This window comes from Adiantum capillus-veneris, chromosome 16, assembly GCF_014529385.1.
Source record: "Adiantum capillus-veneris isolate H3 chromosome 16, ASM1452938v2, whole genome shotgun sequence".
Taxonomy (NCBI): Eukaryota; Viridiplantae; Streptophyta; class Polypodiopsida; order Polypodiales; family Pteridaceae; genus Adiantum; species Adiantum capillus-veneris.
Genome location: NC_140946.1, coordinates 113,818,563 through 113,890,651, shown reverse-complemented (window position 1 = coordinate 113,890,651; position 72,089 = coordinate 113,818,563). Strand labels below are relative to the sequence as shown.

The window sequence follows — 72,089 nt, the reverse complement described above, 5'->3', positions numbered from 1 at the left end:
TCCTTACCATACCAACAGTTAATCATGACACATTAAACTGCAAATTGTGCGCTTGGTCACCATGGGAGGAGGATGTCTTGTATTTTCAGAGTAAAACTGCACCCTTCCATTGGAAAAACACAAGACAAGCATGTAAACCAGCTCAAAAACTTCGAGAACACCATGGATGCTCGGATAAAGAGAGCTATTCTAAACGGACAACTCAAGTAGAAACCTAACTCATGGTAGCTTCTTCAAGAATTTCCAAATTTGATCAGACCCAAAGATAAAATATTGCAAGGAATAACAATACCCTGTGCTCACCTTCCATTATCTACATTCCATACAACAGCTGGTAGCATACTCAACTCAAACTTATAGAAAATAACCTGCGGCCTCAGTAGTAATCTTAATTCACTTAACAGAAAAATAATCCAAAGACTAAAGCAGAATACGTACATATTAGTTTGTGGCAGCAGTGATGATGATTCTGAACAAAAACCCTCAGGGGCAAGTTAAGAAACTCCACTGAGCAAAGAGACCTGCATTTGATTGCACCATTCATTGGTTGTACCATGCATGCTCGTGTGGGAACCCACATTTTGGGTCTGTGCAACGAGATGAGAGCTCACTCTAACAAGAAGGTTTTCTTCGGGCAGAAAATCTGCTGTTCTGGGTCATTCTGCTCTGTCAGAATCCCAAACATTGTCCTAATCTATCACCTTGAGAGCATCAAACAACTCACCTGCCAATGCTTTGGCCATGACCTCCTTTGGGTCGATTTTTGGCTTCTCCTTCTTCCCCTCCTTAGATTCCTCCCCCTCTTCTTCTTCGTCCTCTGGCTCCGTATTTTCATCCAAAAAAATCTTCAGTAAATTCTTTGAAAAGCCAGAAACAAGCGCAACACCCTTCTGGTTCGATAAGGCTGGAGTGCTGATGCTGTCCCTCAAGTTCCAAAACACAATTTCAGGAGGCTCGCCATAGCCGGCCTCTTCATACATCTTTGCAATCATCTTGTAGTCAGTTTCCCAAGGGTTGGCTGATGCTTGATCAAACTCCATATCACTGAACACAAAGAGCCTTTTCACCATCTTATCCTTTGGGAGGTCGGATGCCTGCGCCAAATCTAACAAACGGCGAAAAACCTTCTGGAAATCTGTGTTCATATCCCAATTCATCCTCTCTGTAAACTTGTAGCGATCTGCAAGCGTCTCTCCTTGAACCAGATGGATTTCAGGCATGGCACTAAAGGTGCAGAGATGGTTTTTGAAAGGCTCCTCACTTAGCTCTGCCACTAGCAACCCAAGGGCAATGCAAACTTCCATCGGTGTGCCTGACATGCTGCCCGAAACATCACAAACAGCCATGCTACTGTTCAATTTAGACCCACTCTCCTTCAGATCACTAACCATGCGCTTCCATTGTGCTTCCGCAAGAATACCCTGTGGTTTTCCCCTTCCTTGCACAGCCTCCTTAGCAACCTTGTGAGGAAGCAATGCACCTGCAGCAACCTTCTTCTTCCCAGAAGCAACATTTTCAAGAAATTTTACATACCGTTCACTGTCATGCTTGACAAAGTGACCAACATAATTGGTCATTGCGACAGAAGGGACACGCTCATAGGGCAGCTCACTCCACCTATTAGCACTCATGTAGATTTCTGGCATCTCTAGAGCCTTCCGAATGGGTACAAGAAACTCTTTCCTCATCTTGCTTACCAAAGCCAAGGCTCGCTTCTCCGCATCTAGATCCAAGAACTCCTTGACAAGGAGATGCTCAGCAATTGCATGGTAAAGACCAGTTCTTAGGTCATAGCTTTTGTTTAACGATGGGCACCACTTTGCAGCAAAGCTTATCTCAAAAAACTTGCTCGCATCAAGGGCACTCTTGTCAGCAAGTAGTTGCTTGGCAAAGATGGCTGCAACCACATCATGCAAAGTTGCAAAGTCAGAGTTGTCCTTCAGGCTGGTATGAAGTCTCGAGGCCATATCCTCGCGCTTCTGCTTTCGGAGCTGTGAAGCCATCTGCGCCTTTTCCTTGTCCTGCTTTAAGGCAGCGGCAATCCGCACCTCCCTATCCTGAAGAACTCCCTCTGCCATAGCTTTCCTTGCAGCTTCGCCCTTGCGAGCATGGTATCCTCTCTCTCCTGTTCTTGCATACTTCCGCACATGGGAGAAAATCCCGTGCGTTTCTTTTGATTTATGTTTGGCCTTTGCGGCAAGGACCTTTGCATCACGGCTCTCTTTCTCTTTCAACTTCTTCTCCGTTTCTTCAGGGCCTTCGAGCTCCCGAAGGACAATCTCCAGCAGATCTTTGTAATAGCCAAACTTGGGTACGAGGTCCAGATTTCCATGGAGGGTTTTAGGATGGTGCTGATGAAGCCAAGATGTGCATGTGTAGAAGGCCAGCTTGTTCGATTTACCTGTGCCACGGATACCGCGAAGATGGAAGACAAGCTTGAGAGCAGCAAGGGCATCCTGCTTCCAAGCGAGCTCAAGGAGGGAGACGACTCTGGAGGAGGGGGTATCAGGAACGATTTGAAAGAAGAAATCAACACAGGCATCGCCTGATGAGGAGAACGTAGCAGAACAGTTCTCTGTCAAGGTGAGCAAGGAGGCCTCCGCAGGGGACCACCCCATCTCAGTAGAGAAGTCGTCTTCATCATCCGATGAAGATGAGTAGTCGAAACTAGCGTAAGCCATGGCGAGACGATGGAGAGCAGAATGTCAAAGGCTTCAAAGTAGTAATTTATGCAGATTGCCGTCGTGGTGCTCACGCCACATGGCCTTGGTCACCACGTCTGGCAACTACCCCTCATCACATGCTTTTATTTCAATTATACACGGGGGGGAAAATAACTACAAGTCTACAAGAATTGTTAAAAATCACTTAGATGCCTGCTTTTTAGGGGTGCCTGTAGCAATTTTGGGTTTGGGTCTCATTAAACATTTGTCGAACGGGCGGGGCCCAATATCCCCATCACTAGTAGAAGCCTCTTGAGGTGCCACCATGGCAATGCCGCCGCCATAAGCAAGTCGCATGCCCAGAGAGAGAGCCTCCACATAAAGCCAAAATAGGATCTTGGAAGACGGTAGTAATATCCGCAAAGCCAAATAGAAGCCGATCTCTACTGCCAAAAAAATCAGTCAGCATACTAGGACCAAGGATCAAAGACATAAGGCAATAATCATGCCATGACCACCAAAAAGTACGCATACTGAGAATCTGATAGGGTAGTAGGCTAACCAAGGGGAGCCAAGTCCTAGTTGTGGTCACCCTCGCTTCCACAAGGACCTCCACCGCCTGTCATGCAAGTGAAGGGCCCGCAAGGACGGGAAGCACAAGGTCTTGTTGTCAATTGTCAACTCAAGCGAAAGTCAAAAAAGCAACCTCTCCCAAGGTCCAAAAATCGGGGCCAGCAAGGGTAGGACATAGAAGGAGAAGACAAAGCTGCCCTACCATTCACCCCAGAGACGATAGTTCAACCTACTTGTACACTGTGTCCTATCGCAGTGTCACTCTGAGTCTCCAAACTCCTGCGCTGCAACCTTGCAGGTTGTAGGGTGCAAGAGCAAGGTGCTCCATGAATGGTCGCTTTACAAGAGCTTGTATGACACATTTGACAAATGTTTAAGGACTTACCGCTTCTTCTTTTTGGGATCAAGAATTCCAAGAAAATGAAAAAAAAATTAATTACCTTCTACAAACGGTGGAAGGAGAGGTTAATTTTAGGGGATGTTGCAGACGGTGTCAGGCGACTATCTTAGGGCTTGCAGAGGTGGCAAGAAAGCTTGTGAAGTACCCTAGCTTTGCCAATAAGCCCTTCTACAAATGAGTCAAGCCACAATAACACCAAGCTTGATGTTTGCAGGTGTAGTATATATTAATCGCTTTTTTTCCTGGTGTTCTGATCTTGCAAATAACTAGCGCATCTGTTGTTAAATGGTATTCTCACACCCCTTGTGGTGAGTATAAGTCATTGTTAGTGCTTCAAAAATTTCTAGGAATGTAGGCAATGCTCAGCCAATTAGATATCTTACAACAAGATCATTTAGTTACATCTGCAACTTTGCAATGGCATACATAAAAGCGCAATATTAGAGAAAAACAATGTTGCATTTGAGAGCAAGGAGTCTTTGGAGGCTGCTCAAGATCAACTTGGGAGAAGTAGGGCTGTACATTCTGATCCGTAGGCTCTAAAATGACAAGCTTTGAACACCCCAAGCTAGTGAATATTGACTGCAAGACACTGTTTCATTGTCTTCACACCACTCCATGTTAAGATCTGGAGTGAATTTTTCCATTTGCAAGCGTGACTTGTAAACATTACAAGCAGGGCTAAAAGTCAAATTTTCAAAGTCATATTATATTACAAATCTCTGCAGATTCATGAAAACAGAACAAGCTGAAGAGAATGAAATATTTCACAAGAATAGAGAAACAAGTGTGTGTGTGTGTGTGTGTGTGTGTGTGTGTGTTTTTAAGAATGATTATTCAACAATAGTTTGATTTCACAAACTATTGAACCACACAATGGGACTAGAAACCAGACAAAGTGTATATAATAGCCAAGAACTATGTTTACATTAGATCAAAAGTATTCTTTAAAATTGACAGAGATAAGACTACAATTGACACATAGATTAGACATTGACATATACAATGTTATTTGTCACTACATGAAATTATAAAAGAAGTATATACAAGGGATATCAATCCATTATACAACTAACTGGACAATGGGTCATCATCTGTTATTGTTGCAATTGTTGCCGTAATCCCAGGGAGGAAACATCTCACCTGTCACCATCCAAGAAACACAACCCCGTCATAACTAGCATTACTTGGGAAGACATGTGTCAACGACTCCCTCCCCTTGTTATTGGTGTCCAAAATTACAACAAAAACTAACACCATAACATAGATCAAATATTAAGTTTAGAGAATGAGCCATTTATTTACGATAATGTTTACATCATTTAATTCCAGAAAAAAATCGGACCGCATCTCCATTGTAAATTGGATCAATTCTCAAAAGTCCATCCGAGACCCCCACTTGAGGATTAAGGCTCTTTTAACAATCATTGAACTAATTACAAAGTAAACATTTGATTCAAAAATTATGTATTTATCCACCAAGAAGGGATATCATTAAAAAGCACTTTACAATTGTGAATTCACCACTATATACTTACCTTCATCAAAAGTGAGTTCCAACATATAAAGATACAAGTACAATTTAAGAGAGTTGGTTTTTACTAGTATCGGCAGTAAGTCATATTTTATCCTTCTTCCTATGTTACGGCTATGCATACGGTCCTGGTAGCCTTGAACACAACATAAATTAGTGTCAAGCTAATAAAGTTGGGTATGGTAGCCCTGAAACGAAGCTACAATACCCTTACATGCAGCCTGATCTACGTACCTCGCAGAAACTTTGCATGTGTATTGCAAGCCATTCTGAAGGGCGGGAAACACCAGGGTGTATAGGCAAGCGTTGTCGTGCCGCTCCGCTTCCACGATGGAAAAAAGAGTAAAGAGAAGCAGAAAAAGTCTATTTGAAGCTCACACATTTATTGAGCAGTGACCAGGGCTCGAAAACAAGCAAGGAGATCCAGAAAGTGTATGCTTTATGTGGTTATGAAGGCCTAAGCGTAGAGATTTTATGCTTGAAGAAAAGGTTTTACATGTGAAAGGGCTCTTAGGACATATAAGGCAACTTGGGTAGAGGAAGACATGTGGTCAGTGGTAGAAAGGAAAGTGTGTGAGAGACTTCACATCTCTGCATGAGGGAGGCCGAAAAAGTCCTATTCTGGAATTTTTTTGCAAAACAGGTTTCTAGACAAAACAGGCCACGTAGAAAAAAAGGAAAAGGGCATTTTGAGCATTTTTGTGTCTCACGCACAGAGGCTAATTCTGCACCGATTAGGAGATATTCAAGTTTTTGTGCTCTGTTGTATAAGCGGGGAGGAAGCCATAAGCTTTGAGCACTCTAATCATAAGCCAAGCTTCCATAGCCCACTCTCATCCAATCTTCCATAGCCAATCTAATCAAAGCCACCATAGCCCACTCTAATCCTACCATCTCTCTCTCTCTCTCTTGAAACAGCACGAGAAGAACGAAGGAGAGGAATATTATCAAGGCAATCTTAGCAGGCCAATTAAGGTAAAGGGGAAAGCATAACAACATCATCATCATTGATCTCAACACTATCATCATCGAGATAGTTGAAGTGTTATTTTCTCTATTATAATCTGAATTAAGGCAGGTTAAACAGATGTATGGAGCTTAAACTCCTCAATTAACATTTAATTAAAGCAGCGGTACTGTTAATGATAATCAAGCTTCAGGATCTTGTTCAAGCTGTTAATTTCAAGCTTTGTCTACATTCATTGTGTCTGCTGCAACTGTCTTCCACACACCTCTCACAACCAGAGGCCCCGCGCCTTCCCGGCTCACCTTTCGAACACAAATCCCTCGACATTCTTGGTGAACCCGACGCGAAACTAGCCGGGGTGGGAGGACAAGATGGAGATTCCAGCAGAGTTGAAGCAGTTTATTGAAGATTACAACCTTAATAGATTTGATAGAAATCTAGCAGCAGTAGATCTGCGGAAAATGTTGGGCTTAGTTCAGAGATGTTTGCAAGAAGTAAAATCTATGAAGATGAAAGAGCAGATTGATGATGCAGTGGAGATGGCGCTTGATTCCGTACATGAACATTATGGAATTTTTCAAGGACATGATCCAGATGGACTCCTTGCATGCTATAAAGCGGAGATGAAGAGCCGAGGAATTTCAGAAGATCGGATGATTTCGAGTTTTGAAGAAGTGGTAACCTCTGAATTCAAAGGTAAGGTTCGAGAACTTGCAGAAACATATCCCACACAGTGGGACTATTTTGCAGATGGGTTTGTTCATGAAAGCTCAAGGATTATTGAGTTGGAAAGAAGGAGACTACCAAACGAAGCCAGATTGTTCTCTAAAGGGATCAAATGCAATTTCTCAACTATGATGAATTCTGGGAGCATATTTCTGCAAGAAGCAAAGCAATGCTGAGCTTGAAGTAGTAGATTCAGTTTCAGAGGAACTTATTTTGAGCAACGAAGAAAAGGTAAACGATGAATTTAATGTTGAAACAAAATTATATGAATTTTTTTCAAAGATTGCTCGCATGATGCTACCTCCAATAATGGTTTGGGTGAAGACATAGACTGTACAGCAAGTGGTTTACAACCTGACCTTGATATGGGTTATTCTGAAGGAGTTTGTCAAGCAGATGAGCTTCTACAGGATATTACTGAAACTATTTGCACTATAGCCGAGCAGGACAACATGTTTGTTGCACATGAATGCATAAACAAAGCTATTATATACACAGTAGCTGATGAAGTGACCAAGATTATGGACCCAGCACAGGATGAGCCTAAGGATGTCAATGAACCTATGATTGCTACTAACCATATGTTTGCAGATGCTATTATCATGGAAGAAGATGCCATAATCAATCATTTCTTGTCTAGATCTGAAGGAGATGGTTATGACAGTATAGAAGAGCTTTCTGATGTGTGTACCTCTTCAGAGGGGGTGCCAGATGAGCCTTTGCAATGCTATGATGTATTGCTAAGTAGCATGGATGCAGATGAGGAAGCAGAGAATTATATGGATGAGTATGAAGATTGCTTAGATTATGTTGATTATGAACAGGATATCGACGTGGATTTTACATCTATGCTTATATACGGGCTCAAGAGGAGGCAACTCCTAAAGCTTTGTTGAATGTTGAGACTTCCAAGGGTGATTTCTCCAAGGATGCTATGGATGAAGATTTTCAAGATAAAGCTATTATTCATTATCAACCTCAAAAACCAGGTAAAAATCTCTCTGATGATACAAGTCCAGGAAGTCCTAAGGGTTTTCGTGATGGCTATGAAGCTAGAGGGGGTGACGCTGCTAAATCATCCCTAATACAGCATAAAGTGCACATGATTTTTCATTTTCTTGGGCAATGTGCCAAATGTGGCTGGATTTGGATACTATTCCTAGTAATTCTTATGTCAATGATGTCCTGGCTACCAGTAAAAGGGAGACTGAATTCTTTAATTCTTGCTGGTAACGACCTTAAGTTATCAAAAGTTTGTGAGATGTGGCTGTTGCACTATGCTTCAGGAGAAGCTCTAGTATATTGTGGAGGCTATCAATGCTATGTGATTTTAATGGTATTTGATCCAGGTGATTCGAATTATCTTCAAAAGCAGGTACACTATGGATGGGTATTTTTGGGTCTACATGGTGGTTTCTTTCTGCTAGATCATGGCATAGCATATTTGGAGCAAAAAATCTTGCAGTTGATTGATACAGGATGTGTGTGCTTATGTGGATATTATGTTGCTCCGTTATTGGGGCAATTTCTTATTATCCCATTTGATCCTCGGAGCTATTGAAGAGTAACTTGCAGATTCAGAGATATCGTTTATTTTCATGATAGCAGGTTACCAAGCACTAGGTTTTGTTTTTGGATTTATGGTATCAACAAAAGAGTATTGGATTCTGTGGTCAGTAATCTTATATGGCTAGCTTCTAGTTGACATCTTTGGACAATTGATAAAGTATCTTCACATCTTTTGAGTTGGTTCTGCTACCAGAACTTGAAGTAATGGACTTGACGGCTATTCCGTGTGCAAACAGAGTAAGGCATACTTGAGCTTGACAAGGTTCCCTAAAGTGAGCTTGATGGTCAAGTCGTGTGCATCATTAACTGGAGCACTTGAGTCTGGCGGGGTTCACTAAACAAGTTTTTCATAATTGAGAATGCTTTGGAGACACGACATACATGGTTCAAAGATTTGCGATGGATAGCTACCAAATAATTGAGCTAGACCATTGATGATATGGTTTAAGCCTTATTTTGTTTTACATATACCTACCAGTTATGTGATCTTGATGGCACGCCGCTTAAGGTGATTATAGCAGATATAGATTGAAGACCGGTTGGCACAGACCGGAGGCTGTGCAGGTTCAGAGGGGTGGATGTCGTGCCGCTCCGCTTCCATGATGGAAAAAAGAGTAAAGAGAAGCAGAAAAAGTCTATTTGAAGCTCATTGAGCAGTGACCAAGGCTCGAAAACAAGCAAGGAGATTCAGAAAGTGTATGCTTTATGTAGTTATGAAGGCCTAAGCGTAGAGATTTTATGCTTGAAGAAAAGGTTTTACATGTGAAAGGGCTCTTAGGACATATAAGGCAACTTGGGTAGAGGAAGACACGTGGTCAGTGGTAGAAAGGAAAGTGTGTGAAGACTTCACATCTCTGCATGAGGGAGGCCGAAAAAATCCTATTCTGGAAATTTTTTGCAAAACAGGTTTCTGGACAAAACGGCCCCCGCTGAAAAAAAGGAAGAGGGCGTTTTGAGCATTTTTGTGTCTCATGCACAGAGGCTAATTCTGCACCGATTAGGAGATATTCAAGTTTTTGTGCTCTGTTGTATAAGCGGGGAGGAAGCCATAAGCTTTGAGCACTCTAATCATAAGCCAAGCTTCCATAGCCCACTCTCATCCAATCTTCCATAGCCAATCTAATCAAAGCCACCATAGCCCACTCTAATCCTACCATCTCTCTCTCTCTCTTGAAAGAGCACGAGAAGAACGAAGGAGGGGAATATTATCAAGGCAAGCTTGGCAGGCCAATTAAGGTAAAGGGAAAAGCATAACAACATCATCATCATCGATCTCAACACTATCATCATCGAGATAGTTGAAGTGTTATTTTCTCTATTATAATCTGAATTAAGGCAGGTTAAACAGATGTATGGAGCTTAAACTCCTCAATTAACATTTAATTAAAGCAGCGGTACTGTTAATAATAATCAAACTTCAGGATCTTGTTCAAGCTGTTAATTTCAAGCTTTGTCTACATTTATTGTGTCTGATGCAACAGTCTTCCACACACCTCTCACAGCCAGAGGCCCCGCGCCTTCCCGGCTCACCTTTCAAACACGAATCCCCCTACAACGCAGGGCTCCCAGAAGGACTTCTGATATGCAACCATAGCATAGATATAGACAGCGATCACACTGTCATCTCGCAGAGTGAGAAAAAGGTTGTGACTTGAGAAGGGCCGAAAGGGAGAAATAACATCTATATTAAATAAGCAAGTGTGTGTGTGTGTGTGTGTGTGGGTGTGGTATATATCTAGTAGAGAGTTGATACGACCAACGATTACAAGTGGTCATCATTAACAGAGAGTAGGCTAGCAACCTACCAAAAAAAAAAAAAGTGGTCATTTATTGAGAGTGGGCGATGTCACATATGATGTGCAAAGATAGTTGTAAATAGCAAAGATGGTCGCAAGCAGAGCCAAGGTTATAGAACATTTTAGATAGAGCGAGAGAATGAAACAGACTGTCATGTTTAAATGTGTGTGTGTGTGTGTGTGTGTGTGTGTGTGTGTGTGTGTGTGTGTGTGTGTGTGATAGAGAGAGAGAGAGAGGATGAGCTTCTAATCACCTTGAGCTTGCAGGGAGTCTGATGCTCACAGAGAAATCACCAAAAATTGTTACACGCTATGTGGAGTGGACTGGACTAGGCAAAAAGTGGCCTTCATATATTATTTTAATGAAGGAGAGGGACTCCTGTCTCTTATGAATAGGCGTGAAAATCTCACTATTGAAAAATTTGGATACTACCTAAACATCAAGATGGTGGTGAATCACAATCATGCATGTGATCTCCTTCGAGCCAGCCTTGTAATGTGTTAGCCATGCTGTGTTGTCGGGGGCTATGTGTTCGAAACGTGAGCCGCGGGCAGGCACCGGGCCTCTGGCTGTGGGAGGTGTGAGAGAGAACAAGAAAACAAATGCTCTGGCTTTGGCAATCACCGTAGTCTTCAATTAATCAGTTCAAACTCTGAGTACAATGTAATCGGTAGCCAAGGCGGACTGTTAGCAGCACCAACACTTGGACGAACTGATAAATAGAAATTTAAGCTCCCTAACAATTTAACCGAGTCGTTAACGACACCGGGGCTTAATAAGACTATTAATTAATCTTTAGACCGATGACCATGAAGGAAAAATTTTCATGTCGTTTAATCTACTTCAACTGCCCTTGGATTCCGCAAGCTTTAATTCTACTCTTCAATTGTTGTCCGAAGCTTTGACCTTGCTTGGCCACTACACTTGCCTGACCTGCCTTGTTTTTCCCTCTTCCCAGCTCATGCCACCTTCATGCAACAAGTCCGAGATCCTCTCCTCAAGCACGAGAGAGAGAAACCTTGCCTTGTTTAACTTGTCGAGCATGAGAGCGAGAGAGAGAGAGAGAGAACAAGCTTTGCTTGCTCCGAGGATAAGAGCGAGAGAGAGGGAGCTCTTTCCTCTTTTGTTGCAAACCCTCCTCGCCTTTGTTTTCTTCTTCTTGCCCTCATTCCCTCTTTCAACTCTTGCTTTGCCCATCTCCACTTAGCTAGCTTCGAGGATGAGAGCGAGCAAGCGAGAGCCTCTGAGCTTTCCTCCTTCGAACCCTCCTTGCCTTTTTTCCTCCCTTCGTTATGCTTCTCCTCGTTATCTCTTCAACAACCCCTCCTCTTGTTCTAGGTTGCATCGCCAAAAAACATTTCCTACCATCCCATTAGCGGTATCGCTAATGGGAACGGCTTTTTGATGACGTGGCAGCCGCGGGTCGAGCCGCACCAAATCCGTTGGGATCTGGACCAAAACCCTGCGCAATTACGAGCTAATGCAGTTTCGCTTCTTGGTCGGCGGTGTCTGAGCCTTAGTGCATTGCTAAGTTTCCCAATGGCGGCATCCAGGCACACTTTACCGGCCATGCAATGGGTTAGCCCACATTAAGCATACATACCGGCAAGGCATTGGCAGCATTCAGCACACTTTCCGGCCATGCAGTGTCGGCTAAGGCATTGTCAAGCACAGCATTTCGCATACATTCCGGCCTCAAGCCTTATTATTTGATCAAGCAGAAATCTGCCTGACGAGCTGTAAATCCCTGTAGACCTCTCAAGCTGCATAAAATGCATACAAACCCTGATGAGGCTACAAAATTCCAGATGGCACTCTGATCGAGCAGATCGAACTGGTACGGAGCCGGCCCTCGGTGAATCTTTAACGGCTAATATCTTGGCAGCCGGGACTCCGATCACTGATCTGAAAAGACCGCCGCGCTCCACAAAGTGAGCACTTCAGTCCGATGCATTCATTTCATTTTTATCCCCTCAGCTGCTGCTGTTGCCCAATCTGGCACGGATCTGCAATCGGCTTGAACTTTAAACTGCCATAACTTCTTCATCGTAGCTCCAATTGACGAGTCATAAAGACAGGCCATTAGAGCACTTTAAGCACTACAGTTTTAGCTCATAATCTCTCATTTGTGATCATTGCAAGCACATTTTTGGCATCATTGAGGCATCTGTTGGCCCTTTTAAGCCGCATCTGGCATACATTAATCATTAAGCTTGGCCTATTATCAAGCCCTGATCACTGCTCACTAAATGTGTAGGCTTCAAAGAAGCTTATATTACATTTCTTTGCTCTTTTCTCTTCATGGCAGTAGAGGTGCACGACACTGTAAAGGCTGGATATTTACTTCATACGACCAGGATCTTAAATACCTTCCTCTCCCTAGGTTTGCATCTTCTGTGTTCCTTGGTTCACATCTTTTGGTGGGTGACTCTGTTATTAGCTAGTGTAATGTTTTGATGGTTGGCTCTGAGTAGTGTGATTTGCGTTGGGGTGACAGCTCATGTCGAGTCAGTGGGATAGTGCTCTTACACTTTATCCTAGTGTTTTAGTCTGCTAAACTAGTGTATATAGCTGGTGGGTATCTGTGCCTTGTGAGATACCCCATAATCAAGCACCTTAAAATTATTGTAACCCGCCTATGCGAGTGTAATGTTTTGATAGTTGGCTTTGAGTAGGGTGATTTGTTTGTGTTTGGAATGGCAAATCATGTCACTAGGATATTACTAGTCTTATGCTCTATCATACTATTTGGGTCTACTTGTCTGATGTTTATGGTTGGTAGGTATATGTGGCTTGTGAGATACCCCATAATCAAGCTAAAAATGATTGTAATCTACCTACTCAATTTCTTATTCTTCATATTCATACTGGCACACAAATAAAGAAATTCAATTTTCTTACTAGATGTCGCCCTTATATCCCCTCCCCCCCCCCCCCCCCCCCCCCCCCCCCCACCCAAAAAAAAAATAAAATCCCACATCAATCCGCGAGACAGACCTCGAGTTTTCTACCTCCTCTACATGATATAGAATCTATAAGGGGTATGAGCCTCCCGAGAACGGCCACGGGAGGGGACCCCCCACCTAGACACGCTAGCCTCACTCCACGCACTCGTGCACTGTGGGGACTCCACGCAAGGTTCCCCAGGGCACGCTATGACTCTCCGTGAGTGCGGCGGAGCCTGAGGCTACGTGGGGCTAGGGACCCGGAACGCAAGACCCGCGAAACGCAACACGGCCGTCGACCCATGGAACGCAACCACGCCCGAGCCGGTCCCATCCGAGCCGGGCCCTCCTGAGCCGGTGCCGTCCGCGCCAGGACCCCTTCAAGAAACACCTCGACCCGAGCCGGTACGGTCCGAGCCGGGCCCACCTGAGCCGGTCCCGTCCGAGCCAAGCCCCTGAAGACAAAACACCCCTCTGCCCGAGCCGGTCCCGTCCGAGCCGGGCCCTTTGGAAAGCGAACGTGCCCACCACGCACCTCAACCTGACGCGCCCAGATTCTGGGGCGTCACACTTGGTATCGCGCCCCGGCCACTTTTGTGGCCCATGCTGAGCTGAAGACCCATTCAAGTCTACAAAGAGACCACAGGGCCCCGAGCTTGCCCTCCAAATGACGTCCAAACAGGGACCAACTTCGCAAGTGCTGCATTGCGACGGACCTTCTCTCACATTCGGCTTTCAAGAAGCCTCCGTGCGGGCCAACGCAGCAGGTGGCTCCGCGCACATCGGGTTACCTATTCGGGGAATGTGCAAGTATGGGGAATTCTACTTGGGTGTTCAAAGCATACTTTTTCAGCCTTCTGCCAAAATCCCAAAAATACACACAATTTCATTCTCAAAAGTCCAAAAAAACAAAGCATGCTACATACTTGCATTTGGGAACAGGTTTTGCTCACTTGCACTTATATGTACCCCTTAGTCCTTTGGCCTCATGCATAGCCAAGCACTCTTTTCCCTCCGTTCGACGAGGTCGTCGAACTCTCTTCAACCGGGGGTGTATATAAGGGGTATGAGCCTCCCGAGAACGGCCACGGGAGGGGACCCCCCACCTAGACACGCTAGCCTCACTCCACGCACTCGTGCACCGTGGGGACTCAACGCAAGGTTTCCCAGGGCACGCTATGACCCTCCGTGAGTGCGGCGGAGCCTGAGGCTATGTGGGGCTAGGGACCCGGAACGCAAGACCCGCGAAACGCAACACGGCCGTCGACCCATGGAACGCAACCACGCCCGAGCCGGTCTCGTCCGAGCCGGGCCCTTTGGAAAGCGAACGCGCCCACCACGCACCTCAACCTGACGCGCCCAGATTCTGGGGCGTCACAGAATCGGTGGGTCTCTTAACACCCCAAAGATCCAAGGGAGACTTGCGAGCCCGCATCCCCCCTCACCTTTGTCGCCTCTCCCACGTCCGCGTGCCCCCCACCTGCTCAGCTCGGGAGCACCTAAGCTCCCTTTGCCTAGCCTAGAGAGAGAGAGAGAGAGAGAGAGAGAGAGAGAGAGAGAGAGAGAGAGAGAGAGAGAGAGAGTCCCCCTCAACACCCTTCCATGAATTCTTTGTCTGTTGCACTCAACGTCAACTCCACTGTTGTCGCCTTCTGAACTTCGTTGAGACAGACTTAGAGACACAGAGAGAGAATTAGTCGGCCGCCGCACTGCCTTCTGCTTTCAAGAGAAAGTCTTCCTTGCTTCGCTTTTTGCCACCTAGAGGCTAGAAGGCATTATCTTCAAATTGACTAGACATGCTATAGGTTTTGCAAAAACAAAAAAAAGCGACTGTTCTAATGGTTTTATGCCACTAAACTAGTCTTGCTTGGTGAGCCTTGCTATATAACATCTATAAAATATAACAAGACATATGTAAATTGACGTTTAGCATCTAGAACAAAAGATGTGAAAAATGCTATAATGTTTATGGGAGGAGACAAAGTTAAGTGCATCAATTATTAGAGATTATAGGGATGGTTACAATTGAGATTATATCCAAGCGAGGTTGTACTACTATGTCCACTGATGAATGTTTTTTCTAGTATACGTGCTACATGTAAATTCTTGCAAACCAAAGTATTTCAAAAAGAAAATTTTCAATGAATGGTTGGTAGCGCAAAATGTCAGCTCACAAAGGTGGATGTCAAGTGTGTTTTGTCTTTCTTCTTTTGTAGTTATTTATGTTTTACCTTTCTTCTTTTGTGTTATTCTTGGTACAATGAATGAGAACAGTGATACATGTAACTTCACCTTCCGTGTTCTGTGTTATGGCATCGACAATGCATGTTGAACCGTTTGCTGCACTGAATGTTCGATGTTTTCAGTGATCATGCAGTGCATGCCAATTGGGATCAAATCCAGCTCATTGAACTTAGGCTCTAGGAGTCACTAATGAAGGACATTTATGTTACCCACGTTCGTCTTCATTTCAACTTTTGTAATGTCAGTTTGATTGTACAACTTGTTCAAGGCAAGAGCTAAAGTAAAGATGCACAAGATGAATTCATTATCGTGATACAACACATGCATTCACTACTTGTGTATTCACTATTGTAATACATCACATACATTGGCTAGCAACCATATGCAAAGAGTTGCGTGTGTAACTAACATGTGTAGATGCTGATCGACATCGAGTGTATAGTTCTGCAAACGAGATCCAAATAAACCGAAGCAAAGGAAGTAATGCAAAAAATTCAAAACAAGCAAATAGATAAAGCATGAATAAAATGCAACAATAAATGAGGTGCTTTACTGACCTGCAATGTTGTAATGATGCTTTTTGATTGTCCACTCAACATGATGATATTTGAGTCAAGCTACAAAAGAGCAATGTTAATGGTTAAACATATCATCGCGCAATGAAACCTCACATACTGAAAATGCAAAGTATACAGTGCACGTCATACAGAGGTGCCATACAAAAGTATGGTGGAGAGCTGGCACTGTGATCTCTCCATAAAAGTATAAGAAATGGAATCCGTGCCTTGACCCGTAGCGTTTAGGTGTTGCGCCAAGCAAACTCATGCGCATGGAAAATTGGATGCAAATAAAGAACCTTGGAGTGTTGTCGAGTTTGAGTTGCGCTTGTGTAATTGAAACATTCAATGTTGTGAATATATGTCCTCCCTGCCATACACAAAACACGCAAATGTAACTTTATGTCCTATGTCCTCTGATCGGTATTGCCTCCTGTGTGTGTGTGTGTGTGTGTGTGTGTGTGTGTGTGTGTGTGTGTGTGTGTGTGTGTGTGTGTGTTGTAAGCTAGTTCGTTCATCAATTATGTCTTCTTGCCTCCTTGCTAACTAGCTTGAGTATCGTCCTTCTTAACTACACATTGTTGGGGTATAAAGCCCAATGTGGTCGCCCAGGTAAGTGGGCGGGCCGCCAGGTATGTACACATATTCTTTTGTAAAAACCTAATAAGAACTCACTATGCTCTACACATTACAGTAGAGTGAGTTCACCATATCGTCGTGCTCTTCTTCTCGCACTCTCTCTCTCTCGCGTCGCACTTCCGCTCGTACTCCTTCAACTGGTATTAGAGCTCAGATCGAGGCTCGGGGCAGCACTACAGGAGGCTAGAGTCACCAGCTCAGATTGGAGTGAAATTCGACAGGCGAAGACACGGGCCCCAAATCTTGTGGGCAAGCCCATAGGGCTTGGTGTGCTCAGAATTTCATTCTGAGGTCATCTCGGTCACCGTTCGGCTTCGACAAAGTTCTGCGCAGGCCATTTTCGACTACGTGGTCTCAGCGGGTGCAGATCCGACTCTGCAAATTTGGGGTTTTCGGCCTACGACTGCAGGTGCTGAGGATATCGACACTCCCAGAGTGTTGATTTGTGGCTGTCTACACATCAAAGGACGGCTCACAGTTCTTGGAGGCGTGTCACATACGACACGGGCGCATCTACACACAGACTGTAGGCGACATCCACTAGTTCATCAGGTAGCTTGTGTTTGCTGCTTGATATTCCAGATTTCATCCTGACATTGCAGGTACTTCCACATGGGATGTATTGTCAGAGATGATGTATGTCTGTTGAGGGTTTGCTGGCTGTAAGTCACGCAGCAAATAACCGCCGCAGTGGTTACAGCATACAGTGGGAAATTTGTGGATGTATGACTTTGTGGGAAGTCTATGTACTGTCAAATTCACTGCAGCCTTTGTTGAGGGTCGAGTGAGGTTTTATTGAGCTGGGGGATTCTCGAATGTTGAGATCCTTTCGGTGATACAGGTCTTGGAGCGATCCCTCGAGCACCCTTAGATAGGCAGCTAGGATGTATTGACTGTGAGTTAGACAGTTGGGATTGCATCTTTGCTTTACTGCCGTTGAGGCATTGTCACAGTCTATGCTTACAGGACAGTGACAGGACAGTCAGAGACAATACAGGTGCAGGACAGGTTTACCCACAGCTTACAGTGTCAGAGAGACAATGTTTTTTGAGCTGTTTTTGAGTACACTAGAGCCATTTTACAAAGGAGACTCTGCCGAAATTTATGCAGAATCTGAAGCTTTCTTGGTTCATTTGGCAGGTTGATATTGGTTCAGAGGTCAGTTTACAGGGGAAACTCTGCCGAATTTTTCCCAGGAAAGTAAACCACTGTGAAGCGTAGCTATGGCTGGATCACAGGACGCTGCTCTTTACAATATCAAGAAGCTGGATGCAACCAATTTCCCATTGTGGAAGAAGCAGATTTGGCACGTGTTGGTACAAAAGAAGCAGATAAAACCTATAAAGCTCAAGGGGATAAAACCAAAAGATATGGACGAAGATGAATGGAGCGAAATGGATGAATTGGCACTTTCTACCATTATGCTGACTTTGGCAGAAAGCGTTTACTTCAATGTAGCAGACGAGATTTCGGCTTATCAAGCATGGTTAAAGCTGAGTGATCTTTATGAGAAGCAGAGTGCAGCTTCACAGGTATACTGGCTTAAGAAGCTTGTTGACTTGAAGATGAAAGAAGGGACACCTATGTCCAATCATTTGAATCAATTCAACACAATCTATAGTCAGTTGTCAGCTCAAGGTGTCAAGTTTGATGAACCTGTTAGAGCTATGTTCGTGTTGATCACATTGTCGGAAAGTTGGGACACTTTTCGCACAGCTTTGAGTAATTCTACACCGCCAGATGGTTTGAACATAGCAGGTGTAGAAGGAAGTCTGCTTACTGAAGAAACCAATAGAAAGACAATGGACAAAGGCAAAGGAACAGCCTTAGTTGTCAGGGGAAGGACCAAAGAAAAGTACAAAGGTGGAAAGAGGAATCAGTCTCGTAGCAAGTCCCGCAGTGCTAAAGGCAAGAGTGACATAGAATGCTACCATTGTGGCAAGAAGGGTCACATGAAAAGAGACTGCAGAGAATGGAAAGCAGAAAAAGGCAAAGAGAAAGCTGAAGACCATGGTGAGAAGAACAAGTCCTCACTGAAGATTCAAGAAATAAATGTGACAAACACTGTTGTAGAGGATGACAGTCTAGTGTCAGGAGACATCTACTTCTTGAAGAATACAATGGACTTAGCTCTTCTTACAGCATCTGATGGAAATGCACTGAGTGACTGGATTATAGACTCAGGGGCATCACTTCATGTGTCTCCAAACAAGGAGTGGTTTACTTCTTATGTGACCACTAAAGATCATGTTCGGCTAGGCAATGGGCAGACATGTGAGATCTTAGGTGTTGGAGATGTTCAATTGAAGTTTCAGAATGGCTCTTCTTTCACGCTGAAGAATGTGAGACATGTTCCCGCAATTACAAAGAGCTTGATCAGCACAGGTTTACTTGATGATGCTGGCTACGTCACCACTTTTGGACAGAACATGTGGAAGATATCCAAGGGTTCTATGACAGTAGCACATGGAGTAAAGTCTGGAGGACTTTACATGATTTATGTATCAAATGTCTCTAAAAATGTAATCAATGTAACCGAGCAGCCGAACGTTTCTTTGTGGCATTGCCGGTAGGACATATGTCCAAGAAGGGAATGGAAATCTTGTCTCGTTCTGGTTATTTTCCTGGCTTTTCATTTAATGATTTTGAATTCTGTGAACATTGTCTGTATGGTAAGCAAACATAGCAGCCACATAAGCATAGAAGCAGTAGAAGAGATACACAGTTGGCACTTGTTCATAGTGATTTGGGTGGACCTATGCCTAACCTATCTCTAGGGGGAGCTTCTTACTTTATGACATTTATAGATGATTACTCGAGGAAAGTATGGGTTTACTTTCTCAAGCACAAGGATGAAGCGTTTAGTGTTTTCAAAACGTTTGTGACACTTGTGGAGAATCAGAGTGGCAAGAAGCTTAAATGCTTACGCACTGAAAATGGTGGAGAGTATGTTTCAAAGGCCTTTCAGGACTTTTGTGAGTCAAAAGGTATAAAACGTGAACTTACTGCTCCTTACAATCCTCCTCAAAATGGTGTTGCTGAGAGGATGTATAGGACCATACAAGAGAAGGTCAGAAGTATGTTGTCTAATGCACAGCTGCCAAAAGGATTTTGGGCTGAAGCTGTATCAACAACTGTTCATCTTGTAAATAGATCTCCTAGCAAGGTTTTGCAGAAGGATTCAGTGCCAGAGATGGTATGGTCACGCAAAATGCCCTCATACAAGCATCTCAGAGTCTTTGGCTGTGAGGCATATACTAACGTTCCAAAAGAATTTAGGAACAAACTTGAGCCAAAGAGTAGAAAGTGCATCTTTCTAGGCTATGGTAATTCTGGTGAGATGGGGTACAGACTTTGGGATCCCGAATCCAGAAAGGTTGTCCGCAGCAATTATGTTCACTTTAATGAATCCAAATATCATTCTAAACCAGAGAGGGTTGAGGAGATTAGAAGAGTTGTCTTCCAAGAAGATGGACCTGCACGTGCAAGACAAAATGTCAGGGCTTAAGAGGAGCAAGGATAGGATAGATTGGAACCACAGGTTGTGGCTGAGCCTGAGCCACCTATTGTGCGTAGATCTGGACGTGTCACGCGACCTCCTGATAGGTTTGTTCCATCTATGAACTATGTCATGTTGACTGATTGCAATGAGCCTTCATGTTACAAGGAAGCAGTGCAAATGAAGGACTCCGGGAATTGGCAATTGGCCATGCAGTCAGAGATGACAGCTCTGCATAAAAACCAGACATGGAAGCTAGTTAAATTACCACGGGGCAAAAAGGCTCTACCTGGTAAATGGGTTTATAGGTATAAGATCACCGCTCATGATAGTCAGCCAAAGTACAAAGCAAGGCTTGTTGCCAAGGGCTTTAAGCAAGAACAAGGCATTGACTTTGATGAAGTCTTCTCTCCGGTGGTCAAGATGACTACATTGAGATGCTTTCTTGCATTGGTTGCCATATTAGATTTGGTGTTGCACCAAATGGATGTCAAGACAGCGTTCTTGCATGGTGATTTAGATGTGGAAATTTACATGCAGCAGCCAGAAGGGTTTGTTGAGAAAGGCAAGGAAGATTGGGTATGCCAGTTGTTAAAGAGTCTTTATGGCTTAAAACAATCACCGAGGGCATGGTACCATAAATTCCACAAGTTTATGCTTTCTCAAGGCTACAAACGTAGTGAGTTCGATCACTATCTATATACAAAGAAGGCTAAGGATGGCAGTTGGTTGATCCTTATTTTGTATGTGGATGACATGTTGATTGCTGGCAAGCACTTGGAAGAAATTTCAGCTTTGAAGTCAAAGATGGCAAAATCGTTTGACATGAAAGACATGGGTGAGGCAAGTCATATACTTGGTATGCGCATTGAGAGAGACAGATCAAAGAAGTTGATTTGGTTATCTCAAACAGAGTATATTGACAAGGTTTTGCAACGTTTCAATATGGAGAAGGAAAAGGCACTGAGTGTTCCATTGCCACCATATGTGAAACTTAGCAAACAAGATTGTCCTGTGTCTGAGGAAGAACAGGCTGAAATGGATAAGATTCCATATGCGTCTGCAGTGGGTAGTTTGATGTATGCAATGATTGCTACTCGCCCAGACATTGCATTTGCAGTGGGAGTAGTAAGTCGATACATGTCAAACCCAGGCAAGAAACATTGGGAGGCAGTGAAAGGAATATTGAGATACCTGAAAGCTACAAAGAGTATGCGTATATGCTATGGGAGTCAGGAGCTAAGTGTAAAGGGTTTTACAGACTCAGATTATGCAGGTGACTTAGACAACCGAAGGTCTACGTCAGGGTATGTCTTTACATTGGCTGGTGGAGCAGTATCATGGCGTTCTAGATTACAAGATTGTGTTACTCAGTCTACTACAGAGGCTGAATATGTTGCAGCATCAGAGGCATGCAAAGAATCAATTTGGCTTAATCGACTAGTAATAGATTTGGGAATCAAAGAAGAGATGCCTGTGTTATATTGTGATAGTCAAAGTGCTATACAATTGGCTCGCAATCCAGTTTATCACTCAAAGACAAAGCATGTGGATGTGAAGTATCATTTCATCAGGGAAATGCTCGAGGATAAGCAACTTCAGCTTGTCAAAGTTCACACCACAGAAAATCCTGCTGATCTACTTACAAAAGGACTTCCCTCAGAGAGCTTTGCGCATTTTCGCAAGCAGTTAGGTGTAGGGTAGTACATCACTTCTCTACATCTCTTGTATATTAGCTTGTATAGTAGCTTCTCTCACACTTAAAGTACCACATTGGACTTTAAGTGGGAGGTTGTTGGGGTATAAAGCCCAATGTGGTCGCCCAGGTAAGTGGGCGGGCCGCCAAGTATGTACACATATTGTTTTGTAAAAACCTAATAAGAACTCACTATGCTCTACACATTACAGTAGAGCGAGTTCACCATATCGTCGTGCTCTTCTTCTCGCACTCTCTCTCTCGCGTCGCACTTCCGCTCGTACTCCTTCACACACGATAATGGGCATCTTGAGGTCCGCATCCCCATAGTGGAAGGCACTATATTTAGTTCGCTCATCAATGATCCAAGCACGTATCTGTCAAACTACTATTACATGACGCTTATGGGTATTAGTACGGGTGGTGTTCTGCTCGATACCATTCACCAATGCCTTTCCCTCGACATTGAGCTATCTGCCACTAATCCCCTCACACTCTCTTCTTAAAAGCGCAAGTAGCTAACCATCATAAGCTTGAGGATAACCATCATAAGCTTCCGTGTGATTGATCTTGGTAAGCTTTTATGCCTTCATGTCCACTTTGACATTTATTCTTTCCATTTCTTCGGCCTCTGCCGTCTGCAACACCAATGTTACCATATACATGTGGTAGTGATGTGTGTGAACACACTAGGACCGCCGGGGCATTTTTTCCCTCTTTAGGAGGTTTTTTTCCCCAAGCATTGTATATACGCCCATCACTCTAGGGCTATCTATCTTTCCATTGCATACTAAGTAACACACTCTCTAGTGTGTGCCTTGAGCTTCCTTTGTCTTCTCCAAGTTGTGTGTATTTCTCTGCAACCCTAATTCCAACAATTGGTATCAGAGCAGGTTGCGTGCTCCCGAGCTTAGTCGCCAACTGCTCCAGCACACGCCTGCTCACTTTCTCTGATTTCAGTGAGCATTGGCAAGCGTTCGCAGGTCGACAAATATTTCGGGAGTGCTCAAAGAGCTTGGTCTACTCAGATTTTTTATTCGGGCTCATTTCGGCCTCCGTTTCCACTACAGGTAGTGTTGCACAGGCTATTTCATCATTTTGTGTAGAGTTTCTGTCAGTGCCGTTTTTTGCATAACAGGTGCCTTACAGTCTTCTACGGTTTGTGCTATATAGCACGTGTTGTTCCCGCTCCATTTCTCCTATTTTCCGGCAGTTTTCACATCAGGTACAACATTTACCATGGCTGACAACAACACATATGTGTTCAAGATGTTTGCTGATGAGGACGGATTGGATGGGGACAATTACCCTATGTGAGCTTACATGATGCAACATGTTCTTGTGTCAAAGGGTGTCTGGAATATTGTGCAGGACATTGATGTACGTCCTGGTTCTGAGGATGCAGGCGATGTTGAGGATGTTGCAGGTCTTGCTGCAAGGATTGCTGCTATTAGAGTTGTTTTGCCTACGGCAGAACAAGCTCATTGGGATGTAAAGGATCCGCAGGCTCATGCATTGATTGCGTTGTCTATGAAGTGCACCATTGTTCCTCACATCCGTTCAACAAAATCTGCAAAACAGGCTTGGGGTATTCTAGCAGGTCTTTATCCAAGCTGTAATGAGGCTAAAATTGCTTTGCTGCGTAAAGAGCTGGAGTCGAAGATTATGCATGAGGAAGATGATATGGACACTTTTTTGTTGGTGTCAAGGATATCAATGAGCAACTTATTTCTGCAGGTGAAGTCATCTCAGACAGTTCCCTTGTGCAGACTGTTCTTGATGCCTTACCAGATTCCTACCAGACTTTTGCTAGTACTTGGAGACTGATGACCCAAGGAAATCCTGAAGTTGTCAAGTTTGATGCATTATGCACATTGATGTTACAAGAGTCACTTTCCAGAAAAAACAAGACTAGGCAGCATACGATTGAACAGGCTTTTATTGTTTCTCAAAGAAAGGGTGGTAACAACAATGCAACCACTTCTTATGGTTCTGCTACGAGTGGAAAAACTTCTGTTCCTAATGCTTCTGCTGGCAGCAATTCGTCTAGAAATTTTGGTGATAAGGACAAAAAGAAGATACGTTGCCATTATTGTAAAGCTAATGATCACTTGATCAAGTCGTGTCCTAAGTTGAAGGCCAAAGAGGCTAAGAAGAAAGAGGGTGGTTCCACTGCAAATGTTGGTTCCACTACAAATGCAGCCATTGTTGAGTATTTTGTAAAAGGAGACTGCAATGCTGATGTTGATGCAGAATGGGCTTTTAGCGCAGAGTGCACTTACAATCCTGTTGTCCATGATGCATGCTTGTCAGTTGGTGCAGATTGACATGTGTGGTATTTCGATAGTGGTGCTACAAAGCACATTACCTCACATCGTGAATTGTTCATCTCTCTCCAGTGTCCCTCATGGGAATTCAGTCACTTGTGCTAACAATGCCTCTTATCCAGTTCAGGGAGTTGGAAAGATTGTGCTTTCTGCTGCTAATGGCTGATGCACTTTATGTACCTGGGATCAAGAAGAATCTCTTGTCTGTATCCGCACTTGCTAGACTTGGACTTGTAGTCAAATTTGCGGATGACAGATGTACAGTTCATGATCTCAGTTTTGGTGATGAAATTGTTGCATGTGGCCTTTTGTATCGTGGGCTGTATAAGCTCACTTTGTATGAAAAGTGTGGACAATTTTGCAAATGTTGTTGCAGATTCAAGGGCTATTTCCGATGCAAAACTTTGGCATGCACGTTTTGGTCATCTGAATTTTGCCAATTTGTTGCGTTTGCAAAAATCTGATATGGTCGCTTCTTTGCCGCCTCTTGAAGCACCTGTCAAACATGTTTGTGAAGACTGTATTTTGGGTAAGATGCAGCGTTCTATGTTTCCAAAGGATGGTTCAGTTCGGGCCACATGCAGGTTGCAGCTTGTGCATAGTGATGTTTGTGGGCCCATGCCAGCTCCGTCCTTGGGCAATTACCTTTACTTCCTGACTTTCATTGATGATTACTCCAGGCATGCATGGGTATTTCTGCTTAAAGCGAAGTCCGAAGTTTTTATGTGCTTCAAACAATTTCTGGCTATGGCTGAAAATGTCTCGAAATGTACTATGGGCACCCTCCGTTCCGATCGAGGGGGGAGTATATGTCTCATGAATTCAATGCATTTATGGCTAGTCGTGGGATAAAACACCAATGTACAGTGCCTTATACACCTCAGCAAAATGGTGTTGCTGAGAGGAAAAACATGTCACTTACGGAAATGGCACGATGTATGGTCAAAAGTCAAGCTTTGCCGCATTCTTTTTGGCTTGAGGCCATTATGTGTGCCACTTATGTACTAAACAGGTGCCTTACAAAAGCTTTGCAGTCTATTACTCCATATGAAGCATGGAATGATAGAAAGCCTTCTATTGAGCACATGCGTATTTTTGGTTGTTTGGCATATGCTTTGGTGCCACAAACACAGCGCAAAAAATTGGATGATAAGGCTGTCAAATGTATTTTTGTTGGTTATAGTGCTGAAAGCAAAGGTTACAGGTTGTATCATCTGCAAACAGAACGTATTCTGGTTTCACGGGATGTAGTGTTTGTGGAAGATTCGTTCAGCCCTTGCTGTCATGTACTAGAGACAGTAATATAAGCTCACAGGACATTTATGACACTTTGTTGCCTCTTTTCAGTGGTGGAAATACGAATGTAAGTTCCAATGAGGCAAATGTACAGCCTATGGGGGTTTCTGAAAATGTTATAGATCAGCCTATTACTGATGCATATGTACATGATGTACTTGATGAGGAAAGGGCTGAAAATGAGCAGGCTAGAGGTATGCCAAAATGGCTGGTGAGCACTTTGCCTGACAGTAAATTGGATGCACCTTTGTCTAGTCGTACTCGTTCAGGCTCTCGCCATGCATCTTATGCATCAGATTGTTATGCTTTTGCTGTGTCTAGCTTACATGATGTTGAGGAGCCTCTGTCTTTTGATGAAGCACAGAATTCAAAAAATTGGATGGTTGCCATGCAATCAGAATATGATGCACTTATAGAAAATGACACATGGACTTTATGTGATTTGCCTCCTGAAAAAAAGGCCATTGGTACGAAGTGGGTTTACAAGTTGAAACGCAAGCCGAACGGTGAATTAACTCAACTCAATTAAATATCGCTGCTTGAACTATATTTTTAATTTTTTATTGAGCAAAACCTCTTGAAAATCTAGAGTTCTCTATAATAACATTGAAACCAAGGTTTTAGGCACCCCAATTGTGTATGCATCACGTGCTTTGATACATTTAGTTGATCCGCGTGGAAAGTTTGATATTATTTGTGGTTTTGAATGCTTATGTCTCAAGAATGAAAATATGAAAGTTTTCTCTTACGCAGTTTTGAATATTCAAAATGATACAATAATTGTTGCATACCAAATCCCTTCTACTTGCCACCTTGAGTCCTCGATGGACAGGGTAAGCAATGTATCACTTTCTTAAACTCACAAATACATCAAAAATATATTATTCTTTGTATAGAACGATATGCTTGAAATGGCAATATCAAACACGTAGAACTTTCTATTATTTATACACTCTAAAGTAATTTTTTTGCACATGAAACTTTCATTTATCTATAGCACAATTGTTGAAAATTCACGTTAAAATTTCTACAAGGTCGCTTAATTTTTTCTTGAGCTTATAAAGTTGATTGCTTCAAAGCATCAATTGCAGTCTTACTAGGGTCAACTTGAAGAGTATAGTTCTTGATCATGGTAGATCCTAAAATGCAAGGTTATATTCTTAAAAGACCCTCTAGCTAACATATTTAAGCACATCAAGAGGGTTTTCTTGAATGCACTGTCTAATGCAAGTAGCATTTAATTTAAATTTGTAAAAAAAGGACACTTAAGTGTCCTGTTTTGCTACCAAACTAGTGTTAATGCATCACGCACAGGAGAGAAGTTCTTGCGCTGCAGGATCTGCACAAAGCTTTGCACGATTGGAAGTGGGATATTACCAAGTCAGCGTCCGCACGCCGGCGTGTGCATGATCTTGCAAGGGGGAAAGCGTAGGACGGCTCATAGACCTTGCGCATTTTGGCTGCTGAGATTCGACTTTGAACTCCCGAGTTCGGACATACCAAGTCAACGTCCGCAGGCCGGCATGTGCATGATTCTGCAAAGGAAAAAATCGTAGGACGGCTCACAGACCTTGCGCATTTTGGATTCGAGTTTGAGCTCCAGCCTACGCTTTCATGCAATGCACTAGTTATTTGTTCTCAAATGATTTTGAAGGTCCTAATGCTTTAGGCAAACAAGAAGATATTGTTGGAGGCTACTATCTGCTTCAAACTCGATAAATGCAATGAAGCTCAAGGGTACTCCTTTGAAGTACAAGACTTGCACTGTAAGTGCTGTGGAAACTCATGTGTGTGCGCGTGCGATATATATATATATATATACACATACACACATATATATATACATATATATATATATATATATATATATATATATATATATATATATATATATATATATATATATATATATATATATATATATATATATATATATATATATATATATATAAAGAGAGAGAGAGAGAGAGAGAGAGAGAGAGAGAGAAGAAGAAGAAATGAAATGAAATGATATATTAACACCTTCAAAAGGCCAAAATGACTTATGAGACCAAACCATTACAAAACTAGTGAATGTGATGCTATGTGTGGTTATAAAAAAGAGATGCTAAAGATGAATCTAGAAGTACTACTATCTAGAACTATGTAGGGTATGTGTGATGATTAGTGATTCAATGGGTGCGCAATACACGAGGTTCATATAATGGGTCATAAATATATTCTCATTTGTACTCCAGATGTTGGGATAGTATGGTTGGAATCCTTTGTTGTAGTCTCCTTTGATGATGTGAAGCTCCTCTACTTAGTCGCAGGTGTCTTGATCTCCCTAGCTCCAATGCTCGCTCAATGAGAGGACCGTGGCTGTGACTATGAACTGAGCTTTCCAGTGGTGGTTGCTCCTCCATCCGTCTAGTGCATGGTGTGAAGAAATCAGTAATCTGTCTCTGGGAGTGTCTCTCTTTAAGTCTCCTTAGTAAACTCTCTATGTTTGTGTAACTTAAGTAGATACAGTCCAAGGCATCTCTGGTCTTGATAGCTAATGATCTAGAAAAGGGTCCGAAGGTTTCTATGAATAAACAGAATAAGCGACCTTGTAGCTCGTATCTCGTAATACACTTTTCACTAACATATGTAATGCATATATGTCTCTATCTCTTTATGGCATAGGCGGCTTATCCTACTGACTACTGGTATCCATCTAAACTACCAGTATCAATCTCAAGCTGCAGGTGGAAAGATGTTCGTATATGGCCAATGACACACCATAACTAATGATATAATTGTGTATCCATATAGCTTGGTTGAATCACAAGCCCATCCCGTGTGAGATGAAGAAGATGCTCTTTATAGAAAGCCATCTTCGTACCCAACTCTTGTGTCGTCTCTAACCATGTCCTCCTTTTGTCTAGCTGAATCGAGTCTAGTAATCTCCACCCATGTAAGAGACGACCACTTGGACCTGAAAGTGGTGGTTTGGGACATGCTAAGGGCACAAACCTACTGCAATCTAGGAAACAAGAGCTCCAATCTAATGGATTTGTAATGCAGCAACAAGGAAGTAGAGGTGTAGATTTGAATGGGGAGAGTAGAGCAGAAATAGAGTTCCTAGTGCCTTTGGTCTGAAATATAGGGATGGAAAGATGGTTAAGTGATGATCAAATTCAACAAAAGAATTTCAGACCTGAGTTGATTTGGGTAGATGCATGTCAACGGAAATTTTTTAGAGGTTATTGTTGTGTGCAATGAGGCACATGTTTTCTATGTTAGTAGAGAGCGATCAAGGGCAAAGGGAGTGTCATACTTTGTGACATTGTCTGATTTTCCACAATGTACCTGTGAAGAGTTTCAAAAGAGAGAGTTCAAGAGGCTTACATATGTGCCATGCAAGCATATCTACTATGTGTTTCTCCAAAGTTTGAGTTCATGCTCCAAGAAGCCTTGACCAAGGTGGAGCTCTTTCAAGCCTTGGGTGGAGCATATCCAAGTGTACAACAATAGTTCAAGTGTCTCTCGATGTAATAGCTTTGCATTGTAAGGTATTTTTCCGTCAATTATTGTCAAGCTACAATAGCATAAAGCGTTCATGAGAATAGCACAATTTTTGGAGAGTTTTATTAAGAGGTTCTTGGATTTAGTGTTAATGCTCTCATTGCTAGCGTCATTTTGAATATGAGTTTGTGACATTAAGAGTAAGAGTATCATTCTTTCCTTTGAGACTTTTTTAGATGCAACATGTTTACTTTGCTACACGATCCTCTCCAGAGTATCTATTGAGGTCTTGATCTAGTCTTTTTCAATGTATGTTCTCGCTCGATTTCATGTCTGCTTGAAAGTATTCGTTCGGGGATTGGAATTTCTTGTCGAGCCTTTTAGCGATCAATCTCACTATCCAGCTTGCATTTCAACTTGTAAACCCACTTCATACCAATGGCCTTTTTGCCAAGAGGCAAATCACATAAAGTCCATGTGTCATTTTCTATAAGTGCATCGTGTTTTGATTGCATGGCAGCCATCCAATTTTTTGAATTTTGTGCTTCATCAAAAGATAGAGGCTCCTCAACATCATGTAAGCTAGACACAGATAAAGCATAACAATATGATGCATAAGATGCATGGTGAGAATATGAACAAGTACAATTAGACAAAGGTGCATCCAATTTACTATCACGCAAAGTATGCACCAGCCATTTATGCATACCTCTAGCCTGCTCATTCTCATCCCTTTCCTGATCAAGTACATCATGTACATCTGCATCTGTAATAGGCTGATCTGTAACATTTTCAAAAACCACCGTAGACTCTACATTTGCCTCATTGAAATTTACATTCGAAGTTCTACCACTGAAAAGAGGCAACGAAGTGTCATAAATGTCATGTGAACTTACAAAATTGTCTCTAGTACATGACAGCAAGGGCTGAACCCACAAACACAACATCTTGTGAGACCAAGATACGCTTTGTTTGCAAATGATACAACCTGTAACCTTTGCTTTGAGCACTATAACCAACAAAAATACATTGGACAGCCTTATCATCCAATTTCCTGTGCTGCGTGTGTGGTACCAAGGCATATGCCAAATAGCCAAAAACACGCATGTGCTCAATAGAAGGCTTTCTATCATGCCATGCTTTATATGGAGTGATAGACTTCAAAGCTTTTGTAGGACACCTGTTACACATGATGGCCTCAAGCCAAAACAAATGTGGCAAAGCTTGATTTTTGACCATACATCGTGCCATTTTTGCAAGTGACCTATTTTTCCTCTCAGTAACTCAAGATTTAACATTATGATGGTGATCCATCACAAAATGGCTCCAAGTTCACCATCCGCCATCTCTCTCTCTCTCTCTCTCTCTCTCTCTCTCTCTCTCTCTCTCTCTCTCTCTCTGTGTGTGTGTGTGTGTGTGTGTGTGAACCACCGGCGTCCACTTCTAGTAGTCATGGGCCGGGCTTGTCAATCCAATAGGAAAAGGGTAAGAGTGATCGCTGATGAGAGGTGCACTCTAACTGGAACATTCAAGGGTTAGTTGGCTAAGCATGGGTGCCCAAGTGTGAATGGGCGAGCTCATATAAAAGTCACCTAAACCAAAAAATCACTCATTCTCTCATTTGTGCAATTGAAGAGTGCTCTTGCTCCATCTCCATCTTCTTCTTCATCTCCTTCTGTGTGTGTGTATGCGTGAGAGAGAGAGAGGGAAAGAGAGAGAGAGAGAGATAGAGTGTGTGTGATCGAGAATTACGACGACGGTGAGGTTGTTGAGCACGGCATGGCTGTAGCTCCTTCTTCTTCGCGGTGAGGAATCCTCCACAAAGGCGAGCGTAGGGGGGTGAGTGACACACCCTTTCTCTCTTGACCTTGCTAGATTAGTCTAGTTGTGTGCTTGCAGCCATTTTTGGCTCACACACAGTGTACGGCAAGTCCCTTGCATTGACATGTGCAATAAATGTGCACATTTTTGGTGCCGCTACCGGGAAAATGCCCTACATTAAGCTCGAGTAGAACTCTATGCTACTTTGTGGTGCATTATGAAATGTAGGAAAGGTAGAGAAAGAAGGTGTGTGGCTTGTTGAGAAGGATTTGTGACCTTTGTTTTGCTGCAATGTACTGTTTTTGTTAATAAGGTATTGCAATATACTGTGTTTTCTGTGTTGATAAGGTGCTAGAATTAAGGTAGTAGATCTATAATGTTAGTTTTGTAAGTAGATTTATTAGCTAATGAGTTGCTATAGTACTGTCTTAGTGTGTAACATTAGCTGTATTAGTTGTCAGTAGGTAGGTTAGGTGTGTGTGTGCTCGCGCGCACAACGCGGCCACGACAACCTTATTCCCAAAAGAATAAATTAAATTAAATTATTTTTAAAAAAAATAAAAAAATTTAAAGGTAGGATTGGGATCGGGAATATTCCCCAGGCCCAAGCCCAAGCCCAAGCCCACACTCAAGCTCAGGCATCAGTCACCCTTTAGAATTACTTATTTTAGCTTCACGCCTAAGTAAAAATCGACCCTTTTGAGGACCATCGGAGCTTCGAGTAACCGAACGATGTGCTATAAAGCACACCACGACCCCCTGCGCAATATGCTTGTTTCAAGCTATCACACACTTTAATCCAAAAATTGATCATTAAAAAACATCAAAAACGAGTGAAAATGGGGTGCAAAACGTCTAAAAATCAGGCGGTTAACCTTCGAGGGTATTCGTCGACACTTGTAGGGTGCCAAAGGCACATGCATCTGCGCTCTGGTCTTGTGCTAGAGACTGAGCAACTAGCGAGCACTTCAACTTACGCGAGTTCTCAATACCCATCTACCTTAGGCTCTAGGCCCTCAACACGGGAACCCAAGGTAGTACCACTCAAGACCCGCATATTGCGTCCAGTGACTCTTCCTTTGACTACGACATCATGATGGGTTACCCAATGCCTCATCCTGATAGCTCAAGCCAAGACATGCATGCCATGGGTCCACGGTCCGGGCCGAGCGTGCTTAGCCTCTTGAAGGAAACCTTTAGTAGAGCCACTCGCTTTGAACATGGAGCTAACGATGTAAATGAGGGGGTGGGGAAGTAAATTCTCCATTCATGACCAACGTAGACCCTATGCCTTTAGAGAGTGTGCACGTGAATACTCCATTCACTGCACCCCCTGACTCTTCAGAGCTATTCTCCTCCGAGGTTATATTACCTGATGGTAGAAGCCTTACCGAAGTACAAGAAGTTGAGCGGTATATCATCGCGGCTAGGGAAAAGGAAATTGAGAGCTTACGCAAGGGGGAGCAACAAAGAGAATTAAAAGCAAAAGTTCCTATGTCAATATCCTTGCTAGGAGAGCAATCGAGTGCTCCTGAATTAGCAAGCACTAAGGGTCAACCCATAGAGAGCCACATTGCATCTAGTTCAAAAGACACCCCTAGCACCTCAATCCTAGATGGAGCGTTATTAAATGAGAAATGGGAGTATGAACTACAAATAGAAATTCTAACCGACCTATACACAAATCACACCTATCACGTGGGTTGGTTAGATGTCCTACAATCCACAACAGGTGCTACTAGTGTGGAGTATCAACAACAAAGAGTTTGTGAGGTCATCCATAGGGTTGTTGAGCTAGTGAGGCAGAACAAAGGGATCCACATGCCTTCAACGGGTCTCATGAGATTCTTGGATACAGGGAAGGCTAAACAACCAACCTTATCGCAAATGGAGACTCCCTCGGTAAGTCCGATGGATCCTCCATATGTTGTTTTGCAAGGGGTCTCGATGCAATTTGAGCCCACAAGTGATAGCTTTACTTTTCCAAGTCAAGCTCATCTTTCCCTTGATGACACCACGGCTACCATGCGTACCCCAATGATGGGCATGCCAAGAAACACGCCATGGACCTCAATTTTTAGTAAAGCACTGCTACATGGTAGCTCAATGCCTACAATAGTACCTACAAGTGTGTACCAATTATATACACCTATAGGTCCTCGTACTCATGTAGCCCCGACCTCTCCCATTGTTTCAACAACCTATGCTCCACAACCACAACACCCAAGTTCTTTTTTCCATGGGACCATACCGGCTAGCATTAGCAGGTCACATCCGACATCTGCTATGCCTAGGGCCACACATATGAACTTTGGGCCGTCACATGGCACAACAGCGTATCAAACGTGGAACCCAAGGGCTTCCTACACGCCAAGACCAATGCCAATACGTACTCCAGCTGTAGTCTTTGGAGCGCCTTCACCCACGGTGCCTACTAACTTAGGTGACTTGGCAACATTTGCTCAAGCTATCAGTCAATCTATTGTTGAGAATATGCATAACATGCCTGATAGAGAGCCTAGAAGTAAGGCAATACAAATAGCCAAGCTCACACAAAAATTTAGTGGAGACGGGGATGTGAGAAAGCATATCGAAGTGTTTGAACAAATATTCGATTCTCTAGGAGAACACAATGACCTGCATAAGAGTAATGCTTTAAGCCTAACCTTAAGTGGGAAGGTAGGGGATTGGTATAGAACCCTAAGGGTGGAAGAAAAAACAATTTACCCTACTCTTAGGAGATCGTTCTTGAAAGAATACATACAAGAGGGAGTGTCGTGGGGTGTAGCCTCTCAGCTCCAGAAAGCCCAACAAGAGGAAGGAGAGTCGATGAGAGACTCTATTAGTCTCTTAAAGCATTTGAATTCTCGTTGTAATCCAAATGAGTGCTTCAATAATAATCAATTGCTTGATAGATTCATTAGGGGATTACGACATGAGGATATCTACACTTGCCTAGTCATTAGCGGTATCACCATTTGGGAAGCGGTCACCACCAATGTGATCCAATAATTTAATGATTTAAGGAGAAAGAGTGTCTGTTGAGCCTAAATCTACTAGTTCACAAGCATTGAGGTATCAACCAATGACCCTAAAGCCTATTGCTAAGGAGCCAAAGATATCTCAGATGACTTTAGCAGATCTCACCAAGGCTATTCAAGAGAGTCTTAGAGACAATCGTGCTCCGCAAAACAATCATATGTATCCAAGAAGGGAGCGGCAATGGTGCTCAGTATGCTATGGACCACATAGCACCAGTGAATGCCCTACTTTTAGAGTAAAATTCAATGGGAATTGCAATGCCTGTGGGAGGTATTGTCATCAAGCTAAGGATTGCATAGTATTTAAGCACGTGATGGCCAATAGACTAACCTTAGCATGGACAGACACACCTCAATGCCTGCATTGATGCCGGTCCCACCTCTTGGACAAACATCACAACACAAGGTCCCTAGGGCCCAAAATGTTGTTCAAACAACACCCTTATCCCTCCAGTGCTTGGACCACAACCACCATATCCGAGAATTACTTCTGTGAATCAAGTGGGTTGTGAGTCATCTATTGCTTGTTTGGAAGGCTGTGAGAAAGACATAGACCCTACTATTGCCTATGTGATGGATGTGCTTGAAGAAAGTCCAGAATACTACATGGAGGACTATTGGGGACAAATCAAACCTATCTATCAAGTAGCTGCTCTTGTTGTAAGAGGCCAAAATATCAATTACACTGCTAAGAGACCACCTCTTCAATGCTATGAGTGTGGAGGTCCACATTGTGTGGTTGAGTGTCCTATTAGGCTACAAAAGAATGCCAAACTAATGCAAGCCAATCAAGCAAGCACGTCTACAATGCTGATACTCATGTGTAATCGATGTGGCATAGATCATTTGATTGCCCAATGTCTGAATAACCAAATGCACCAAAGATCACGCCATTAAACATGATTGAGGTTACCGAGGATCCATCACAAAGTACACCTGTGGTACCAGTAAACGTACTCACACGCTCGATGCTCCAAAAACAAAATTATATTCTTGAAGAAAGAGACACAAAATCAATTTCCAAATCTCAGAAGAAGAAGAAAACACGAAGCAAGAGATCACAAAAAGCAACGAGTCAGACCCCACTTCAAAGACCAACATAGGAACTGGTGACGACCCCGTATATATGAACGACGTTGAAGAGGATTCTGATTCAGGTGAAACCATGGAGACCAAAACGACCACTAAGAAAAAAACCAACAAGGAAGATCATCATGAGCCACAATGGCCAAGATCCAAGAAAAAGATAGGAACTTATCCAAACCCTATAGAGGAGATCAAGCGAGTCGAGCAATTAAGGAGTTTGGTAGAAGATACCCAAAGGGATCTAGAGCCAGCACCTAGGCAGATCCAGATTATCGACACAGTGTTCCCTACGCAACAACAATCTCAGAAAGCCCATAGACCCCTAGCCATACCTAGTGTCATCCAAGAAGAAAGTGACTTAAAGTCATGGAAAAGTGGGCGTACTCACTTCTTGTTGGAAAGAATGTTTACAGAGGGACTACCTGATCCTATCGAAGAAATGGAGATCCCATGTTTCCCACGTCAAGGGGCTGAAGCCCAAAAGATGCCATTAAATATTGTCAAATTTATGTATTTCATGGCTTCAGAAGTCAGAACCACCATCATGCCCAAACTATATGGAGACCCTGAGCTATTCTTAGCTCTTCAAGCTTTCCTCAATGGAGAATTGAAGGTCGGGCTACCACAATTTGCGCAGATGGATGGAGCTAGGGAGATGCCAATAGAGGAGGAACACTTAGATCCACAACCCAACCTAGATGAGAACCTTGTTGTAGAAATACCTGTTAACAAGTTGGGATAATACTTTGAGGACGATGACTCCAATGCGACCATACCAATCACTACTAAGGGATTAACTGTGAAGGGAATCCTTGATGGTGGTGCTAGGGTTAGCATTGTGACTAAAAATTGCTGGGAAACTATGGGAAGTCCTCACCTTGGGACCACAACCATAGTAGTAAAGATGGCCAATGGGTCTATTGTTAAACCTATGGGATGCTAGAAGATCTCAAGATCAAGGTCCTTGGGCATAAAATACAAATTACCTTCATTGTTATGTATTTCTTCAAGCACACTATGGCATCTGAAAAGAACTTAGGACGTCCTTTTATGAGGGAAGCAAAAATGGTGCATGACTGGTCTAAAAACTATGTCTACTTGCAGTTCCAAGATTCTTTATTCGAGTAGATCTTGTAACTGTTTGAGCACATCCTCTAGGAAACAGGGATTATAATTGATCATAGATCTGACACCACGGTTCACTCAGCCCCATTGCAATATTGTTACACGTGTAAAGCGGACACTGATGTTGGGGAAGATTCTCCTTATATGGATGTACTACCTGGGATGACTGAGTCGGACAATGTGGATTGGGTCCACCTAGCAGCAACAACAAACTCTTGGGGAAATAAAGGGACGATCTTGAAAACACCTAAGGGGGATGAAATGACACCACTCGTACCCTTAAATATGCTAAAAGAAATGCATATAGCTTCTGACAAGACTCATCCTAGTATAATGAAGAAAACCTACAAGTGGATCCCTAAAGCTTCTTTAGCGACCATAGCTAGTGCTACAAGACGGGAACCTAGGAAGAGACGTCCCACGTGCCCAAGAAATGTAAAGAAACATTGCGTTGGATTCCTAAAAAACTATTGGAAGCCCAAGGCTACTATGAAGGAAATGATTAAATCTGGGTGCTAAAACGTAAATTGTGCTCTTACTTGTCATCTTGCCCATGTGAGCCCAATCCTGTGGCTCCAAAACGAATTGAAGATCGTGGAAAGGAAAAAATCATGGAATGCTACACACCCGCTCCAAAGCTAGTTTGGGTATCGAAGAAAGAACGATTTGTTCCACCTAGCTCAGGAATAGGGAAGTCAAATGAAGCTTCTTTCTCTTCATGTAGTTCTATGTGGAAATATAAGCTTCGACACAACCACCACCTACCATTGTACATATCCATACAAACAAGGAAGAGTTTGCACCTCCCGTTGTAAGTTCACCACCTACAACAACATTGCAAATAAAATCATGGGAGAGTACCTTACCACACTTGCAACTAGATGAAACGCATAGGGCGGTCGTAAACTATTGGTTAAAGACTTCACCATAAGAGCTTGGAACAATTGGTTTCAAAAGGTGACAACATCATTCCAAAAGGTATGATCTACACAAGGAAGGGGGGAGTGTTTGCTGACATCCATCATTCACTTGCTTCCCTCTCAACCTTCCTCCTTGACCTCTCAATCTCCAATCCTAGGAAATGTATATATAAAGCCTTATACTCACAAAAACAAGATAAAAAAGTAAAAGAGCAAGAGCCACCAAACAATAATGTGGAGACTTACAAGTTCTATACATAACACAAAATCATAAAAACACATTATGCACAAGAACACAACACTTGTAATATTTGCACTCTAAACATCATCTATCTATGTGTACAGATATAGCTAGTACGCTAGAGTCATCCACTCCTGCCTTGGTGAGAGGTACCCTCGTTACTTTTCACAAGTGTCCACATGGTGTTTTCAGTGCTTTCCTGTGAATGGGATTTGGTAGATACGCTAACATGTGAGAGAAATTTTGAGGAGTTAGAATGGTTGATACGTCTCTTGACCACGACTGATCCATACTTAGTAGAGAGTGTCTCTCCCATTGCACAAGCCTACCCTTTTGACCAAGATGACTATAGGCATCTAGTAACCTTATTAGTAAACATTGGCAACGGCAAAAAAAGGAACATTGCTCAAAACATTGCTCAAGCTGGCAACAGCAAAAAAAGAAAAAGAAAAGAGGAAAAAAAAAATCAAATAGCACAAACTTCCTTGTATTTTCACACTTAAGTGGTATAAGTGACGAGATCACTAGTCTTTAGACCCCAACAAGCATTCCTAAGGTTAACTACTCTTTAGTCGACATTTTTAAATTAATGTTAGACAATCTAGTACTTACTTTAGCCCTAGCTCTTGTGTACTTCTCTTAGAGTCAACGTAATAGACCGTAACTCAATTGCATTTCATTCAGGTACTACACTTGTTCTAGTTGGAAATGTTACAATTCATGATTTTTTTGCATTTCCTAGAATATCATGTATGCATCTCACTTATTGCACGCCTGCACATGTTGCCTTTGAGCTTTCACAATGTTGCTTTTCTTCTCACGCAGGTACTCCTATCGTGGATCCCGATGGTGCGCTGTTCTATTCCGAGGGCGGAATCTACATCAGAAGGGGGGCATGTTAACCACCGGCGTCCACTTCTAGTAGTCATGGGCCGGGCTTGTCGGTCCAATAGGAAAAGGGTAAGAGTGATTGCTGATGAGAGGTGCACTCTAAATGGAACATTCAAGGGTTAGTTGGCTAAGCATGGGCGCCCAAGTATGAATGGGCGAGCTCATATAAAAGTCACCTAAACCTAAAAATCACTCATTCTCTCATTTGTGCAATAGAAGAGTGCTCTTGCTCCATCTCCATCTTCTTCTTCATCTCCTTGTGTGTGTCTGTATGCATGAGAGAGAGAGAGAGAGATCAAGCATTACGACGACGGCACGGCGGCGAGGCGGTTGAGCACGGCACGGTGGTAGCTCCTTCTTCTTCACGACGAGGAATCCTCCACGAAGGCGAATGTAGGACGGTGATTGATACACCCTTGCTCTCTTAAGCTTGCTAGATTAGTTTGGTTGTGTGCTTGCAGCCATTTGTGGCTTGCACACAGTGTACAGCAAGTCCCTTGCATTGACACGTACAACAGATGCGCGCACTCTCTTTCTCTCTCTCTTCTAGAGGAGGGGTCACATATATACTTGTAACATGAAAGAACCCAGCAATGATTAGAGAATCACCACTTCAAACCATCATTACCTTATCTCCAAAGCTTTAAATAAATACCCAAACACTAAGGTCTTTGCCACAAGTAGGCCAAGCACACCAAGGTTGTGGATAAAGGCCAAAACAACACACTCTTTCAAGTCCCCCATTTGGGGTAGCTTAGAGCATTATTTGCCAACAAAAAAGGGGTTTAGTGTATTTTTAACCGGCTAAAATTGATAGATTCCTAGATAGATTCCAAGTTTGCCTTAAAGAATATCAATAAAATTTTACAAGTTTAGTGTAGATGTTGATAAATACTTCAAATTTTAACCAAACACTAAGAGAGTTCTAAGTCTACCCTTTGGTCACAATGTTTTTTTCTTGAGCCCTAGAGTCATAGAGCTGGAACACATAATTAAAACGCAAGATGGGTGGGGTTGTTGAAGGATTGATTGCATGTGCTAGAAAACTTGACTTTTTCATAATTTTGCATTGCAAGCAACTTGCTCTACGAGGAGTGGAGAATCTTGCTCTTTGCCTCCGATATTTTGGCAATGTTAAAGGCTTTACCTGTCCCCCTATCATAGAGAGGGACAAGGCTCTCAACAAGCTTCACAAAGAGATAATCTTTGCTCCAAGAGTGAAGTTCTAGTATCCACAAATGTACATCATTGCAGAGGGAACAATGCACCAATTCACCTTCATTTGCGGTAATGACCTAAGGTATAGGCTCATCTCTATGCAAATTCTTGCACAACAAGGAAAAAAAAAGTTATGCATCATTTTACTTGAAAATGTAGTATCCTTAGATTAATTAAAAAATCATTGATGTGACTGAACATGTACGTTAGATGAACAAAATTGTTGACCGGTGACAGACGTCTTATCTCTTTGTTTTGAGTCATGGGTCGGGCTTGTTGGTCCTATAGGTGCTTGAATAGGTGCTTGGGTGATTGCCGATGAAAGGCGCACCACATATCTCATTTGACAGTATTTTTACTTTGATCGATCAGTGTGGACGATTATATGTGAATGGGCCAAACCCATATAAAAGGATTGTGACCTAAATCCCTCATTTTGAATGGTGCATGCTAAAGAAGAGTACTCTTGCCCTATCTCCATCTCCTTCTCCATTGTGTGCTCGTGTGTGTGTGTGTGTGTGTGTGTGTGTGTGTGTGCGTGTGTGCGTGTGTGTGTGTATGCTTGAGAGAGAGAGAGAGAGAGAGAGAGAGAGTGCACACTCGCGATTGAGCATTGCGGAGGCATTGGTGGTGGCGAGGCGGTTGAGCGTGGTGGTGGAGGCTCCCTCTTCTTCCTGGAGAGGAATCCTTCACGGTGGCAAGCGTAGAGCAACGAGTGACACACCCTTTCTCTCTTTGAGCTTGCTAGGTTAGCTTGGTTGTGTGCTTGCAGCCATCCGTGGCTCACAAACGGTGCTCGGCAAGTCCCTAGCTCTAGCACGTGCAACAGACGCGCACATTTTTGGCACCACTGTCAAAAAGTTTCCCTACACCAAGCTCAAGAAGCACTCTGTGTTGCCTGGTGAAGTCACTTAGTGCATGTAGGAAAGGTAGAGGAAGGTCCATATGTGTGCTTTTGGTACAAGCTTGTTAGGAATAGCAATTATGTTTTGTTCTATGAAGCTCTGTGTTATTTTTTTCAGTCAAGCTCTGTTGTCTGTAGTTGTTCTGCAATCCGCTTTGTCCTAATTCTAGAAGGTCCACCGTTTAACCGCAACCACATGTCTCAAGGGTTGAATCATAGTGGTTGCACATAAAGCCCTCACCTTTTCCACTAAGCCAACTTCCCTTTTAGTATCATTTTTGGATCCATTTCTTATCAAGTAGTCTCTTTCTGTAGAAAAAAATTGAGCTCTTATTGTAGTGATCATTAAACATGTTGGTTTTCCATGTCTTGCTCTCTCTCTCTCTCTCTCTCTCTCTCTCTCTCTCTCTCTCTCTCTCTTATTGTAGGGAGGGACGGAGGGCTTATATGTTTAGTCCCGTCCCACTATGAAAATCTCAAAGTCTCTTTCTGTAGAAAAAAATTGAGCTCTTATTGTAGTGATCATTAAACATGTTGGTTTTCCATGTCTTGCTCTCTCTCTCTCTCTCTCTCTCTCTTATTGTAGGGAGGGACGGAGGGCTTATATGTTTAGTCCCGTCCCACTATGAAAATCTCAAAATCTTTTTTGTGCCTTTTACCACATTTTGTAGAGATAGAGTTCAAAATGGGCTGGCCAAAGGGGGAGGGCAGTATTTTTTTGTATTTCAAATATTATTGCAGATATAGTCACACATATTATAACAATTATTGCCACTTTAATTACGATGTCTATTACTAAACCACGCTTTAGCACTTAAACATTCAAATTTTGGTTTTTCCCTCTGTTTCGCTTCTGAGAAAAATAAATAACATTATTTAAAATTTCCAAAACAAGAAAAAAAAGATATTAAAACATGAAATAATAGCTATGTGGATAAACATGAATCTACATAGAGCTTGCTCTATCCTAAAGTTATGCATGCGCCTCCATGTATAGTATGAGAAGCCAAACATGGACGACATCTTCTGTCGAGGCATGGGCATGATAGAGTGAAGAGTGCCCACATTTTACCAGATGGTAGCACCTATGTTAGTTTCTTCAAGCTCTATCTTTGGCAACAATGTGCATGTGCATTGGCCAATGCACACACTAATTAGTGTGTACATTGACCAATCACATTGGTCAATGCACACACTAATCACACACAAATTAGTGTGTGTTAATGAGCACTAATTAGTGTGTGCATTGACCAATCACATTGGCCAATGCACACACTAATCACACACTAATTAGTGTGTGCATTGACCAATCACATTGGTCAATGCACACACTAATCACACACTAATTAGTGTGTGTTAACACACACTAATTAGTGTGTGCATGGTCAATCCCAAATTTAACATATTAGGTTATGCAAGTAATAAAATCTAAAAAGTTTAGATTTTGCAAGTAACTAATAATTAACAAATTTAAGTTTTGGTGTGTTTTTACTTACACCAATTAGTGTGTGTAAAGAACACATGCACTAATTAGTGTGTGTAATTAGTGTGTAAAGAACGTACACATGCACTAATTAGTGTGTGTAATTAGTGTGTGTGTATGCATGTATGTGCATGCGTGTGTATGAGTGTATGCGTGTGTGTGTGTATGCATGTGTGTAATTAGTGTGTAAAGAACGTACACATGCACTAATTAGTGTGTGTAATTAGTGCATGTGTATGCATGTGTGTGCATGCGTGTGTATGAGTGTATGCATGTGTGTATGCGTGTGAAAAAATCAAAAAACATAACAACAAAACTTACTTGGAATTGAAGCGCTTGTTGGGAGAGGGTAGGAGAGTGGAAGAGTAGAGATGGTCGAGAGTAGAAGAGTAGAGATGGAGGTAGAGCTCAAGGTTGTGAGGTTCGCGCTCTCGGCTTCTATGGAGAAGACGATGAAATTCGAATTTTAGGGCTTTAAACTTCGCGGGGCACGCGGGTGCCCCTATTTATAAAAAAATTTGAAATTTGATTTTCCGCTCCTATTACCGCGAGCATTACCGCGTCTCTTACCGCAAACATTACTGCGTATATTACCGCAGCGCAAATTCGGGCCAAATAAACAGATGGCCACATTCTGACATTATTACTATTGATCCTCACAATCTATTGGTACTATGTTTTTTATAAAATATATATAAAATGAAAGTATTTCTAGTACTTTGAAATTGACATTTTTACCTAAATGGTTAATTTTTACTTTTTACTGATATTTTATTAACATTCTTTGGTAATTTGATTTTAATTAGTGTATGTAATTTATTAATGTAGGTTGCTTGGGATGATTTTGGCCCGTCCACTGAACCGGATAGATCACGGTGGTTGGCCGAGCGATTACCATGCCCATGCGTGCGGTGCAAATGTGCCATTGCTCGACTTCGACGGATATGCTTGAGCCATGTAGAAGATTATGGACTATGGGACGATCCTCGCAAGCGTGCACGGATGGAAACAAACGATCCGCGAATTGTTGCGGCTATTGACGTCACCCCACATTGGCGTGTGGTTGGTGGAGGAGGGGAAAGGAGGGTGGAAGAGCGCATGCGCTAGGAATCCATTAGAGAGGGAGGAAGCACATCAAATCAGCCAAGTATTGCTGCTCCCTCTTATCTGAGTGACCACATCCCATCTCCTTACGTGGATGCAGAAGACGACCATTTGCATAGAATGGTTGAGGATCTCTTTGCACGAGAGGAGGAGCATGAACCAGAGTGTGCATGCGAAGAAGCTTCCAAGCGAACGAGGAGTGAGCTACTCGATTCGGCACACACCGCACTATATGATAGATGCTCTTACTCCATTTTAAGGGCTTCTCTCGAAGTTCTTAACCTTCAGGCGATGTTTGGATGGAGCAATGCTAGTGTCGACGCACTTTTGGGGTATGTTTACAAATTGTGAAGGATGCTTGTGGAGTGCATAAATTAGCTTCTAATGTACTTTCTTCTTGTGATAGGTTGCTAGGAAAGATGCTACCAACTGGCAATCACATGCCAGAGAACAGACGAAAAGCCCGCGAAGTGGTGACTGCATTAGGGATGGATTATGATCGCATTCATGCTTGCGTGAACGATTGTGTGCTCTTTCGTAATGAGCATGCCGATTGTGACACATGTCCATCGTGCGGGGAGCCTAGGTTCAAAGAAGGAATGCAGAGGCAACAAAATTCCACGTAAAGTTTTGAGGCATTTTCCACTCATCCCTCACATCCAACACATGTTTAGATCGAAGGGTACGAGCGAGCTTTTGAGTTGGCATGCAAAAAACCGCTCCACAGATGGTATTATGAGAGTGCCAGCTAACTCACCAGCGTGGAAGCACATAGAGGACACATGGCCAGAGTTCAGGGATGAGCCTCGTCACTTGAGGATTGGGTTAGCTAGTGATGGAGTGAATCCATTTGGGCACCGCTCTACTTCATGGAGCACTTGGCCGGTGGTTATTGTAAACTACAATATTCCGCCTTGGGAGGCAACAAAAAAGGGAAATATTTTACTATCACTTCTCATTCCAGGAAAGCGCAAGGTAAAAAACATGGATGTATATCTGCAGCCTCTTATTGATGAGCTTCAAGAACTATGGAGAGGCATAGATGTCATTGACATTTCACGGCCACCACGAGACCGCAATGCCGTCATCAAGTGCATCCTCATGTGGACCATGCATGATTACCCAAGATTTGGAGAGGTATCTGGTAAGTATGTACGTGTTAATTGTACTCTTTGCTTTAGGTTTATCGTCTCATGTGTAACGTTTATTTACCTCTTGGCAGGATTGGCAACATCTGGACATAGTGCGTGTCCCACTTGTGGCCCTTCCCTTGTGACAGAGAGACCTCCTCTTCTTGGGAAGGTGATCTATCCCAACAACCATCGCTTCCTACCTCCTTCACATCGTAGATATGCTCCCCCTATCAATGGAGTGCAGCCGTTCCATTGGAACATGGCTTATTGGGCGAAGCATTGGGAGGAGCATCATGGTACCTCACCGCCTCCCAATGGGTTGCCAAAGGCTATGTCGAGGTACTCAATCTTCTTGTCGCTCCCCTATTGGGCTTTGTTGAAAATTCAGCACTTATTGGACCCTATGCATGTATTCAAAAATGTTGGGCAAGCTATATGGAATCACATAATTGGCAAGAAGGATTCATTGGGTGCTAGGGAAGATTTAAGAGCCATTAGACGTCTCCCCCCTTCAGCCACACCCCGCATGGGCGAGCGGGGAAAGACGATTCTCCCAAAAGCACCGTGGATAATGTCAAAGGCAGACCAAGAGTGGACAAAGCAAGTTATTGCATCCATCAGAACTCCAACGGGATATATGCGGTCACTCAAAGGTGCTTTCACAAAAACCAAACAGGGTGGCTCCACTCAATTGCATGGATTGAAATCCCATGATTGGCATAAAATCCTTCAGGTAAGAGTAGAACAATTTGTGGTGTCTATGTGCCCTTATATATAGGTTGACATTCACTAAGATGTTTTATTGCTTGTAGTTTGTACTTCCCATAACTATTAGTGGTTATGGGGACACTAAGGTGAAGGCTGCAATATTCAAAGTGGGTGAGATTGTGAGGTAATGGGTTTTTTTCAAGTACTATATCATGTTGTGCATGCATGAACTTTGGAATTTTTTTTCATCTACTATATAACGTTTGCCTTGTAGATTTGTGAGCTCCAAGGAGATAGAAGTAGAAGCCATACCAGTAGCCCATCAGCTAGCAGTAGAGGCAGTGTGTGCTATTGAAGATGCATTCCCACGTACAATCCTTGTTAGCCAAATACACCTATTGCTTCACCTTGTTGAGGAGATTGCCATTTGTGGGGTGGTTCACTCTAGATGGATGTTCTTCTTGGAGAGATTCTTGAAGACTTTAAAGGATTTTGTTAGATTGAGGTCACAACCGGAGGTATGCAAAATAAATACAATATAGATAGCATTTAAACGCTATGGAGTTACTAATAAAAATATGTGGTTTTAATGTTTTCAGGCGAGCATGGCAGAAGGTTGGGTGGTGCAAGAGGCATTTGTGTATGTCTCACAGTATCTCATCACAGTGGATCCATCATTGCCTCGTCTGTGGTGTGAAGAAGAGGATCCTAGGAAGCACTCAACCATTCCCAGTGGAAAAGGCTCACTCTTGTTCATGGATAGATAGTTTCATGCCATAGTCAACAACTACTCTTTACTCAATGCCACTATCATGACCAAATGGGTCAATATGTACTTGGAAGCCCGCGCAGCTAGAGAAAGGGATAGAGATGCATGGAAGAGGTCCCATGGAGGTAGACGTGCACCTCCTTTTCCTAAAGAGCTTGCAAAATATCCTGACTTGATTCAAGTAGAGTGGATCCATAATGCCATGACCAATGCCAAAGCACAAGGAGAACAAATAAGCCCTAAAGAATGGGAGTATGCACGAGGATGCTTGCGCAAGGTGAGTGTGTATATGTTATGTATGCATGTATGCAAATCACTTAATGAAATGCGATGTAACCTCTTATGCATTGTGATTGTAGGGTCTCATTTTCAACTCCATTTGGTCCGAAGGACGACATTTTCACACCCGCAAGATAGATGAGCGTCGGACCACTAATGATTGTGGCGTGATGGGAAACTTTGACACAACAACAGATGAGGTCAGATATTGTGGTACTATAGAGAGAATAATCAAAGTGGATTTCAGATCTTTTCACAAAATCCTCTTTGACTAGTGTCGATGGTTTGCGGGTGAGGTCAAAAGACATGAAAATGGGCTCATTATGGTAGATTCCACCCAAGTCCATCGGGGAAAAACTGACAACTTGGTGTATCCTAGTAGTTGCGAGCAGGTAATTTAGGCTATGTGCAATTAACTTAAATTAAACATTTAAGTTATGTATATCAGCTTATTCTTAGTGTGTGACGTACATGTCTTTTATGTGCCATGTATATTTCAAAGAAGACTTTGGTATGTCATTCCAGTCACGCCGCAGGGTAGATCTATCTTTGCAGAGACGGACATTGAGCCAGTAATTGATCCCATCATACCATCACCACAAGATGCAGAGGAAGATGTAGTAGAAGTTGAAGAAGGTCAGCCAAGCCTTGCAAATAGTCATCTTGAGGAGGAGGAAGAGGGAGAAAGCGATGATGATTCTACAGGAGGTGATGGAGAGGAGGAAGAATCTCTAAATTTTTTAATTGATTTGAATACTATGGGTCTAAATATGGATCCTAGTGCTTGTAGAGATCTTATACAAGATGAGAATTAAAAAACTCTCCATCTTTCACTTGGTGTAGTATATGATTAATTTGCAAATGTTTCGTTATGTGCTTATGAATAGTCTTTGTAATGGTTTTGTTGTGAGTTCAATGATTTATGTATAGAATTTTTAGAGTGAAAGAGAGATTAAGTGAAGTGAGCAAGCATTCTGGAGAGTGTAGGAGTTGTATTGGATTTAAATGGAAACCCGCGGGAGAGGGAGGGGGAAGGGGGTCCAGCCTGTCTTAGAGGTAATGTTTGCGGCAATAATCGCGGATATTTGCGCGGTAATATGTGCGGTAAAGTGCAGCTTCTGCATCAAAACGATTCTCTCTCCTCATTTTGAATTCCTCTCTCTTGTTTTGCGGTAATGGCCCGCGGTAAACACCACGATCTCTCATAGTGCATGCCAAGAGGAAATTTTAAAAGAATTAGGACGAAATTTCTTCTTTTCCCCTTGCGTGCAACCGGCATTCCAAGGCGCACACACTCACACAGTCGCACACAAATATTTTTTAAAATTATATGTTTTTTATTTTTTCTAAAAAATTATTAAAATGTTAAAACATTATTAAATTTAAATTTATAACGGCTATATTATTAGACGTAATTATATAAACAATTTGTTAGTTTATATAATGTGATCTTGTGCTTAATTATTTGTTTATCTTATTATTATGGCTTGCTCTTTATTTTTCCTAGATAAAGAGCTTTTTTATCCTTTTTACAATGGTAAATTTATAATATTTGAATCATTTCTTTTAATTTCTCCAATGCAATTTACAACTTTAGATGCAGTGATGGAAGTTGGTGATATTGAGATGAATTTGCCTCTTGAAAGGACGCTCAACAATTTAGGTGAATTCATCTATGTACTGGATGAACAGCTTTCACGTAAATACAAAGTCAATGTTTCCCATCAAACACACTATGCAGGCTCACCTAGCACGACTCCTAGTGCCATTGTGGATAGTCCGTTAGAGGTGCACTTCGCTCAAAAGGAGTTAGTAGATCTATGCACCCGCCTCGAGTTTTACTTCCAAATAGCTTCAAAAGGAGTACAAGACAGAAACTTCTGCAGGCCGAAAAAAAAGGGCATGTACTGACAAAGCTTTTAATGCAAATACAACAAGTGGAACAAGTTACATAGATTCCAAGGGCTTACAATGGTGATCTTATTTTAGAATTTACACCTACCATGGGGAGGTTGCACCATATGGATGCAATGGAGCATAAGTATGATCCTCATTTGTGGTTGAAGCCACAAACGTCCAATATAGTTTTCCCGGGTGTAGTGCGTCTTAATCATTGCATTATGCATAGGATCTCTAAAGTGCATGAATGAACAATGTGTCCGCTTGGCTAATTATCATATTACCAATACAAGTCATTTCAACGGGTACATACAAAAGGCAACTGCACCTGGACAATATTATAAGATTGGAGATAAGAGCCTTACATGCCACTTTTGCAAGGAAAATTGCTTTCTGTATTGCAACCTGTGATTGTGTAGTATACTATGTCATGCCATCTGATGAGACCGCCACCAGAGTCATGATTCATCGTGGCACACATAGACACGATGTGCGCAGTGGCACATCCAAAACACTAACAGACAACACCAAGGTGATGGTGCAAAGGATTTTGACTGTTGACCCACACACAGGAGCCAGGAAGGTTCAAATGTGTTTGGCAAAAGAAATTATAAGTACAACACTTCTTCGCAACAACACCAATGAAGGAATTTTAGGCGAGCAACAACTATTTGCAATCGCTGAGGAAGTTGGCGCCATTGGTGTAAGATAAAATGGTATGAGCATTTCCTAGATTCTTATTTCGATGCAAAACTCTATGCTAAATTATTTTTGCTATGAACACTATGAACACTGTTAGGTTTCGAAGGTCATTATTTAGTTTACGAAGAGGGGTTGCCAAAGAATCTTTTGGCATTAATGCACTCCTAAAGTTGAAGCGAGACTGCACATATGACTTTTTCCATGGAAGCAGGTTTCCTGGTCAAGGTACGAAGGGGAAGAAATGTTATGTCTTCAAAATGTCCACAATTGGTCCAGCATCCGGTGTGGACCTAGTGAACCGAATGAGACAAGACAGGGATGTCAATCTTCGACGTGCGTGGATCCAGTTTGATCACACTAGACGTGTTAACAAATAGGTGACTATGGCCTATCATGTCTATGATCCAAGATACATGGCGCACCTTGACAACATTGTGGGTTGCCTTTGACTCTCTCTCTCTCTCTAACAATTTGTTTGCAGCATGCAGGACCTTTTGACTATTGCAACTTGTGAAATGAAATAGGACGACATGGAAACGCAATGTCTATTTTGGGAGTGCCTCAATGATGTAATGCTATTATGTAGGTGTGACAGAGATAATTTCTTTGGCTTCATGACGGATGAAGCTCAAGAAAATTGGAACGCAGTTTGAATTGTATTCAATGGTGACGACAAGACCAATACAATGAGCGGTCGAGAGCGTTCTTGTCTTTTCCATTGGAAGCAAATCTTGAATCAACACACAATGAAGTATGTGGCACAAGCTTCTCAACACACACACAAAGAAATGTGTGAGAAGTGGAAGCAAGCACCAACAAAAGAGGCTGCACCTGTAGAGGCTCATCTGATATGTCAATGGTGGCGTAACGGTCATTGTATAGACCATAAAATTCCATACATGGATTCATGGCTTTGTTGGTGGGAAATTCGTATTGCACATTGGGGTGGCATTATGATGTGTGTAGAAAGAAGCTCTAATGGACCAAACACTCCACACACAAACCTTGTGGAGAGCAAGCATGGCACCTGGCTAGCAGGGGAGGGTTTTCGTAAGCGCATTTCATTATATGATGCATGTATAACCGACGTTGAAAATTCCATCTTACAGAGTACAAAGGCCATTTCATACAGCCATGGAAAACACATTGGGAAGGTTCCATCGATATAGAATCTTGTGGAACGCCATGAAAAACGTCCCAGTAAAGTAATAAGACTACTGAGGGCACTCCAATGTATAAATAACCGACTACATTGAAAGGAAATTAGGAGACATCAAGGAGAAAAAGCAAGCCAAAAATGAGGCTATCAATGTGAAAGATGATGCATCGCATACGTCTAAGTACAACTCGGTCACCAAAGATCGCAAGAAGTGTGGAAGACCCCGTAAGATCAACTTTGTATAAGAATGGATATCACAAACCCCAAAACGAAGTATAGGTTCGGGTTGGCAGTATGTAGTGTAACACAAGGTCAATGAGGCAATGTGGGCCATATGCCGAACTCCACAAGGTAGTAGAGTCACATGTAGCGGCATGCCAAGAGGAGGATGAAGGTGTCGAAGCAGTATTGCAGGTTCTAGCCTTGGTATACTGGTCCCATCTTTTGAAGGATATCGAAAGCATCCGAGTGGTGTGGTGCGCCAATGTTTTTGGTTTTTTCGGATCATGTCTTGCATTGCCATATAGTAGACCAGAACATTGAGCCACAGCCTCAACATCCACCACACACTTGGCCTGTGCATGTGGGCACCAACCTATTTGAGGATGAGGTGCAAATATTGCATGAAGGGGGGTATCAAGTGGAGCTCAGGAAAGAAGAAATCTCTAATGTAACGTCGGTTGTTCCTGCACAAAATATGACCAAATCTCCTTTCACGTCAAAAGATACATCCACTCTTGAAGGCAGTGCACGAGCCACAGTGCGAGATGGTGTGCGTGTACGGTATCAGACTTCCATTCCGAGGACGCTCTTTGCAAGATCAGTTTAGCACTAGCACTGAGAGCCAAGGTTGTAGAAGAGATATGTGCGGCAGATGGTGTTAATGAGGTCTTTAAAGTAGAGACCAAAAGTGAAGATGGTCATGTCGGGTTGTACAATGTTTGTATTTGCAACCAGCCACCATCGTGCACATGTCTAGACTTCATGGAACGGGTGTCAAAGCAAAAACCATATCTTGCAAGTAAACATTTGTATTTTATTTATCTACGTGTGCTAGGTTTAAGCCAAAATGAGAACATGTTTATCCATCAACCAATTCTGGCAGATACTGATATCTTCAGGGCATTGAGCCGAGGTCGGGGGACCTATCCAGGAATCAATGCATAACATTGTCGTTTCTCACTTTTTATATGTCAATTCACAAAATGGACAACTCTACCAGGTTCTAATTTTATCTTATGATTGCCACATTTCGGTACATTGATTTGCAGGTTTTTTCAAATTTGGAAAGTGGTTGTTTATGTGTCAAATCGTGAATAAAGTAATATAATATTTCCACAATGGCTATAAATTGCCATTGCTTGAATTATTTTTGTGAAAATGTCCACTAGCTACATAACGCACTTCTCTTACTTTTCACGATGTCTGACGATCTTGAGAATAAAATCAAGTCTGCGTGGGATGCTATGGAAGCCATTCCTAACGGAGAGGCATTGTATGGAGCCGATTGGTTTAGGGAGGCTCTGAAGGCAACAATCAATGTGTATCGCCTCTATCATTGCCGCATGGACCTCAATATGCGGACCTTGTCAGCTTAAACGAGAAGGGACAATTCGCTTTCTCTTGCTGGAAGAAGACTGGGCTCATCACAGAGGAGGATGAGGAGAAAATGACGGAGCAACTAGGGAACCTGGTGAATCTTCTTTTGCCACTCAAAAGCAACACATCTACTCCCTAAACCAGACCTTCCAAAAGATGAACGCTTCTTGCCTATGTAATGTAAGTGTAATAAATGTAACTTTTTATGATTAATGGATGTTCTTGTTTTAAGTATCCTCATCTCTGTTGTTTTTGAAACAATTTGTTTAACTCGTATATCTTTGTTTAGGTCTCAACTTCCCTAATACCTCGTTGCCCCGGTGTGTGTGTGTGTGTGTGTGTGTGTGTGTGTGTGTGTGAGAGAGAGAGAGAGAGAGAGAGAGAGAGAGAGAGAGAGAGAAGAAAAAGACGAAGAAGTGAAAACTAACAAAATTGCACGAGAGAGATAGAGAAGGAAGAAGAGAGAATCTTTTTAGGAATCTATTCACCTGATTCCTAAAAAGCGCTCACCAAAAATTGCTCGCTTAAAAATATCCCCTGTATTTCACTTGTCATTCAACATTGTGTCAAGCATTGCATGTGCAAAAGCTTCTATATGAACTAATGTCAACCCAATTTATGCTAAAAACAATAAGAGATAGACCTTTAAATACAAATTAACTACAAAAGAAAAGAAATCAACATTAGTGAGTGAGGATTTAACCCTCACCTTTTTGTATTGTAAAGACATGGAATCTAATCAATACTCTTGTTTTCCTAAGGCTTGTGTCACATGGGGCAGGTGCAACTATTGTTCCAAAAAGAGGAACGAGGGGTTCAAAGAAGAGCATCATCTTCTACACATGCTTGAGAGTGGGTAGGATGACGAGCTGGCTCAAGACATGCAAGCAATAGGCTTTGCTGGTAAAGAACATGCCTCGTCGCCAGATGCAAGCATTGGGATTCGAGGTAAAGAACAGACTTTTGCTTATGCTTGTACCCTTAAAGGTTGAAGGTTTTGATCCTAGGCTGTATGCGATATTAATGATCTTCTTGAGAATGTAGATGGGCTAAATTTCTTGAGATAATTGTTGAGATTGATAGCGGCACATCACCACCGCATGTTGAGGAAATGAGAGCTTATCATGGAGAGGAGTTCCCGGGTCTTGGAGTATGGCACCATGGTGAAGGTGGGCAATCGTAGAGACCAAAGGTAGCAGGGCAAGGCAGGCATGTTGGTCGCTTGTGGTACCGATAGGCTAAGGTTGGAGAAGATAGCCATTCCAAGGCTCAAGTAAAAGGAATCTCTGGTCTGTGGTGCAAAGACTGACTATGTGCGGTTACTACCTATTGTGCACTTGTGAGAGAGACTATGGAGTCCACAACAACTATATCAGTACTTGGGAGCCACCTGTTTAATAGGAGAGTGAGCAATGAGAGGGTTGGAGATTGATAAAATTGGTACATGTGTTGGCATAGAAGTGGCTCTTTAAGCAAGCATAATAGGCGCATGAGTCCTAAGTGCTCTTCTTTGCATAGACTACGTACCACACCAAGATTGCAATGACGGTGGACAAGTGGGAGGGAACCAAAGTCCTCCTTTTCACTCCCATTTTTCATACAAAGAAATGTTCGTTTTCCATAATTACCAAACCTCTTTTAACTGCAACACTTTCACCTTCTTCCTCATGACACATGGCGCTCCTGAGCAATGCCTAAAAACACCTAAAAATTCCCAATTTGGACCCGTAACTTGGCCCCTTGTTTGGAAAATGATCTTTTACAGAACATTAGTCCAGAGTCCGAAAGTGAAAGGGGGATTTACGAGAGACGCTGCATGCAGTGCATGGAAACAATTTGAGAGTGTGCAAGTCTGCAACGGTAAGGAGCCTTTGAAAGTTTGAAAAGTGCGGCACGCATGGTCCCGCCTTCCCGGATGATGATCATTTGACTCTGCATTCATTGGGAGCCTGGAAGGATCTCGGCTGATTATGGTAAAACCCACACACGTACACACACATCCACACCCGCCTTCAGCCTTCAGGAAAATACTGCTGTTCGCATGGTCAAATAGACACAAGAGTCGACCCCTCTGTCTCTCTCTCTCTCTCTCTCTCTCTCTCTCTCTCTCTCACACACACACACGCACACACAAGCACGCGCGCGCAGCTGAAGCTGGTTGCTGGGAAAGAAGGATACTTGCTCTCCTCATTCCTGTGAGTTCGATCTCGAACAAGCTTTCCATAGCCAACTTCTTTCATGAATATTATCAAGGGCTTTTAAATGTCAGGAGACTTAGCACTGCTTGCAAATGACTGATATCGTTGCCATCGCCAGTACTGAAACGGGTAAGCAATTTTAGCTAGCTCGTTTCTGTCTCATCTTTGATCACCAACTTTCTGTTCGAGATTCTGGGAACGCTTTGGAACCATTTGAGCAAAGGGGTTTCATATCCCGACTGCAGCGAAGGGGCTCCTGCTCCGTGTTGTATGAGAAGACTGAGCTCATGGGGTATCAACTACCAAAGCTTGGAAATGTCGCATTTCCGGGCTTTGGTGCCCTAGGAAAGCAGCAAGCCAAAGATTCAACTCGTTCGAAGAAAGAGAAAGATAGAGAACGCCATAGAATCTCTCGTTCTACATCAACACCGTCTTCGCCATCCTCTAATTCCTTTCCTGCCGTTGCTGCAAGGCCCTCATGTGAAGGAAAGCTGTTACAGCAGGGCTTCTTGCAAAAATGGAGGCAGGAGCTGAGGCCTCTACTTAACTCTATGCGGTTTGTAGAAGCCAGCAACAGGGAAAGCTCCAACGATGGAGCCAGCCGTATTGGACCTTTCCAAATCTCCCGCCAGTATCATCAACAAGCTTGGAAGCACTCCCCACCCATGGCCTGGTCTCGATGCAGGTACAAGTTTGGTTATCTGGCGTGCATGTCTTTTGAAACACATCTCTGCTAGTTTCATGTTGTTGACACGTTATGAGGGAATCCGCTTTCATCATCATGCATTTGCAATTGATTGCGTTCTGTCAAGGTTATCTACGTGCAGCAATATCGTTGTATTTTACATCTTTGGCCATGTACGTGAAAGTTAAGGGTGGTTCACAGTGATTTCACACACACACACACGCGCGCGCGCGCACACACAACACACACACACAGAGAGAGAGAGAGAGAGAGAGAGAGAGAGAGAGAGAGAGAGAGAGAGAGAGAGAGAGAGAGAGAGAGAGAGAGAGAGAGAGAGAGAGAGAGAGAGAGAGAGCTTGCTTTACCTAACTGCTTTCATGGTAGGGATATGAACCATGCTGAGAATACGATTATTGCTTACTGGTTAAAGTACTGCCCAGAAGCTGTGGAGAGGCATGATTTTGAGTTTCTTGCAAAGATACACAAGGGTAAGGACAGTATTTCGTCTTTGTTTGATGGGACCTTTGCAAGACTAAATTCACTAACCTGGTCTGAATAACATCCAACTGGGCATCTTACATTCAAATGGGCAGGTTCCTTCTCTGCAGATTCTTGTCGAAGCCAAGAAAATCCATTCACTTTTGAATCTTTGATGAGCTTACTATCATGTAAATTCACAATCTTCCACTACTTTTTCATGGAAGGGCTAGTTATGGGCCTCAATCTTCATGGCTTGTTAAAAACGTTTAGTGGAGTGATAAACTGACAACCAGTTCGTTAAAGAGAGTCATCCCTGATTGTGGACTTATGAATTGTTTCTTTGCGGAACAGATGGAATTCAGGGCATGCAGAAAGAGGACGTGAACTGTTACTGGAAAAAAATCAGCCATCATCTCAAGCAGCAAGAAACAGCAGGACCCAAGAAAGAAAACACAACCTGGAGTTTTTTCTCGAACGAAAAGAATGGTGAGGTTAAGTATGTACATTATTCTTGCATTCATGGATCTTATTTTCATTGGATTCTTGCGCGTATATATTTCTAATTACCTCTACAGCTACAATCAAGCACTGTGGTACAGCAAAGCAAGATGCTTCAAGCAAGCTGCACAAGAAAGCGACTCCTGTTTTGTCACCTATCAACACCAACACACTGCCACCCTCAACACCTCCAAGGTCTAGCTGTGCCACACCACCCAAGCAGCAACTTCCTTTAATTCAGACATTGAGGCCAAAGTTGTTTCGACGAGCTTTGACTACAGAAGAAAAGAAAGCAGCAGTGAATGGCACTAATGGTGGGGCAAGGCCTGGCTCTGCAGGTGGGGAGGCTACCAGTTGCAAAAAGGCATTGAATAAAAGGATCCGACGAACTACCCACTGCCAATCTAATCACAGTTTAAACCCCAACTCCTTGGGGCATGCTTTCAACTTGAGTTTCTGCCAACTGTCTCATGCAGAGAGGATAATGAGGGCTGCCATACTTGTACAGGCACAGTGGCGAATGCGACGTGATAGAAAAAAGTTTGAAAGAATGCGCAATGCTGCTGTTTTGATACAGCAAGGATGGAGAAAGCGTCATTGTGATTGTTCATGTGGTCAAACAATCCGTAGCAGGGAAGATGAGGATCTAGATTGTGCTTCATTCAATTCTCCAAAAACTACACCACTCTGTATGGAAAAGCAAGCAGGTCATGTGGGGCCTAGCGGTTCACCTTGTGAACTACTCTACAGATCTGACATCTCGCCAAATCAAGAGGATGAGCTTCTAACAGAATTGGTTAGTCTGCTGAATCTGGACACAGAAAGTCCCTCTGTCGTGTCATGCCACAGTTTTCGGTTCCCCAAGTCTTTAGACGAACTTACTGATGCATGCACCCCAAAAATGAAGGCAGACTTGAGAAATTTTTCTATGGAGGTGCCAAGTATATCTGCAGAACAGAGAACAGAAGAACCTCATTGTCCATCTCTCATGTGTGAGACCACACCTCGTGTAATCAAGCAGGTCCATTTATCACCACTCATGGAAAATGAAATAATGGCAGAGCTGGCCAAGCTTTGCCCCCCCAGTAAGGAAGCTTCTCAGGAAATTGCCCCCTCGGCATCACTTTCTCTAACAAGGTCTGATCAATCATTCAAGCCGAACGATACCAAAGTGAACATAGCTCAGGAGCAACTTGGAAAGGATGGTGGGATCATTCGACGGCTTACATTTAACTCTACTGGAGTTGAAAGAGTTGATAATGCAGTGGTCACAAATGATGGTGGTTTGGAAAGGCAAAGTGCCCAATATTCTATGTCCAGCTCCTCAGAGGTAAGCATCAACAGCCAGGATTATGAAGATCAGCTCAAAGAAATTAACATTCCTTTGTTAGTGGATCAGTCACCAATATTGACATCCAAAAGACGTGCCCGACATTGGAATCCTCTAAACAGAAAGATAGAAAGGGCCCTGGTGTCCTCTTTGAGCAACTGGCAGTATTCCGTCTCAAGTGACGAAGAGAAAGAGGATAATAAAGCCCTCAGGGACGAGCCATCCTCAGTCAATTGCAGGGACTCTTCTACATCCAAAGAAATTTTCTTGCCCTCACTTTCAAGTATCCGAGTGGAACCATCAGAGCATACAAGCTTGATGGAGGTAGTATCTGGCAGAAAGAGTTGTGAAAAAACTCTTGTTCCAGATGATTTCCACACCGATTGCTTGCTGGAGACACGTGATGTCAAAAACTCAACAATCTATGCAAAAGCTATCTTCTGCTGTGCTGATTTTTCGCTGAATGATCACGAACAAGGTGTACTGCTTGAAATGAGCCATCCAGAGTGTGATGCTGCCAGATGCAGAAACTTAGATGGTATTCTTGTAAATTCAACAAGAGCTGCCTCTTTACAACATCTGTGCAGGCTTTGGGATGTTCATAATATTGATTTGCTCACTCGTGCTTTGAAATTCAAGGGCCTCCAAACAGCAAATCGATGCCAACAAGGGGATCCAGTAAGTTTGCAAGATTTTCAGCAAGAACAACATGTTTGTAAGAGATTCTGATTTTCTCTTCTGAGTATTTGAACTTTCTTGACTTTTTCTACAGTCTCAGGCAAAAGCTGATGATGTCACAGACATACTACTGGAATTTCATCACTTGGAGTCTTTACTTAAGACGGTCGACGAGGAAAGCAAAAGAAGGGACTCGGTGCTGCGACAACGTGACATAATCTACACTAACATTGCAGGCTACTGTGATGTTCAAGAAAGGCAACACCTGTATGACAAGTGGGAGATCCACAGAGTTTTGACTGGAAGGCTGAAAAAGATAGTGTATGAGCTTCTATGGATTGATCCTCAAAGGTGATCTTCTCTCGTGAAAATGCTTTTGTATAGGGTTGGCTCAAAGCGGTCTAACAGAATTTGACATTGGTTGTTTTTTGTAGGTATCAAGAAAGTGCAGAGCTTGTAATCCAATATCTGTAGTCCTGTAGCTTGTGATCCAAATATATCTCCATTCTTTGTGCACAATTTTTATATTGTATTCGTGTTGAATAAATAAAGCCCATTCAACTTCATTTCTGTGTTGAATAAATAAAGCCCATTCAACTTCATTTCTGTGTGAATAAAAGCCCATAGCCATATTGTGTCATCACCAAAGTAGCCTGTGGATAAACACCACATTCAACAAAGCATGTGAACAAACACCACATTCAACAAAGTCTGTGAACAAACACCACCTTTTTTTTGCTCCCTACAATGCAAATTTTCTTTCCATACAATCGACTTTGCGAAGAACTTAGTCCATGTGAGTGAACAAGCTATTCTCTTTGGCTTCTCTCTAGATTTTGTAGTCATTTCTTGCGAACATGTGGAGAAGTATTTGTGATTTGTAATCATTTTTATAAAAGACCAAACCATGTATGGATTGTTAGTTTTGAGGAGATCCTACATTGCAAAGAGATCACACTCAAATCAGAACAAAATTGTTTCTCAAGAAGGTTTGCCAGCTGTCATGACTCAATTTTATCCTAGAAGTTGATAAATATGGGTAAGAGGATATTTGATCTAGCTTTAGGTGCTATCTTCAATTAATTGTACGCATTGTATCTGTCAAGAAAATTGTACATCTCATTTGAGTTAGGTCTTCCAGCGAGTTCAATGGAGGGAGCCTTTTTTTTTGGGGCGCCCTCCCTTCCTCCTCCCGCCACCCATGTGCTTCCTCTTCTTCCCTTGCTACTCCTCCAACATCCTTTGTACTTCATCTTTTCCCTTTGGCATCTCCTCCTCTAGCCACCCCGGCTCCCTTCCTCCATCTCCTCTTCGAGTCGCCCTCCCTTCCTCAAGGTCCTCTTCCCTGACTCTCTTCTTCCCATCCCACCCTCTCTTTTCCTCGCACTCTCTCTCTCTCTCTCTCTCTCTCTCTCTCTCTCTCTCTCTCTCTCTCTCTCGTGTGGTAATTGAAAACTTCTTCAACTCTTTAAAAAAAAAGGTTAAGCAGACCACCATCTTAGGATCATAAGAGGATTCCTTGGACAAGGCACATGAGAGCCTTGACACCTGCAAAATTAGCAAAGTGTGGTGAAGAGAAAGACGCTCCTAGCCTGATGGAAACTCACACTTGTAAGAGTGCAAAAAGGACAAAGAAATGCTCCCAAAGAAAGTAGAGTGGAAGGTTGATTTGGTAGAGGGGCAACTGAGAAGATGCACATCCAAGGGAAAAATGCCTTGTGAACTGATTAAAGGGATTTGTGTATGCTTGGAAAATGAGTATTTCAGCTCCTATATTAAATTTGAGAGTATGAATGACTTTCTACTAGCCAAGGGATTCATTGTATGCTTGGGAAAGTGATTTTTTCCAAACATTGCCCATCATAGATAGCTCCAAACTAAGTTTTTGAGTATGAAATTGAGCATCCATTCACCAATGCATGAAGTTGGATAGCAATAAACACAAGATTTATAGAAAGACATGCACATGAAAAAGAACTTCCGAGATTAAACCTATAAACCACACACAACCATAATGAAAGTGAACCAACTACTTAACAAACTAGTACATACACACTTTAGACTAGTATAGTTGATCTAAGAGTATGCTTTAGAAAAATAGTGCTCAACATTGAGCCATGCAAACTCTCTTGGTGACCTAAAATTATACATAGTGCAAGGATAATTCTCAGACCTGTACATTAGCGAGCGCCCTTCAATGGGAAGTATAGATCCAAGCCCTTACCCACCTTGTTCCCCATATGTGGCACCCTTGCAACATCCCATAGTCTCAATACTTGCAAGCTACCCAATAGCAACAATTGGATCACATGTTGTTGTACCTAAATTGTACATACCACATTCTTGTTCTTGCACTGTGATGCTTTTCCTCCTATCATTGAGTGCAAGTTTCCTTGATCTCTTCTTTCCCCCTTCAAGTTGAGATTAAAAATATCATGCTCGATTCTTGAATCTAAGCATTTCATTTATACATGTGTGCATTATTGAGTGCTCTCAACACATGACAAGAAAGACAAGATTTAGTGATGAAATATCCACACAAAACTCAGACTTCTGCTTTGTAAAAAGGACAAACATTGGCTCATTTTTTCTATGTATTCCATCTGCATATTTATTTTAGGAAGTGTTTGTGCTTGCTGGTGACTAGTCTACTTTAGATAGTGATTGAGCACCACCTTCTAGGGTTTGATCATTTTGATGTCTGAACTCTATGTCAACACCATCTGGTCTAGTCCTTCCTGGTGTATTGCCTTCTAAATCTATCCTTGTTGTCTAATTTGATTCAGAAGCTCTCCCATCTAGACTAACAAGTCATTTCCTTGGATTCAAAATTCTCAGGTACTGCTCCTACTGCTTTTGTGCCCTTTTTTAATCAAGATGAACCGCATTCACATCATTTCAACTATGGGAAATACTTTCATGGAATCTAACATCTGTTCAATCTTCTTAGTGCCATATTTGTTAGGATAAGCCCAACTTGTGGCACCATACAGGAAAGCCCTCTAGCCACCTAGGAAAGATGATATGATGACATGGTCCAATAGCAAGAGGATACAATGATTGTAAAGCACTAAGCCTACTTAAGATGCTATTCTATAATCAATCAAATTCATTTTGAGCTATCATCATTGTGTCTATACTCTCTCTCTCTCTCTCTCTCTCTCTCTCTCTCTCTCTCTCTCTCTATGTTCTTGCTCTTGGCATAACCCTGACCGTAATCTCCATCTCTCTAACCCTAACCTTAACACCATGGTTATTAAGGCTCCATCCCCCATAGCCTAATGCTAAACCATTGGTGATTAGGAAACACGCTTCCCACCAAGTGGTATCAGAGTGGGTATGAAGCAGTGAATGCAAAAGTGTGTGAGCAAGAAAAACCTTCTTGTGTATGCATGGTGGCCTATGTCTATGTGGATTCTTTAGGTGAGGTCGAAGTCCTAGTTGTTGACTCTCATAAAAGTGCCTCATTAAATAACCGTATCCCTAAAGATAGATATTCATGCTACCTCCTCATAATTGGCTTTAGACTTGGATTCCATATGGGCATCTTTGGACTCTACATCACTATGTACGCTTGCATTTCACATCAATTGGTCGCCGGCATGCCCTAGCTTGGGCAAAACATGACCCAACAAAGGGTTCACTCTAGATGATTTCTTTCTATCAAATCATGTTCTTGATATGTAATAGGCATCTGTTACTCCATTTTCCATTGCCACATGTCTCTTGTGTCTTGGCTCTTCACAAGAGCTTCTTGCTGAAGCCTGTTTTGCTCAAGGAGATCTCATGTGGCAAAGCTGTTAAGATGAGGGCGACTTGAAATATGTTGAAAAGGTCTTGACTTAGTACGATCACGAGACCAACACATAAAGATGTTGTAGATGAGGTTAATGGGTCCATGGATGCACATATGGAGACCAAGTCTAAAGCCAATTCTGAGAAGGTAGCATGAATATCTATCATTAGGGCTAGAGTTATTTAATGAGGCACTTTTATTAGAGTCACCTAAAGAATCGGCATAGACATACGTTGTGCATACACAAGAAGGTTCTTCTTGCTCACACACGCAATCATTGCAAACTGTAAACACACACAAGGCCCTCATCAATAGCTTTTGAGTTCACTGCTTCACGCATACTCTGTAACCACTTGTTGGGAAGAGTGTTCCCCAATCACCAATGGGTTAGCATTAGGCTATGGAGGATGGAGCCTTAGCTTAGCTATGGTGTTTAGGGAACATGCTTCCCAACAATATTTCCGACATAGCTCTTTAGGCTTTATCACTTTCTTCTACGTTATGGTGTTCATTATATTGACTTGAATGCATTTGCTTCGCCCTTGTCTGGTGAGTGCATGGCCATCATAATCATGTATGGCCCTTGTACTTCTTAACCATGGCCTTCCCAACAACATTCTATAAGCACCCTACACATACCATTACCAAAAATCTCATGTTGAACTTCTCTAAACCCACCTCGATTTGGAAATTCTTGATTAAACCACACACTTGCACAATTTTTTGATATGCCATTTGAATCTTGAATGGTGTAGGCTTTATCTTCGTTTCACCAATTTTTGAATGGTATGCTGACTCAAAATGTTCACACTAGCGCTTCCTCACTTTGTAGTCTATCCGGATGACTGGCACTTTGTCCTCCTTATTATTAGACCATGCCACCCCTATCACTTTAGATTCCTTATGTTGTTGTTTGTTGATGAATTTGGAAGCTTCCAGCAAGGTTCTATTGATGTCATCTTCTAGGTTCTTTTTTAGACCTTTATATAGATTTGGTTCTAAGCATTTCCAAAACTACTATTTGAACTTGACGATCTCCCTTCTGGAAAACTATCCTCGCAATGCCATGCATGTGTTAGCCTTATTTGCCTCTTGGCTGATAGATCCTTTTCATTTCAAACATTTTTTTGTTTCCAGTTATTTTTTTCAACACTGTTCACATCATGTCTAACTTGTAAAACTTTCTTTTTAGGACTCCTCATGTCAGAATCGCTTCCTGGAATGTCAACTATGTTCTCAGGAGTCTCCTCACTAGAACCAATCATGAGGAGTCCTGCAATCTAGGCCATCACAACTTCTAGAAAAAACCTTTGAATGGATCTAGCTTCTGAGCACTCAAGCTTCTTCGGCTTTCTTCGCTCTAGATCTTGTGTGATCTGAGCAACCAAGACACTTTACTCCTTCCACTTGCCCAATTCTTTGGCTTTCCCTTTAGCCTTCTACTACCCTCTATTCTTCCCACTTATGGCTCTCTTCACTGTCTTTGATTGAGAGAGTGGATCCTCTGGATCTCTTTGATGAAAACCTTAGAGTTCTTGGTGATCACACGCACCAGTATTGGCTTTGCCATTTTCCCTTGGTCACTTCAACATTAAAACTTTTAGAACATTGTGCTACAAAGTGCCCATAACTCCTAAAATTCCTTCTTGTAAAACTAGTTTTGTCTCTTCCACGATCAGAATAGTTTTGATATCTACCTTTGCCAGCCATACCACAGGTACGGGCTCCGTTATCTATGTTTCAACTACCTCCTGTTGCTTGAATGGCCTAGGGTTGGTCAATGCAATTAGGGATATGTCTTTCCCTTCCTTGAAGTGGTGTATCTTGATCTTTCAATTGTTCCATAAATGACCAAAAGCCTTGAAATATGTGCACTGGATACATTCATCAGTTTGATGCTCTTTGGATTTTCACCTTATCCACTAGGCCTATACTTTCCCAATTGAAGGTATGGTCCTAGAGATCTATCTAGATAGTTCTTCAAAACTCCACATCTAGGCTCTCTTCACTTTGGTCTTGATAGTTTCTCAGACAAGCTAGAGTTGGATGATGAATCTTGTGATGAAGAATCAGTGGAGCTTGACGTGGATATACCTTTTTGGCCCTTCTCCTTCTTGGCATGTTGCTTCAATTTTAGAGCTCTCTGAACTAAATCATTAAATTTTTTGGTCGAAGGTGGTGCTCTTGAACTTCTTGCTCTTGAACCTACTTAAAAACTAGGCTCACACATTTCTTTGATGGGGGTTCGTGCAATTGTTTGGTGAGTTGTTTGATCTTCTTTATGTAGTTTCCTACCAATAACTTACCTTGATGAATCTTTTCTAGTTCATAGAGGATATATTCATCCCCTCTAAGCAGACTCCAGTATGAAAGCTTTCTTCAGCTTCTATACATTCTTAGCATGCATGTCAGATAATTGTAGTGAGCTACATCCTTTAGAGTTTCAAAAAAATATTACTCCCAATCATCTTCATTGATGTCTGTGAGGTCAACATATTGCTCAAAATCTTGGGTATGAACATCAACATCATCCCTTCTATTGCCTGTGAATGTGGGAAAAGCTATCTTTAGATCATTTTTTTGTCCACAACCATTATAGTGGCTCTCCTACCTCATGTTGAGAGATGAACAATGGGTTTCAAATAGAAATTTTAAATATCTAAACTTTGAGTCCTACTAGGCAAAGTGGTCCTGACAAGAGATTTAGATCACCACCACGATTGCCAAAATGTAATGCAAATGGATTTCTTTTCAAGACTTGGACTCAGAGAAATTGAATAGGTTCAAACTCAGACTTCAGATAACAAACTTAGATTCAGACCTCGGATTGAAATTAAAAGGTTTTTCCACTGGGTTTTGACTAGTTGATACAGTCGTACAATACACGACTGCTGCCTTGTGCCTCCACATGGCATTTGTTGCTAGTGGTAACTTTAGAAATCCTCAACTTGTAGAAAAGGGGCTGATCCCACCATCTACATTGAACATAATCAAGTTGGATGCATCTAACCACAAACATCACTATGGATAAGCTACAATTTGTAAGTAACTCACTTAGAACTTGTTGGAATTAGGGTTGCAAGAAAACACACACAACTTGGAGAAGATGAAGGAAGCTCAAGGCACACAACAAAGAGTATATTACTTAGTGTGCAATGGAAAGATGAGTTATCCCTAAAGTGATGGGCGTATATATAATGCATAGGGGAAAAAACCTCCTAGTGAGGGAAAAAATGCCCCGACGGTCCTAAGTGTGTTCACACACATCACTACCACATATATATGGTAACAAATCCCCTCTAGAGTGATGCGGTGAACGAGAGCTGGCACATAGAGTAAAGGGAAGTGCCATGCCCCGAGGACATGATCAGTCCAAAAAGGGGAGTAAGCCCAAATCTTTGCGAAAGCTTCGAACTTCTCACGAGATAATGCCGTTGTGAAAAGATCTGCAAGGTTGTCCTGTGTCGGCACATAAGCCAAGCTGATCTCTCCTGATGAGAGCCTCTCCCTGACATAGTGGTAATGCACCTCAATGTGCTTTGTGCAAGCATGAAAAACTGGGTTCCTTGCAACTGCCAATGCGCTCTGACTGTCAGTGTAGATAGTGTTGGCAGTTTCCTATCCAACACCCAAATCAACCATAAGGCATCTAAGCCATACACACTCAACCGTAGCTGTGAAGACTATCATGTACTCAGCCTCACAACTCAAAGTGGCCACAGTAGGTTGCTTCTTGCTCAACCATGATATACATGAATGCCATGCCAAGCATGAAACAAAAACCAGTTGTGGACACTCGTGTGTCAAATTGTTTGAAGCACATAAACACTTCGGACTTCGCTTTAAGCATATATACCCATGCATGCCTGGAGTAATCATCAATAAAAGTCACAAAGTAAAGGTAATTGCCCAAGGATGGAGGTTGCATGGGCCCACAATTATGACTATGCACAAGCTACAACCTGCATGTGGCCCTAACTGAACCATCCTTTGGAAACTTATCAAAATATAGCCTTCACAAACATGTTTGATAAGTGCTTCAAGAGAGGTGGAAAAGTAGCAACCATATCAGATTTTTGCAAACGCACCAAACTGGAAAAATTTAGATGACCAACACGTGCATGCCAAAGTTTTGCATCTGAAATAGCCTTTGAATCCACAACTGCATTTGCAAAATTTTGCCCACACTTGTCATACAAAGTGAGCTTATACAACCCACGGCATAAAATGCTAGATGCAACAATTTCATCACCAAAACGGAGATCATGTATTGTACATTTGTCATCCACAAATTTGACTACAAGGCCAAGTCTAGCAAGTGTAGATACAGACAAAAGATTCTTCTTGATCCCAAGTACATAAAGTGCATCAACAAGTGTGAAAGTACTGCCATTTGCAGCAGTAAGCACAATCTTTCCAACACCATGAACCCAATAAGAGGCATTGTTGGTACAAGTAACCGGATTCCCATGAGGGATAGACTCAAGAAGGTGAACAAATCACGATGTGAGGTAATGTGCTTTGTAGAACCACTGTCAAAATACCACACATGTGAATCGGCAGCAACTGACATGCATGCATCATAAACAATACTGTAACATTTAATGGCCTAGTAACTTGTGTGTAGCAGAAAATAGCATGAACATAGTGAGAATTTCATTAGAATAGCTTCCTAATGAGAATGACAAGAGGTCTTGGGTGGAGAGAGCAACAAAAAGCATAACACCTAGTTAGATAGCATGAACAATACTTCAAAAGAGAGAGAAATTAAGCAATTGACGACAGTTGAGGACCGGATTTTCATGGAGCCGGTCCCCCCTCCAAAAGGCTTTGTATTATGGTTTCTCCCATCAAGAGAGACATTTTACAATACAATTTCTTGTGTCTATTCAATACTAGCTAGTGCAATGAAGATGGAAACTTTATGCACTACGCAAAACACTTATCAAACACATCAATTCCCTCACGGTCTCAGACCCAAGACCTCACACACTTTCGAAGATGGTGAGAGCTAGCGGGTTATGAGAGTAGATTGAGAGGAAGGAGTATTCTTACGAGAAATATGTACGTCTCCTCACATAATCACTCATATTAGTATGCTTAGCTTAGTAATTAGCATGGTAGAGGAGATGAGCATGCATTGAAGATTGGATCTTGGTTCGATTTGCATCACAAAGCCAAGAGTTGTTGGTGTAGGCCTTCCTTCTCAAAAGCTTGGAGTAGGTGATAAGATTTCCATTAAAGCTTGAGAAGGCAAGAGAGTCTTCTTTACTTCACACATGAGATGGTGTGAGTGTGTGTGGATAATGCCTTGCAAAAATCAGCCCCCTCTCTCTCTTGGTCGACCCCTCTTGCTATTTGCTCTTGCTAGCATCCTATTGGACCTCCCCAGGCTTAGCCAATGGTAATTAAGCAGCATAAGTGATAGCCTTCTGACATGTGTCTCCCTTTCCCCTTTTGTGAGAGCTTTAGGTAATTAATAAATGCAACTAAAATCTCATGGGACCCCTTTGCCTCCTGGCCAATAGGAATCAGGTAAGCCATTGGGCTACTGATTGCTCATTGGTCCCCTTGGGAGACTGTCCAATAGTCTTCTAGAGAGATTAATTCTTATTGGTTCTTTTTATTAAGTGTTTTTAAATTAATTAAACTAGATTTACTCTAGCATAATTCTCATTGGTCCACCTCCAAGGCCATCCAATAGGATTTGGGTACACCTTGTGGGCATCTGGGCTAGGGAGTTGACATGTGTCCCTCATTCCCTTTGTGTAAAGGGAGCTTGTGTGTGTGTGTGTGTGTGTGTGTGTGTTTTTCTCTCATCCCCTACTTGCAAGGCTTGCCCCCTCCTATGTAGGGATTAACAAAGACTTTTTGTGACACACACTAAGCATCCAATTTCCCTAGTGTTTGGCCTTTGGACACAACCTTTGAATTTTGGAACCTTAGTATTTTGGAAGTCTTGATGGGCTGAACCTTAGGGTCTTTTAAGCCCATTGTTGCACATTGCTCTTTTGTAGATGGCCCCCCCTTTGGATCCCTATTTTGCCTCCTTTGGTTCCGTACTATGGTCCGGTCTGCTAGCTTAACCAATATTCTAGCTTTTTCTCCCCTGGCACTTCCCCATATTAAATGATCAATTTAACATGAGAAAATCATTTAGGAGAATTAGATATTGATTAGTATGACATTAACTCTCTCTTGAAATCATAGTTGTCCTCGACTATGGGGTCGAGAAGATAAAGCATATTCATTAGTCCTTTTTCCTAGCTGGTAGAGGATCCCTATGTTACCCTCCGACATCATTCCACAATGGATGACTAGTCCATTTGGCACTTGAGAGCCTGAGGCTGCCGCAAGCATGTCTGCACATTAGTCCTATCAATTTCCATAGTAGAGTGACAAGCTCTACTTGGTGTTCGGGAGAGGTCATCTCCGCAAACTTGATCTAAGCATGCATTCTACTTCATTTTTGTGCACAATAAAGAAAAAGAGAGTCTTATAAGACAAAAAATTTGTTCATTTTAGCATTTGTACATTTGCTTACTCTAGGGAAGCATTATAAGCAATGACAAGGTTTAGATTATCCTTTAATTGTATGCCTTGTATCCATCTAGCAACTTCAAAAGGATAATTCTTAAACTTAATAAGATATCGTCCGGATAGTCTTACCGCCTCTTAGTACCTTGTCTTCATGTCGGAGAATGTACTCGGGCTGCAACACCTCTTCTTGGTCCTCGATCTCCGGTGGGTCTTCAATAGTAGGTTCTTGAGGTGGCTCTCCTTTGTAAGGCTTTGGTAAGATCACATGGAAAGTATTTTGTATGAGCCAATGGTTGGGCAACTTGAGTTGATAGGCCATCTCATTGATTGGCCTAAGAATCTGAAAGGGACTATAGTACCTTTTTGCTAACTTAGCATAGTACTTTTGGTGTCCCGTAGGATTCTTGCCCGTCGTGTGCCTTAATTGAGCCTTGGGAAATTTGAGTAAGACCAAATCATTTTCTTTAAAGGCTTGGGCTCTTTTGTGCTTGTCAGCAGCAGCCTTTTGCCTTTGTTGTGAGATAGATATAGCATCCTTAATCTTTTGGAAAGATTCTTGTAGGTCTCGGCTATACTCATCTGCAACAAATATCTTCCCGTGTACCTTAAGTAGCAAGGGACTTTTTGATTTTCCCTCTATTACCTCAAAAGGTGCTTTTCCCGTGGAAGTATGTACAATGTTATTGTAGGCATACTCCACTAAGGGTAAGTACTTCTCCCATTGGGATCTTTGATCTACTTCCGTTACATAGGCTTTTAGTAGATCGAGAATTGTTAGGTTAGCTATTTCACTTTGGCCATCCGTTTTCGGGTGATAGACCGAAGAGAAGTTTAGCCTTGTTCCTAAAGTCTCAAAGAGACCCTTCTAGAAATTACTGGTCATTCTAGGATCTCTATCCGACACTATGGACATTGGCAAGCCATGGTACTTGAAGATTTGTAAAATGAAGAGGGTTGCCATTTGATGGGCTTTGATAGTCCTTTTGACAGGTATAAAATGAGCTTGTTTACTGAACCTGTCTACTATTGTCCATATTCCCGTATTCCCATGGATAGACTTAGGCAATCCAAAGATAAAATCCATGGATATGCTCTCCCATGGTGAATTAGGGATTGGCAAGGGTTGAAGCAATCCAAGTTGCTTCCCTATATCAAACTTTGTTTTTTGGCATACCACACATTTAGAAACATACTCTTGTATGCTTGCTTTCATGGTAGGCCAATAGAAATATGTTTCAATGCCCTTTAGGGTAGACTGAATCCCTCTATGTCTTGCATAAGGAGGAGCATGAGATTCATACTCACGTAGTGAGCTGGTAACACATAGTCTATTGCCATAGAGAAGATAACCATCTTGTAAAGTAAATGGTTCCTCTTTCTTCCCTAGGGCAAGGGCTGAAATCACATCTCTAAAATCGGGATCAATAGCATACTCATCTATCGTAGAAGATAGATCATTGTGAGTTGCTATGGAAACCACATTCACTGTCGCCCGTCTTGAGAGTGCATCGGCTACTTGATTATGCTTACCAGCAATGTGAGCAATATGAAAATTAAATTGTGAAAGGAAATTTGCCCACCTCATTTGTTTGTCAGAGAGCTTGGTCTGCGTCATGAAGTACTTAAGAATTTGGTGATCCGTTCGCAGAATGAAAGGAGTCCCTAATAAATAGTGCTTCCATGAGTCTAAGGCATGTAGAATTGCAAGGAGTTCCTTTTCATATATGCCTAGAGCTTGCTAAACAGTCGAGCCTTGGACTTTCATAGCCTATGGCGTGCCCTTCTTGAAGCAAAACAACTCCAAGGCAATCACCACAAGCATCACATTGGACCTCAAATGGCTTTGAGAGATCCGGTATTGTAAGCACAGTTGAGAGATATTGATTAACATAAAATTTATTCTCTCTTAGAACTTGAAATATTACCTGGAGGTCTGTTGCTTGTGTTCGTCTAATGAATTAGAGTAGATGATAATATCATCAAAGAACACTCCAGTAAAGGTTCGATGAGGCCTGAATAGCTTCTCCATCAAGCGGTTGAATGTGGCTGATGCATTGGTCAAGCCAAAAGGCATGACAATGTATTCGTAAAGACCAAACGTAGTGTGAAATGCGGTCTTTACAATGCCTTGATCAACTATCCTTATTTGATGATAGCCACTTTTTAGGTCAATCCTACTGAAGTAGGTGGAGCCTTGTAGCTTATCAAACATGTCTTCTACCCGTAGAACGAGAAACCTATTTTTGATAGTGATCCTATTTAGTGCTCTATAGTCGACATACATATGATATGTGCCGTCTTTCTTTTGCACTAGTAGCACAAGAGAAAAAAATGGAGATGAGCTAGGCCTAACCATGCCCTTCTCAACTAACTCATGCACTTGCCGCATAATCTCCTCTTGTTGAGCTTGAGAAACTCTATAAGGAGGTTTGTTAGGCGGTGAACTTCCTGGAAGAAGTTCAATTGCATGTTCATCATTGCCTCGTTTAGGAGGTAGCTCACAAGGGATGTCGTCAATAAAGACATCTTGAAACCCCTTGAGAAAATTGAATGACTCTAATTCCTTTTGATTGTGTATATTTTCTTTTGCTAAAACATTAGGTTCATTTTGAGAATCTTTAACAAAAATCATGTACACGGAAATAGAGATCTTTATTGACTTGTTGAAAGCTTGTGTATGTACAATGGGTATAGTGTTACCCATTTCCTTAGCATCTATATACATATGTTTTTCGCTGAACTTAAAGGAGATTCTCCTTTCAGGGAATTTAACATTGGTAGCCATGAAATCAAACCATGGTGCCCCTAGGATTACATCCTCATGCTTGAGAGGAGAGATAAAGAAGTCCTCTTTGTCCACATATCTTTGGACATGGAGCCTCAATTTCTCGAATAAGGAAGTGACTGAAGCTTCTTTCCCCTTGAAAGCACCGTCTGCAGGTAGGACATCTCCCATCTCGTAGGCTTGTATGCCTAGCTTGGTGCCCAAATCTATAGATATAAAATTATGAGTAGAACCAGGGTCAAAGAGAATAAAAGCATCATATTCTCTTACCTTTCCCCAAGAATGGCATAGAGGAGATCCTTTGTGGTGAGTTTCCTCCTCTTGGATTTCGACCAAGGTAGCTCTAGGAGGATCATGGCGGTTGTTCTTTTAGGGACAAGCGCGGTACGCATGCCCTTGTTCGTCGCACTTGAAACACCGGTTATCCTTGTGATAACGCTCAAGCTCTTCAGGAGAGAGTTTAGTTTTGCCTTTATAAACTCCCTTCTCTTTAGCTTTGTTGGAGTTGCTCTCATGAGACTTTTGGACATTGTCCTTCCCCTTAGGCTCATTGGAACCCTTGTTTTCAGGGGGCTTAGAATTCCTGTTAGCCCCTGTTTGGAAATTGATTTGAGAGGCCACCATAGTATGATGTATTACCACCGATATGACGTGTCGCCTTTGGGAGTTGACATACTCCACCATTTTTCGATTAAGCCCGCACAAATTGTTGTTTCTGCTCTCCAAAATCCAACTTTTTGAAGACAGTGGCTTTGAATTGTAGGTCCCAAAACTTGTCTGCATATTTGTGGATGGATTCATAGGGAGAGAGATTCAAGGTTTGCCATTCGGTGAGTAAAGGTCTTTGGCATCGGTGGCCAAAAACTGCTTCATAATGGAAGCTCTTAAAGATTTCCATGCTCATGGAGCTTCACCGTTGGCCCGTAGGCTAGACCACCATTGCCTGGCGGACTTCTGAAAGTGCATAGCTACATGGCGTAGCTTAGAGGACTCCATGTAGCTACATCGCATAGATTAGAGGACTCCGTGAAGCCCTCATCTCCGAACGTCGCATCAAATTGTTGGATAAAGGCCAAGACTTTGTCCGTAGCACCAAAAGTGCCATCATAGGTAAGGAAAGAGACGCTCTTCCATCCCTCTTTGAATTTCTTGAGCTTGGACGACCTCTTCCATGCGGCATAAGATTTCCTATGGCCTCTTCTTTTTGATGGTTCAAAGGTTGCACCATCACTTTCTTCAGAAGATGAAGAATTTGAGGAAGATGGAGAAGAGGGTGACCTCTTTCTCGACTTTTTGTTTCCTTGATCTTCTTTGTCTTCACCATCACTTTCATAAGAGGAAGAGGATGAAGATGATGGAGAAGAGGTTGTCCTCTTTCTTTCCTTTTTCTTCTCTTGCTTTTTGTCATCCCTCTTTGAAGTATGGTGTGGAGAAGTATGCGATGGTCTTCTCCATTTTGGAGGTGATGGAGAGCGTTTAGCCCGCCGTCTTCGTGGAGCCATCTCCGCCGAGGTGGCAAGAGACTCACTTCTTTCTTGTTCCTTCGTTGGAGGCTCTTGAATTCTCCTTTGAGAAGGAGATGCGTCATCAAGGAGAAAATTTATGAGCCCTTTATAGGGATCCTATTCTTCTTCCCGAATCCGAGAGAGACCTCTTTTGGAAGTCTCGGAAGGAGGCTTTCTAGGTGTTCTCTTGTCATGGTGGGGAGCTTGGAGAATCCCATGAGCACGAAGCTGCCGTTGCACTTCACTTTGGAGGGATGGATTGCCCATGGCTTGTTGAAGCCTAGAAACAAGATAGTTCACAAGCATCAGGGCATCATTAGTAGCTTGCTCATTAGCAAAATCAAAGTTATCAACATTAATTTCACTCTCTTTACTATTGTCAGCCATTATAACAACTTTTAGGTGTAAACTTTTTAGGTGTACTTTGGCACTTCAATCCCTAGTTGCTACTCCTCTTTACCCCTTTAGAAAAAGCACTCAAGCTATTGTACCCGTGGCTCGAATACCATTAATTGCAAGGAATAGAAGAGAGGGTCGTTCAACACCAAAATAGCATCGGCTCTTGTCAAGCTTCTAATAGCTCAATAGTGG

At 42.4% G+C, this 72,089-nt stretch overlaps 2 protein-coding genes across 4 annotated transcripts; one reads left to right on the top strand and one right to left on the bottom strand.

Moving 5' to 3' along the window:
- Positions 1–273: 273 nt before the first annotated feature.
- On the bottom strand, positions 274–2,755 carry LOC147439677 (uncharacterized). The gene has a single exon (XM_086485497.1). It carries the CDS (start codon positions 2,679–2,681, stop codon positions 690–692), a length of 1,992 nt encoding a protein of 663 aa, XP_086341623.1. The 5' UTR covers positions 2,682–2,755; the 3' UTR covers positions 274–689.
- A 50,022-nt stretch (positions 2,756–52,777) lies between these two features.
- LOC147439676 (uncharacterized) lies at positions 52,778–57,683 on the top strand. Of its 3 annotated transcripts, XM_086484364.1 has the most exons (8): positions 52,778–53,330; positions 53,447–53,886; positions 54,271–54,374; positions 54,480–54,554; positions 54,718–54,852; positions 54,942–56,872; positions 56,967–57,223; positions 57,307–57,682. In XM_086484364.1, the coding sequence occupies exons 2-8, from the start codon at positions 53,489–53,491 to the stop codon at positions 57,344–57,346; spliced, it is 2,940 nt and encodes a 979-aa protein (XP_086340490.1). In that variant the 5' UTR covers positions 52,778–53,330; positions 53,447–53,488; the 3' UTR covers positions 57,347–57,682. The 3 variants fall into 3 exon arrangements, with proteins under 3 accessions (XP_086340490.1, XP_086340491.1, XP_086340489.1); XM_086484365.1 differs by having other exon boundaries at positions 52,778–53,886; positions 54,495–54,554; positions 57,307–57,683; XM_086484363.1 differs by having other exon boundaries at positions 52,778–53,886.
- The last annotated feature ends 14,406 nt before the right edge of the window (positions 57,684–72,089 follow it).

What these genes read in the sequence shown, in the direction of transcription:
- LOC147439677 (XM_086485497.1), bottom strand. Translation starts at nt 2,681, where the DNA reads ATGGCTTACGCTAGTTTCGACTACTCATCTTCATCGGATGATGAAGAC.
- LOC147439676 (XM_086484364.1), top strand. Translation starts at nt 53,489, where the DNA reads ATGGGGTATCAACTACCAAAGCTTGGAAATGTCGCATTTCCGGGCTTT. An exon ending in ATGGCCTGGTCTCGATGCAG is followed by an intron (nt 53,887 to 54,270) that starts GTACAAGTTTGG and finishes CTTTCATGGTAG; the next exon opens with GGATATGAACCATGCTGAGA. An exon ending in TTTCTCGAACGAAAAGAATG is followed by an intron (nt 54,853 to 54,941) that starts GTGAGGTTAAGT and finishes TTACCTCTACAG; the next exon opens with CTACAATCAAGCACTGTGGT.